This window comes from Hordeum vulgare, chromosome 5H (assembly GCF_904849725.1).
Source record: "Hordeum vulgare subsp. vulgare chromosome 5H, MorexV3_pseudomolecules_assembly, whole genome shotgun sequence".
Classification (NCBI taxonomy): Eukaryota; Viridiplantae; Streptophyta; class Magnoliopsida; order Poales; family Poaceae; genus Hordeum; species Hordeum vulgare.
Window position 1 is genome coordinate 503,834,932 of NC_058522.1, and position 72,089 is coordinate 503,907,020.

The 72,089-nt window shown below is 43.1% G+C and overlaps 1 protein-coding gene, 1 long non-coding RNA gene and 1 pseudogene across 2 annotated transcripts; 1 reads left to right on the top strand and 2 right to left on the bottom strand.

Moving 5' to 3' along the window:
• Positions 1–14,649: 14,649 nt before the first annotated feature.
• On the bottom strand, positions 14,650–15,794 carry LOC123397050 (annotated as a pseudogene).
• Positions 15,795–16,121: 327 nt separating this feature from the next.
• On the bottom strand, positions 16,122–16,672 carry LOC123397585. Its single transcript, XR_006609971.1, has 2 exons — positions 16,580–16,672; positions 16,122–16,441 (listed from the first exon to the last, which is right to left on the bottom strand). It is a non-coding gene; the product is annotated as an uncharacterized LOC123397585 (long non-coding RNA).
• Positions 16,673–32,202: 15,530 nt separating this feature from the next.
• Positions 32,203–35,504, top strand: LOC123400153 (peptidyl-prolyl cis-trans isomerase CYP21-1). The gene is made up of 7 exons (XM_045094569.1): positions 32,203–32,475; positions 32,820–32,895; positions 33,026–33,073; positions 33,746–33,769; positions 33,858–34,040; positions 34,913–34,988; positions 35,068–35,504. Exons 1-7 carry the CDS (start codon positions 32,398–32,400, stop codon positions 35,231–35,233), a joined length of 651 nt encoding a protein of 216 aa, XP_044950504.1. The 5' UTR covers positions 32,203–32,397; the 3' UTR covers positions 35,234–35,504.
• Positions 35,505–72,089: the final 36,585 nt, after the last annotated feature.

Consider the following 72,089-nt stretch of genomic DNA (forward strand, 5'->3'; position numbering starts at 1 on the left):
GCAATCTCTTCAATCGCTTCAAGAGACATGACAATGAATGCTGCCAAGACACCTTTGATCGCCTCACTGATATATCAAATGAACTGCAAGCACTGGGAGCTCGAGACATCACTGATCACGAAGTTGTGAAGAAACTGCTGAGATCCTTGGATCCTTCATTTGACACTCTAGTTCTGATGATTCAAGAAAGACCAGACTACAAGATGCTAGATCCAGCTGATATTCTTGAAAGGCTAAATACTCATGAATTCCAGCAAGAAGAAAAGAGAGATCTATATGGACAAAGCTATTCCAGACCACGTGCACTGAAGGCTAGAGCAATTTCCTCATCTGAAGAAGAAACAGATGACATCAGTTGTGACCCTGAAGAATTTGGACAGGAGCTCGCAATGCTTGTGAGGAAATTCCAGAGACTTACACGCCGAGGTCAGTTCGGTAAATCATCAAGAAGAGACATGAGGAAATCAGAATCTGCATCTGAGGACTACAAGAAACGGACCTGTCACAAGTGCAAGAAATCAGGTCATTACATTGCTGATTGTCCCCGCTGGGGAAAGGAATCGAAGAAGAAGAAATACAAGGATGACAGTTCTGATGACTCAAAGAAGAAGAAGAAATCTTCAAAATCCTCATCTTCAAAGTCCTCTTCACACAAGAAGACTAGCTTCAGAAAGGCTCGGGCACTTATTGGCAAGGAAATGGATTCCAAGGCAAAATCAGAGGAATGTGATGAAGAAGAAGGCTCTGGAGAAGACTCAGAATCCGAACAGGCTAGTCTTGCACTAGCAACCACTTTTGTCAGCAAGTCAATCTTCAATCTTGAAGAAAATGATTGCACCATCCATACTGATGACTATGCTGATGACATCGCTCCAACCTATTGCTTCATGGCAAAAGGTTCAAAGGTATCAAATGATGCCTCCTCCTCTGATTCAAGTGACTGTGAACATAATGATTATAAGAAACCCAGTTACAGTAAACTTGCTATCATTGCCACTAAACAACAAACTGCTATGGAAAAGCTTCAAAAACTGCTAGACAAAAGTGATGATCTGTTGAATGATGAAATGAATCTTAATCAAATCCTCGCTGATGACATGAAAAATCTTCAGTCCAGATTTGATATTCTTCAGGATCGTTATGATACTCTCCTCACTGATCATGAGAAGCTTTCCTACGAATTTCTTCAAATGAAGCTTGATCTTGAGAAACTGAGGATGTCTCATGATGATCTTCGCATGGAAAATGATTCATTACTAGCTCAACAGATCAGTGCTAGTCTAGTTGAATTTATTCCTCCATGTCTTAAATGCATTGAACGAGAAACTGCTAATTCCTCACCAGAATCATCAAATGCTACAAATTCTTCAACTGCACCTGTTGTGTCTATTTCCTCACTTGAGGAAAACACAAATGTTACTGATGAAAATGCAGGGTTGAAGGAATTGTACGTGACAGGCATGTACAAAAGCCTCAAAGGACACCAAACCCTTTGTGATGTGCTCAAAAAGCTGATCTTGAACAGGAACCCGAGGAAAGAAGGAATTGCCTTTGAGAGGAAATTAAATGCAGATGGAACTTATTGGAAACCTGAGCAGTATCCCAAAACCTCATGGGTTGCTGCTACTCGGCCTCCTTTTGATCCATCTAATCTAACTGGCTTCTCATGTGAATTATCCTATTCCTCGGATGAGTCATTTGACTCCAACTAACTGTTCAAAAATCAATCTGGTGAAGTATTTGCTAGATATGTTGGAACTAACTGCAGGAATGGCCCTCCTCTGAGGAAAATCTGGGTTCCTAAAAGTTGTATTGAAAATCTTCAAGTGAATGTCCTCATGACACCACCTCTGAAGAATCTGAACCCCAGATCAAATTCCTCAGGAGGACCAAAATCTTCAAGAGGATCAAAATCCTCAACTGGTAAAAACTATGCTCGTACCCGTGCTTATGCGTCTAACATGCAGGGAAACTACAAGGAATATGAATATGAGCGCTACTCCTCAAATCATTATGTTCATAAATCCTCAAACCAGTTCTCTGCATACTCATATGAGTACTTTAACCCCCCTACTGCTAAAAGAAGTGCATTAGCTTCAATGCCACCTTTCTCATATGGTGCTCGCAGGATGATGAATGCTTTGCCACCCCTTCAGATGTGGGTGGTGAAGAAATCAAACTAATCACTTCTGCAGGTCAGGTCTCCAGATGAAAATCATCATCTGAAGAATTTGCTGGAGACCTGAAGAAATGCTTGATAGGACGCAAGCTAATGATTGATGAAATAGAAATATTTCACACGTCCTTACATTCCTGTTATGATGAAATTACTGAACTGATGAAATTAGTATCATATTCTTCAAATCTGAAGCATATGAGATGGTAAGCTGTACTAATTCATCTGCAGGATGACAAACCCAAAAATACTGAGTGGGTTCTCGATAGTGGCTGCACACATCACATGACTGGTGATAAAAGCCTACTGATGAATATGCCACTAACTCCATCACCTCTGAAGCAAATCACATATGCTGACAAAGGTAAAAGCAAGGTATTGGACTTGGCAAAGTAGTTATTTCCAAGGATAGGCATATGGACAAAGTGATGCTTGTTGAATCCCTTGGTTTTAACCTCATGTTAGTCTTGATGCTTTGTGATCTTGATATGATTGTTATCTTTGGTAGATATAGATGTGTAGTCATCATGGAATCTGACAGATCCAAAGTCTTCGAAGGTGTAAGAAGAGGGGATTTGTACATTGTCGATTTCTCTACAGGTCCTCAACCAGCCACTTGCTTACTAGCAAAAACCTCAGAAGGATGGCTGAGGCACCGAAGACTAGGTCATGCAGGCATGAGGAATTTGCACACGCTTGCAAAGAAGAAGCGTGTCATCGCCATCGAATCAGTCAAATTCCTCAAGGACCATCTCTGCGGTGCTTGTGAATCTGGAAAAATGACCAGATCCAAGCATCCCTCTAAAACCATCATGACTATTACACGTCCATTCGAATTGCTTCATATGGATTTATTTGGACCTACTCACTATGCCACACTAACCAATGCAACATCTTTATATGGCTTCGTCATAGTTGATGATTATTCCAGATACACTTGGGTGCATATCATAGTGTATAAAACTGAAGTGCAGGAAATCTTCAAACGATTTTCTTCAAGGGCCTCGACGAACTTTGGCATCAAGATCAAACACATCAGGAGTGATAATGGAACCGAGTTCAAAAACACTGGTCTTGATGATTATCTTAATGAACTTGGTATTACTTCCGAATTGTCTGCTCCTTATACTCCTCAGCAGAATGGTGTCGTCGAAAGGAAGAACAGGACTCTGGTTGAAATGGCAAGAACTATGCTTGAAGAATATCAGACTCCTCGTCGCTTCTGGCCTGAAGCAATCAACACTGCATGTCATATCATCAACAGGGTATATCTTCACAAATTCCTCAAGAAAACCTCATATGAACTCCTCACTGACAAGAAACCCAATGTAAGTTATTTCAAAGTCTTCGGTGCAAAATGCTGGATTAGAGATCCTCACCATAGCTCAAAATTTGCACCTAAAGCACATGAAGGTTTTATGCTCGGTTATGGAAAGGACTCGCACACCTACAGAGTCTTCAACAACTATCACAACAAAGTTGTTGAGACTGTAGATGTGCGGTTCGATGAAACTAATGGCTCGCAAAGAGAGCAATTGCCTTCTGATCCAGATAAGCTGTCTCCTGAGGAAGCAATCAAGCTTAAGCCTACTGAAGACATTGTCCCTATTGAGGAAATTGGTGAAGAAATAATTCCCATCGCTGATAAAAACCAAGAAGATGCTCCTGAGGAAATTGCAACAGCCCCACTTCCTCAGCCTAGACAAAATCCTCAATCAGCTCATCCGAGGATTGCAAATGAAGTAGAACTTGACAAAATCCTCAACGACATCAATGCGCCAGGTCCTCTCACTCGCTCAAAAGCTCCACTCTTAGTTAACTTTTGTGGGCACTTTTCCTTTGTATCCATCACAGAACCCTCAAAAGTAGCTGAGGCTTTTCTGGAACCGGAGTGGATCCAAGCCATGCAAGACGAACTTCTTCAATTCAAGCTGAATGACGTATGGGAGCTCGTCAAACGACCAGATCCTCGAAAGCTCAACATCATCGGCACCAAGTGGATTTTCCGAAACAAGCAAGATGAGGACGGTCAAGTGGTGAGGAACAAGGCACGACTTGTAGCCCAAGGCTACACCCAGGTTGAAGGAATAGATTTCGATGAAACTTTTGCACCTGTTGCTAGACTTGAAGCTATTCGAATTCTACTTGCTTATGCTAATCATCATAACATCACCTTATATCAAATGGATGTGAAAAGTGCATTCCTCAATGGTAAGCTTGAGGAAGAAGTATATGTTGCTCAGCCCCCAGGTTTTGAGGATCCAAAGAATCCAGACAAAGTCTTCAGACTCAAAAAGGCTCTGTATGGCCTCAAGCAAGCCCCTAGGGCATGGTATGATACATTGAAGGAATTCCTCATGAAGAAAGGCTTCAAACCTGGTTCACTCGATCCAACTCTTTTCACAAAATCTTATGATAATGAGCTGTTTGTATGTCAAATATATGTTGATGATATCATATTTGGCTGTACTGACAAAAGATATAGTGATGAATTTGCCTACATGATGAGTGAAGAATATCAGATGTCCATGATGGGGGAGCTGAAATTCTTCTTAGGTCTTCAAATTCGTCAACAAAGCAATGGAATCTTCATATCACAGGAGAAATACCTCAAGGATGTTCTGAGGAAATTCGACATGCACGAATGCAAAGGTGCCAAGACTCCGATGCCTACCAACGGCCACCTCGGCACTGATGAAAATGGTAAAGACTTCGATCAGCAGGTATACCGTTCTATGATTGGCTCTTTATTGTATCTATGTGCATCTAGGCCAGATATAATGCTTAGTGTTTGCATGTGTGCACGTTTTCAAGCAAAACCGAAGGAATCACACCATAAGGCTGTGAAACATATTCTTCGATACTTAGCTCACACACCAACACTAGGATTATGGTATCCCAAGGGCTCCAATCTTCATCTGGTAGGGTATTCTGATTCAGACTATGCTGGTGACCGTGTGGATCGCAAGTCAACTTCAGGCACATGCCATTTCCTCGGAAGATCACTAGTTTGCTGGTCCTCAAAGAAGCAGAACTGCGTATCACTCTCCACTGCCGAAGCTGAGTACATTGCTGCTGGTTCTTGCTGTGCTCAATTACTATGGATGAAGCAAACCCTCAAGGACTACAGCATCAACATGAAGAATGTGCCTCTCTACTGTGACAATGAGAGTGCTATCAAGATTGCATATAACCCAGTACAGCACTCGAAGACCAAGCACATCCAGATTCGTCATCATTTTCTTCGGGACCATGTCCTCAAGGGCAATATCCTCATCGACCATGTGAAGACTGATGATCAACTGGCTGATATCTTCACTAAGCCCTTGGATGAGAAAAGGTTTTGCAAGTTGCGGTGTGAGCTAAATATCTTAGAATCTACAAATGTTTTGTAAAAACATGCACACATCCTAACACTTATGCAAAGTTGATGACTTAGATGTGCAACACATGATGAAACGATTTTCTTCAACTGATGAAGAAAGTCACTCTGAATGTGAAGAAATTAACGAAGAAATTGATTCTCACGGCCCTACGACAATTGTACGCAGCGTCTGTAATCAACATTCTTATATGGTGGGTAACGCCACCGCCCAATGTGAAATTTCTCAAGTTGATTTTCCTCAAATGATCAATTTCCTCACAATACATTTTTCTTCAAAACAGTTGTTCTTCATTGTGATAATCTATTAGAAAATCTTCAAAAACACTTGATGACTTTCATTTGCCTAGGTAGACTGTGATTTCTAGTCCTCAACATCATTCACTTATTGCTATTTCTTCAAGTTGATGTTTCTGCTAAGTGAATGTGATCGGACCCCACTTTCCCTCTATGCTATACTTATCCAGTCTATTCAATTCTTCATATGCGTTCTACTTGAAACTTTGTTCCAAATCCTCACTGCATCCTTGTCAGCTGATGATTTTGTAACGAAAATCCTCAAATCTTCAAAAATTGTTTTCTTTAAAAGAACAGTAACTGAACCCCCACTTCCCACGATCGGATAACCACGATCTCCACTATCTCCACCGCATCGTACGGGAGCTACACGTGTCCTGCGGAGACGTAGAGGCAGGGGCTATTTGGTCCGAAACTTTCGCGCCAAACAGTAACTTTCGGGCTATAAATATGTCCTTATCCCCCTCGGTATCATCTTCTTCGCCTCATCGCTCTCCTGCCACAGCACACTCCACCGAACCCTAGCGCCACCGCTGGTAGTCTTGTCGCCGGTGAGGAACAGCTTCACTGCCTCGACCTTTTCGTCGCCAGGATCATGCCGGAGTCGGACCATCTACGTCCACCGCCGCCGTAGACGTCCTCTGCTGCCAAGTTAGGGTGCATTGGACACTCCACCGAAGAGCCTCTCCAACACCACTTTCTGTGTTCTTCGCTCGCACCTTCTAGGGTAAATATACCCCATTTTTACAGCAGATTAGTTCTGAAATTTTACCTCTCCCATGTGAAATCTATTTTTCTCAAGATACGATGCACACATGATGATTCCTCAATCACTACCTATTACCGCAATCACTGATGAACTAGCTAAGCATCTAAGATTTTCACGAGATTCCTCAATTGTGCGAATTTTCGGATCTGTACAACTCTGGAACCCAAGAACAGTGTGCTTAGACAAATTCCTCAACCACTGCTTATATTCCTCAAACTGTCAAACTTTTTCATTTTCTTCAAATCTGAGAACGCATATGACCTCTCCAAATACCTCGCAACTATACTCTGTTCACAGGTACACACATGTCAGCTGATGAATCTCTCGGTTCTCATCACATTAACTCATTTGCAGCGTTTTTGGAAGAAACTCTTCAAGGCTCATCAGAATCCTCAAGAGTTCAAAATCATCAGCAAATTCCTCGTCTGAAGAAAATGGAGGAAGAGAGGAAACAGAAGGGAGGAAAGAAACTGGAGCAGAACACAGCTGCTGATATTCCTGAGGACATATACATGGACTATTGCACGCCTGATGAAGAACTGAGACAATGGCCAAGAGAAAGATTAGGCTGCACAAAATTGAGCGCAGATGGGCAAAGGAGTGGAAGGAGTACAGGTTTGTGACTCCAAAATATGCGAAGAAATTCGCTTTGAAGCCTCCTGGCAGAAGGGCCCCACTTGAGGATCATCAAGTAGCACATCCCTCAAGTCTCATGACAATTGATGACTACCCAGAAGAGAAAGAAAAGCATCTGGCCAAGCTCAAGAGGCAAGCAGAAGCTGCAGTGAAGAAATTTAATGAATCCTCAACTGCTGCCTCCGGTGCTGCTCATTCCTCAGCAACAGAAACCTCAGGCTCAGAGATTCCTCAACCGCAGTCTGTGCCAACAAAGCCAAAGGCTCCAAAGCCTCAAGAGAAGTCTGCACAGGCTTCTGTCACAAAATCCTCAGCTCCAAAACCCTCGGTTCCAAAACCTTCAACACCAAAACCATCAGCGCCAAAATCCTCAGCTCGACCTTCAAAGCCAGTACAGAAGAATGTCGTAAAGCCTACGACAGCCAGCTCCAGCTCCTCACTCCCAGCTGCAACTAGCTCGGAGACAAAGTCTTCAACACCCCTTGTGAAGACTTTGACAACTGCTCAACCTGCACCTCTACCCAGCCCCAACAAAATCATCGCAGTCCCGTCTGGATCAGAGAGAAGTGATGACTATGACAATGAAACCCTGCAAGCCATCATAAGAAACAAGCAAGAAAGGGTAGCACAAGCATGAGGCAGTGCTATTCCTCTGGCCATGGACCCCAAGGTCCTCCTCGACTTCATCAATGTATGGTATGAAGACCCAAACACACCTATTGATGATTTGAAACTTCCTCCTGGCGTCAGCCACATGGTGGCCACCTTCATAAATGAAGCCAAGTGGAAGGAACAGAAGGCCAGGCAGGCAAAGGTTGCAAAGGCCAAAAAGGAGAAATTCCTCAGGCAAAATCTCCTCAAGCTGACGCCTGAAGCACTGGTGTCAACCCAGAAAGAGCTACAAGTCTTGACTGACAAGTGTGACAAACTGTCAGACCGCAAAAGCATCAAGCGCAATTTCATCAAGATAGCCACTAGTGTTGTTGATGACTACAACAAACGACACCCACCACCAGCACCAACTCCTCAGCCCCTGGTTGAGCAGCCAGAAGATGCATCTCCTGATGAGGAGGAAATTCCTCAAGCTGAGGAACAACACCAAGAGCGCCGTGCTGATGAGCCGGCCATTGAAGAAATCAACACCGAGACCGCTACTGATGAAACTGCAACCCCTGATGCAACTGCTCCTGATCCAGCTGCTTCATCAAAGCAGGCTGATGACTCTGTTCCAGCTGGTTCCTCACTACCAGCTGAAGAATCTGCAGAAAGAACACCTTCACCAAAAGCTTCAAAGGTGAAGAAGATAATCCCGTCTGCATCAGACGCGAAGAAGACAAGAGCTGCTGAGAAGGAAGCAAAGAAGAGAAAAGCTTCCTCAGCAGAAGAAAAGATTGAGGCAAAGCGCCTCAAGGAAACTGAAGAATCTGCCCCTCTGGACCCGGTGCCTCTAAATGTTGCACCTTCATATGAAATGGTCGTCATTGGTGACCAAACTACAAGGGCAGATGAGGAAATGAAGGATGTTGCCTCTGAGGAACATACTGATGAGGAGATCCAGATTGATGACAGTCCTAAACCTCATGTTCCTCAGACAGAGACTGCTCAAGCTTCAGCTGCAGCAGCTGATGAATCTGCTTCTGCCACAAAGCCAGCTGAAGAAAGACAAGCTGAAGAAAATGTCCATTCTGAGCAGGCTCCTCACTCTGAACAGGCTGACCAAACTCTTCAAGATGAGAAGGAAGCAGAAATTCCTCAGCCTGAAGCTCAGCCAGAGCAAGAAATACCAGCTGATGAAATTCCTCAACCTGAGGAAAATGCTGAAGAAAATGTTCCCGCCCCTGACAATGACTTCACTGTGCTCAACCCAGAGACTGCCATGGTTGTTTCCCCTCCCATTCCTCAGCACAATATCAAGCCAGTTTAGCGCCAGCCATTCTCGAAGCGGCCAAAGTTTCAGAAAGAAGATTTCTTTGAGGAACACATGTATTTCATCGGAGAGAACCCTTATGACAAGCCTCAAATGAGGCATCTGAAGTTTTGGACAAGGACTCAGATGAACTACTATGCTTCTGTGCTCTGTGGACGCAACAAGATATTCCAGCACAGGCACATTCCTCATGATGAGCTTGAAGCAATACCCTGCATGGAACCAGTCCTCAGTGTACTCCACGATGCAGGTTTGCTCCCTATGTGCTCAGATATATCAGACTGGAATAGTGAACTTATTCTTCAGTTCTATGCAACTCTGCACATCTCTGGCAACGCTGATGACATCAACACTTGGGTGTTCGACTGGATGACCCAAAACACTCACTATAGGGCTCCCGCTTCTGAACTCCTCAGAGAACTGCCCGTACCAATTCCTTCAGACGGGGCAGTGAAGCTTTATGGTGAGCGTGAGCTGCCAAATGGAATGATGGAAGTCCTCATGAAGCCTTTGGCTGCAGGCAAACCCTCAAGAACCACATTCCTCGTCCATGAGCTCAAGTACACACCCCGGTCTGTCTACCGCAGTCTCTGCAGTGTGCTCGCGCCAATCAAAGGCCAGGACGATGAAGAAGATGTTGTAGGCCTCATGAAGAATATCCTCTTCAACATCATTCACGGTATTCCTATGAATATCCATGATTTCTTCTTGAGGACTTTGGCTGAGAATGCAATGTGCCCCTATGATCACAAGATTTATGCACCATGGATCATGAGATTCCTCAGGACAAGGACAAGCATCAACTTCCACGCTGATTTCCAAAACCAAGTTGGTTATATGCCTCCTATCCGGGTCAACAAGAAGACTTTCGAGCCGATTGAGGGAAAAGGAAAGTCTGTGATTGACGAAGGCAGCAGGCCCCTTGATGGCCAGTTTAAAGAACCAGACGCTTATTCTTCATGGGACGATACTGAGACTCGTCCACCCAGCCCTGTTCCTCCTCGCGTGCTAAACACCAGAGAGCTTCTCCTCAGTCTTCATCAGAAGGTGGATCACAACCACAAATGGGTCAAACGCCAGTTTGGTGCCATTTTGAAAACCCTTACTGAAACCCAGAACTCTGTGAAGATTAATTATCACTATATGCATGAGGTTTTTGATCGCACCTGGGCTACACTTGCACATCTGAAGACCCAGACTGAGCTTGAAGAAATGAACTTTGAGCAGGACTTTGACTGGTCGTGGCCTCCCAAGAAGAAGTTCAGGCCCATTCTAGTGCCAGGCCTTGAAGACAGCTCCTTCTCTTCATTCCGCACCGCTGAGTCTGATGAGGAACAACTCGACACCGCAACAGGCCCAAGGAAGAAGACTAGACCCAAGAAGCGTCAAGGATCTTCATCAACCGCCAAGAAATGAAGTCTTCACGGGCGTTAGTCCTCAGTTTGTCCCTTTTTTGTCACTTGATGCCAAAGGGGGAGAAACTTGAGAGTTAGTCTTCAAACGGGATTTATTTTTGGGGCTTATGAACTATATTTAAGTTACAAACTCTTTGCTCTTCTGAAGTTTTTATGTAATGAGTTGTAACTTAAGCCCGATGGTACTCTGACGCTTTTGAACGTTTTTCTTCGCATGCTTATTCCACAAGTTTAATGCACGCATGCTGGAATTCGTCAGATACCATTTGCCATCATGCATCTTCATTTTCTTCATATGATATGCTATATGTATGCATGATTTACAAGATTCAGGGGGAGATCTCCATGATATAAATCATCAATGTGCATTAGCTATAAAAGCTAAATCCTCAAGGTATGCACATCTTCAGGGGGAGTCTCTATGAATCTTGTCTTCAAATTCCTCAAATGAGTATTTACACTTCATATTTTTGATCCCTGTTGAAGACTTAACCTAATTGTCATCAACCACCAAAAAGGGGGAGATTGTAAGTGCATCTAGTGCCCCTTAGTGATTTTGGTGGTTTGAAGACTTATAGGTTAAGTATCTAATGTGTTTGTAAGTGTACACAGGATCTATAAGTCATTGAGGAGTTTGAGATATTTGAAGAATATCGACCCCTAAAAATATATGTCTTCAGTTGAAGAAATTGGTCTGAAGCTGAAGAAATGAATCGCGAGGAATCTGCGATGAAATGGATATTCCTCATGAAGATATTGATATTGAGAAGATCGGTGGTTCCTGAAGAAAATCGTTCTGAAGAAATTGAAGCGTGAAGATTTACGTTTTCTGTTTTACTTTCTTTGCATTTGATGAATAGGAACACCGTACTGTTAAAGGGGGTCAAAGTAACACTATGGAATGGATTTCCTCATGATGCTCAACCCAAGCCAAATCCTACCAAAAGCCTCAAGTGAGGAATATGAGTGACATGAGGACTCTCACAGTTGAGGGTCCCGACCGTTTCGATAACCACGCCAAGTCACTGGTCTTATCCACTCCAACGGTCATATTATTTAAGGGCATTAGTGTCAAATCATGTCGGGATGCTCCCAGGCTATAAATAGCCGCCCCCCACAACCACTAGCTGGTTGGCTGCTCCGTTAGAAACTGACACTTGTCATAAGAGCAACCCAAATTCCTCAGAGCCTTCGAGAGTAATTCATCAGTGAGGAAATACACCACCCACCGAAACCACAAACCAAACCTAGTGATTGAGCATCACTGAAGAAGTTGTTCCTGTGTGGGACTGAAGCCTTTTACCTTTGAGGACTGTGCATCCTCCAGACGGTTAGGCGTCATGGTCTAGAGCAATCTAGCAGTCAATTGTGGATCGCCGGGTGACTGAGTTTGTGAGGGTTTGGAAGTCTGCCCTGAAGACTTACCACGAGTGTTGGCGCGAGGACTGTGTGTCCTTAGCTCAAGGAGAATACGGTAGGGACTGTGTGTCCCGGGATTGGGTGTCCTTTGGTTTCAATACCAAGCCGCTCCAAACCAGATGTACAACTGTCACAGCAGTTGGAACTGGGTCATCAACGACTGTCGTCTCTGAGAATCAGGTTCTAATCCCTCAACTCTTTACTTTCTCTGTATTATGTGTTGATGACTTTCACTGTGACTGTTTGAAGAATTTGCTGAAGACTTTCTCTGAATTTCCTCAACCCAAAATTCTTCACAATAGTTAATCATCATCTGTATTCTACGTGCCTGCTTACTGTGCGATCTGTTTTCACATTCTTCACTCTGAAATACTGCTGGTGTGAACGTTTGCACGTCTGATCCTTTACTGCTTCCGCTGTAAGTTAGTCATCAGTGAGGAATTTCCTCAAAAGGAATTTCCCCAGTGATGAAATTCTAAAAATCTCCTATTCACCCCCCTCTAGTCGATATAACGCACTTTCAGTTACACTAACTGATTAGACAACGTAGATGTCAGAGCGATGGTACATACATGACTACAAATGGTACTTGGTCTACAATGATCCATTATAAACAATACCCAACCATCAAAATGCTGCAAATTGCGTCTCCTTGAAGATCACGTCATGATAGCCCCATGGAAGTACTTGATATTAAGTACTCCGAAACTAAAACTAAACTAATTCAGAATTTAGTATGATGGAGTACAATTTAATATCTTCATGCACGTATGCAAGACCTCTAGCAACACCAATGCATATGAAAGACCTTACGCTCCATGTAAAATTACCAGGATCGCTGGTAGAACCTGTGGACGCACAAGGTAAACTGTCAAGTCACAAAGAAAATGATCATGTTAATATAGTCACATAATAATAGGTTCATACCCAGCAGTGCACGGTTGAGGCTGTTGTTTTCTAGGTACTCATACACCAAAATGCGATTATCTGCTTCAACACAACAGCAGATCAATTCGACCAGGTTAGGGTGCTTCACATTGCTGATAACATCAATTTCTGTCAAAAATTCTCTGATGCCCTGTCTGGATTCGGCAGAGAGAACCTTGACTACGACGTCTTGCTTGTTTTGTAGGGTTCCCTGGAACATGGATATACTGATCAGCCAGATTCGAGCAAACAAGTTTGAGAGAGCAGTTCCCACATAATAGGGAGATGAAAATGTCACCTTATATACTGTCCCGAATCCACCTTGGCCGAAATGCCTGAAAGCAGCAACACTCGGTAAGGACGTGTCGTTAATTATTTCTCCAAACTTTTGTTGAAGAATGATAAGTAAAGCGTAAACATGAACATTAAGCTTCGGCATATCTGTAGTTGTGTATGGCTGCATGCATAGTCGAGATGCAGAGGCCGGGGGTATATTTTCCTTATTAAAAAAATTGTAGTTGTGTGGGAACAAAAAACTAACTGATGGAAGAATACTGCATGAAGGGCTGAAGGCATCACAAATTCATAACAATAAATCCGTAAACTCTGTCGGACGATGGTGCAGTAAATTTCGCAACGGAAAGAGAAGTCTTACCGCTTATGCTGGTATTGGAGTGAAGAATCTCCTGTTGTCTGTGGGAGTAGAGATTGTGCTGATGCTTCTTGGCTCTTGGGAGGCAACACCAGCTCATTATCCTCGGTTGCTATGGTGTCAGCAGTCCTCGTCAAGCTTGCAGGAACATTCAGCAAGGCGGCGCCGCACTCTAGTCTGCCTGAACATAAGACAAGAGCTCGAGTCTCACGATTTCATAGAAACTGTAACTGCAGGAGAGGCCAAGCTGGACTAAAATTTTATAAAGGCTGAAAGTTGAGGAGAGGGCCAAGCTGGACTAAATTTTGTAAAAGCTGAAAGTTCAGGAGAGGGCCAAGTTGCAGGGAAGTTCATGACAGCACGCGTGTGGCTCTGTATGAAAGCCCGGCTTGGCTATCTTCTTCATCTTTCGGAGCAGATGAGGGTCAGGGGTCACCATGAATGAAATTAACCTCAAACCTACTACCGTGGAAGATCCTCGCCGATAAAAGAGACAGAGAAGTGCAAGAAACTTGGGTCCAGGCTGCAGTTGAGCCTGGATCTTCTCCAGGCCGTTGGTGACAAGTGACAAGGGTCGGCGGGGTACCTTGCAGGCAGGCAGGAGAGCAGCCGACTGGGGGGGGGGGGGCGCTCGCTCGCTTGGTGTGTGTGTGTTGTTCTCGGGTGAGTCGAGTCAAGTCAGATCGGCGACGAGCGAGCGGCGGCGGCGGCACGGCAGAGGCAGAGGAAATGGATAGATGTTGGAGGAAATGGATGGATAACTTAAATACTAAGCTGCACATTTTTTATGCAACTACGGGGAACTCCAAAACTCTCAATTTACTACTTACAATCCTTTTTTACAGTATATGTGTGCATTCGTGATGATTTCCCTGGTTTCGATCTGATCCGAGGATCCTAATGGCCTAATCTTATTCCCTGACCCTTCTTTTGCATGCCTCACGGAATAACCTCTTCTTTTACAGTATCTCATCACATAATAACCTTAGTATGATAAAAGGTTCAAGAGAATACAGTTTGTAAAATCTCTGATTGAAAACTCACAAAACTCATTGGTATTGATTCCACGCAAGAAAAGGGTACAGAATGAACCAAAACACCATACCTGTAAAGCATCACAGCACCTGCATTTGTCTGAAAACAAGCAGATCAAAATTGGGTGGGCAACAAACACCAAACCTGTAATCATCACCGTTCATCAGCCGGCCACAGTTCATAATGCTTTTAGTTAAGCGAATAGCTACAATAATGTAGAAGAATTACATGTCAAGCAATTACACTTTCAGATTATGTTTTTTTGCATCAATCACAACACACCTACTGTTCAACAATTAAAACTCAGAAAATCATGTGTACTTTGTACTCAAGTGTATATGACGAGTTACCTGAAACATGATCTGAAACAGGTAGCCCCAAAATCCCGCAATTTCCCGACCATCATGTGTTTTATTCAAACAAGAACTTTTGATGGAATTGTTGTATGTACTTTCCTCCGTGGGAGCAATGATATAAGAACCATGGTCTGCATCAGATTTATCCGTCTTGCAAGCGTACTGATAACATCCATAAACCGAAAGCACCGAGCCAAGCTAAAGATGAAAAAGGTGCACGTTAGAGGTAGCACCTAGTAAGTGCCAACAAAATAGGCAATGAGCAAGCATGCACAATACAAAAAATTGCATGTTATACAAAACAAAACAAAAATCATATTGGCAATGTTTCAATTTTTGGCAGAATATGTTGTTGTCATTCTCATGTGTAAGCACGAATAAGTGGTCATAAATAAGTTTATTGTAGCAAAAAACATACCCCAAAGTACAGGGTGACAAGCAAGAAGGTCCACCTATCAAATGTAGAGAACAAACAGAATCAAATAATTTTATGAATATTACTTGAAATGGACAATTTGCTTTAGAGGCAGTAACACGAGGAAAGATGAAGTAGCTTACTGAGTGTAGTAAAGGAAGACGGTCCACCCATCGACAATAACATCATAGATAATCACCGAAGCCATAAGCAAGAACGACACAAGGCGAAAAGCCAGCAGCCAAGCAGGATGGATGTCATCAAGGCACGGCTTCCAGCAATCCTCAAGATACACAACTCCGGGTCCGATCCTGGGCCGCGCCTCCTCTCTGTCGACCCCTATTGAATTACAAAATGTAAATAACTTTAAATAAATACGACAATGCATTACAGGATAACCAAATCCTTGTATACATGAAAAATAATTTAGCATATCCGATCATTTGCGGGAACAAAGTCAGAACCAACTTATGTTATTCAAAGGATAGTTCACATATAATTATATGGATATTAACAAGGCCTGAGCTAAATTTGTTAACCTGTCTATTATTATTATTTTCATTTATTAATCAGGTAAGCAAGTCAAAACACCTTAGGCAACATGTATATTAGGCTGGAAGGAAAAAAATGCATAGCAAATAAATGCTTGGTGGTGCATATCCTTTGTTTGTTAAGATGTTATTTTGCAGGAGCAACTGAGACTTAGTAGCATACCTGAAGAACCATGGATCTCTCATATTCTACATAAGATCCCTTCTCTTTGTTGCTACGAAATGTATAAAAATCAGAAAATATCATAAAAAAGATCAGAGGGTAGGTAGAAATGCTTTCACATTAAAAAAAGTTGGTAGAAATGCTTTCACATTAAAAAAAGTTCTCACAAAAATTGTGCCGACTTCATCACTACTGTATGTGAAGGTAAGTTGATGCCGTGCCAAAGTATTTGTCGTGCATAGAATTTGAAGATCACCCTTCAGGAAAAGCCCCTCAACAAGACTCCGATCCTTTAAGCAAAGACCACCATTATGAAACCAACTGAAATTTGGAAATACGACTATGTTAGTGTAAATTTAGGCAACACCTAACATGAGTGTCCAGATAAGAAGACAAAAACACTGTAATTGGTAGCAAAATTAGGAAGGTCATGTTCCAGAGAACAAGATTCAACATGACCTCCATGTACGATACAAGACTGTAGCTGCTTGTCACTACAGGTTAAGGAAGCCTCTCGTAGATGTTCATACTGCTGCATAGATTTCATGAATGGATTTGAATAGCCAAGAGACCCTGCAGTTTGTGAGAGGCATTGTGTTGCTTCTTGTGCACCTTTTCTTGTAGAACAGAAAACAAGTGCAGACTTCCCTCTTGAGTGTTGCATCAGTATATCTGTATTCAATATTCACTTTCTATTTTGAGCACTTCAATTTTGACATTTTAACTTATGGGCAGTAGGCAGTGTAATTGACAGATGAGGAGATATGACTTACCGAAAATGAAACTTTGTAGCCTCTGAAAGTGAAAGAAATAAAGGAAATTAAGTTTTAAAAGATTATCCAAACAGTGTCCAATATTTTTAGAAGAAAACATTGTGCAGAAAGTATGATAGAATATATCCGAACACCCCTCCTTAATCCGTCCCTAGAATTTCGAAAAAACAAACATTATAGGACAGGAATTATGCGTACTCTCTTGAAGAGGAAGTCATTTTTCGCTGGAGCATAACCTAAATAGCACCATGAAACAATTATTAATTAGGGAAAACACACCAATGGCTGACAGTACTAAATATCATCAGAGATGTTAACTTGTATCAATTTGTTATGGAAAATCCACATGCTCCTGAATTTTTAGCAGCACAAAGTAAAGATCTATTTTAACATCATTTTATGACTGGTAAAATTTGCACCCCTTCAATGCAGAGGATGGACTCAGCCATGAGCAATGTTTTTCTTGCTTTAACACGATTAAACCAAAAATTGAAGCACATGGTATACAAAGCATTCAAAATAATTGATAAGATCTAGAAGGGTATCAGTTCTTTAAGGCAAGACAAAAAAAATAATAGATTGAGTATTACCTTCACTATGTCGGACCAGCACAATAGTTGGCCTAGAGCATAAGAAAAGTTCAAGTAGCTTCATGATAAACAACCTTATGGGTTGCCAAAGTACGGCGTCAATCTTTCGTATGCACTCATATGCTCATCCAAATAGTAAAATAACAGAAGCCTGAATCATACCAAGAACTTTGGTAGTCAACTTCACTGGCCTCCATGTGGATCTCTACCGCGCCGGCGGGGAGCGGATCGCACGGGATCAGGCGCGGCCGATGGATCGAGGGGAGCGGTGGCCCAGTCTCTTGTTGTAGAAGAGTTGTAGTAGTCTATAAGATCCTACATGGCCAAAATTAATGTCATTGTGCTGTATCAGAAAAACATTATAGAACTTAACATGCATGGGTACTTTAAACAAATTTTCTCATTTGCAATGTCATCCTACAATAGCAGTAGTGCATACATGGTACGGTCCACATTACTGCTCTGGAAGTACCTGCAAGTTAGTTTTGATATTTGAGAACAATTCTGTTGTATGTTAACTTTTTTTATTCTAGCTTCTAAGTCGCTTATTGAGAAAACAAATAAACAGGCTGATCTACTTCACGCTTGTAGTACAAGTCGCATCTACTTTTACAAATGGTGTTTGTCCGTACATATCTGCACAATAGGCTCCATTGGAGATAAAATACCTTTGTTTTGGTGACATCTGTGATGAGAATCCCAGGAATATTGACAGGCACATGATCAAACTTTGTCCCTGGGTAACTATCTTCTACAGCAACAACAAAGCCAGCTGCACCTAGACTCCTGGCTGTTTGAGACACTTTCTTGATTGAAGCTGTCCCAGAAATATAATTAAAAGAATAGCCACACAACAGTTCTATTAGCCCCTCTCAAATTCGGAGTGCAATGTTGTGTACGTAGCTGGAACCCAATTGAAAAGGACGTGGATGTCGCCTAGAGGGGGGGTGAATAGGCGCTTTAAAATAGTTAAGGTTTAGGCTTGAACAAATGCGGAATAAAACTAACGTTTAATATGTCAAGCACAAAACCTACAAACAACTAGGCTCACCTATGTGCACCAACAACTTATGCTAAGCAAGATAAACAACTAAGTGATAGCAAGATATATTACAATAAACAATATGTCTATCACAAAGTAAAGTGCATAAGTAAAGGGTTCGGGTAAGAGATAACCGAGGCACGGGGAGATGATGATGTATCCCGAAGTTCACACCCTTGCGGATGCTAATCTCCGTTAGAGCGGTGTGGAGGCACAATGCTCCCCAAGATGCCACTAAGGCCACCGTAATCTCCTCACGCCCTCGCACAATGCAAGATGCCGTGATTCCACTAAGGGACCCTTGAGGGCGGTCACCGAACCCGTACAAATGGCAACCCTTGGGGGCGGTCACCGAACCCGTACACGTGGCAACCCTTGGGGGCGGTTACCGGTACCCGTACAAATTTCTCGGGGCAATCTCCACAACCTAATTGGAGACCCCGACGCTTCCCGGAGCTTCACACCACAATGATTGAGCTCCGAGACACCACCAAGCTTCTAGGACGCCAAAGCATCCACGAAGAACAATATCAAGGGTACTAAGTACCAAAGGTAGCAAGCTTCTCAACTTCTCACTTCCACGTATCACCGTGGAGAACTCAAACCGATGCAACTAATGCAATGGCAAGAACACACGAAGTGGTCAAGTCCTTCACAATCAAATCCCTCCACAACAACAAAAGCTATGGAGAAATATGAGAGGAAGAACAAGGAGCTGAAAAATAACTCCAAGATCAAGATCCAAGGGGTTCCCCTCACATAGAGGAGAAAGTGATTGGTGGAGATGTGGATCTAGATCTCCTCTCTCTTTTCCCTCAAGAACAAGCAAGAATCATTGCAGGGATTGAGAGTAATCAAGCTCTAAGAATGTCAACAATGGAGATAGAATAAGAGCTCAACGGATGGATAAGACCAAGGGGGAAGAAGACCCCCTTTATATAGTGGGGGAAGGAATCAGACCGTTACCCCCACTTTCTGCCCGAGCTCCAGCGGTACTACCGCTGGCTGCAGCGGTACTACCGCTGGCACTCGAGCGGTACTACCGCCAGCTAGCGGTACCACCGCTGGCTGTAGCGGTACTACCGCTGGCACTCCAGCGGTACTACCGCTGGCCCGAGCGGTACTACCGCTGGGCCCCTGGTAGTGCAACAACAATACCACCGCCAAGAAAGTCTTCGCAAAAAGGTCCGTCCACGAACAACCGCTAGGCAGGCGGTACTAAGCTCCTGGAGCGGTACTACCGCTGACCAGGGGCGGTACTACCGCCAGCCAGCGGTACTACCGCTTGTGCCAGCGATACTACCGCCAACTCTAGCGGTACTACCGCTCGCCACTGAAACAGCTATAACTTTCGCATACGAGCTCCGAATCGATCACAACTTGATGTCATACTCCATGGGTTGTATGAGATCTTCCCTTTGACGCAAGCCCATGGAAACACACCTAACCCCCACATAGAACTCTCACGAAGACCATGGGTTAGTACACAAACACGTAATGGACAATGCTTACCATACCATGGGATCACTTGATCCCTCTCGGTACATCTTGTACGCTTTGTGTGTTGATCATCTTGATTTACTCTTTGTCTGAGATCTTGATCAACCATTGATGATGATCACAACTTGACGTCATACTCCATGGGTTGTATGAGATCTTCCCTTTGACGCAAGCCCATGTAAACACACCTAACCCCCACATAGAACTCTCACGAAGACCATGGGTTAGTACACAAACACGTAATGGACAATGCTTACCATACCATGGGATCACTTGATCCCTTTCGGTACATCTTGTACGCTTTGTGTGTTGATCATCTTGATTTACTATTTGTCTGAGGTCTTGATCAACCATGTGTCTCTATGACCATTCTTTGGATAATACCTTGAATACCATCTTGGTCATCATATAAACTCCTTGAACCCAACAGATGGACTTCAAGAAGTGCCTATGGACAAATCCATACCATGGGATCACTTGATCCCTCTCGGTACATCTTGTACGCTTTGTGTGTTGATCATCTTGATTTACTCTTTATCTGAGATCTTGATCAACCATGTGTCTCTATGACCATTCTTTGGATAATGCCTTGAATACCATCTTGGTCATCATATAAACTCCTTGAACCCAACAGATGGACTTCAAGAAGTGCCTATGGACAAATCCTATAAATGTAACTTAAGGCAACCATTAGTCCATAGGAATTGTCATCAAGTACCAAAACCACATATGGAGATATATGCTCCAACAATCTCCCCCATTTTGGTAATTGATGACAACTACTTCAAGAGAGTTTATATAAGGAAATAAGCATAACCAACCGCACACATACAAAACAATAATGCATGCGTGCAAGATGTAAATGCTTACGCAATAAAAGCAAACCCCTCTAAACATATCCAAAGTAAACTAAACTCTCTAAACTTCTCCCCCATTGGCATCGATTGCCAAAATGGACGAAAAGTTTAGAAAGCCAATATACTTGGTGGTCCTCCAAAAAGTGTGTACTTCTGAGCAAATGAGTGCAAAGAAATACACAAATACAATGATAAGTAGTTGGAGGAAAACAAACTATATTGAGGACCCAAAGATTGCAAATAAAGGAATCGTATGCCACAAGGACATACCAAAATAGAGGCAAGCAATCAAAAGATACCAGATGGAACAAACAATCATATGGTCCTTCGAACCACATGAATAAAAGATATTATGATAAAAGCAACGGAGTGTTTTATCAAAACTAGAGAAGCTCCCCATGATTTGTGCACTAATAAGAGATTTTTGTATATGATACAAGTGCACAAAATAGGATCGTTGCTCCCCCAAAATTAATAAAAACACACAAGGGTGCAAGAAGAAAGATGAGACAATAAGAAAATCTCTTGCACAAAACAAGTGGTTGAGCAATATGTAAAAGAAGCAACTTAAGATTAGGCTCAACCAAAATAATGTGTGTGAGTCATGGCAAGGCACTTGAGAAGACTAAGATAAGGATGAACATTACTCATCAACATAGTCTTGATGAAATGGGACACAAAGTGCAAGATATATCATTCCCACACACACCTACTAGAAAATGGGTTCACAAGCTTACTATTAAACAAAATAAGAACCAACGCTTGTGACAACCCATGGTGAAGATAGGAAATAATAACCTTGTCAAGAGAGGAGGGATACCAATTGAAATGGCAAAACTCTCATCAAGACAGGCATGAGGAAAAATAATCTTCACGGCCAAAGAGTGCATCAAGATGTAGGAAAATAAGATACGCACTCAAGACAAATCCTTTCACGAAGCCACCAAAACTGAAAAAGGAAATGCAACGGTGGACATAAAAGAAAAGTGGATATCAATTAGAGATGTAACTTCTCTCATGTGTAAAAGATTCTAAGTAGAAGACAATCATGATGATATATATCCACAAAGAAAAATGTACATACGAAATGGTTACAAGAAGGAACAAACTAGATATCCAAAAGGAAGTCATAAATATATCAATAAGATCTTTTGCTTGGAAGCATAGCACATGGCCTAATATTTTCTTATTGTACAATATGAACTTCCAACATACAAACATCAAAGACATCCCAACTAGTAATAAGACATCATCGTTAGGATGCTTTGAGAGAGGAAACAAGTACTACAAGAACGAATCAATAGATTCATGCCATGATGCACCCTGCAAAGAAAAGACAGGGGCGCCTTTGCAAGAAAAGAATGCATGAAGTAGATACTTGTTACCGAGACAACATTGGATTGATGTAGTAGATAGTCGTTCTTTGATCATCCTAACTTGGCTCCAACAATCACATGGTCTCAACACCTTACTTATAGGTGAGCCGAGCATCCAATGCATCTCCAATTGTTCCTGGAACAACAAAACAAACAAAATGGTGCCCAAACTCATTGGGACCAAAGAGTTAGAAAAACCGACAATACATAGGACAAACTCCACATACAAATGTGCAAATAAATATGAATTTGAATTTCATGCACACGTTAGCCATTTTATGACAAGGTGAAGTTTCCCCTATATATTGGGTCAAAGAAAGAAAGCATGCCAAAGGAAATACATATAGTAAATATGCATGCTCAAGGCTTTCAAGAATCCAATCAACATATAGTTGATAAGATACCAAAAGACAAGGTATCAAGTGATAATAAGATAGCAAATGAAAAACTATCACTTGAGGGATATCAATTAAAATATTCAACAAGGCATGAGATATCCATTGACACATGCCAAATAAAAAGGAAACAAGATACCAATTGAAGGAAAACAAACACGAGGTATCTAGTTTCCAAAAGAGAGCTAGGTTCCAACAAACCAAACCCTCGACTAATTTTCATGATGGCACAAAGCATCATAAAGAGCAAGACTTGCCTCCCATCAACATACACTTGATGGGGATCAAAAGATTTTATGATGGGCGTATAAAGAGAGTGTTCTAAAGAAAATAGGATAGCTCCCCCAAGGGTTGTGCATTATATAGAATTTGCATTTAAATACAAAATGCACAAGATGGGATCATCACTTTGTCTATATTTATAAAAACACTAGACAAGTTAAAATAGATTCACAAGAGGCAAGGAAGACAAACGAAACACAAGATCCAATGTAAAGACGATTAGCAATTCCTACCACGTGATGGGAATACCAATTGTCAAGGACAAGGAGTATTTTGGAAATGATACTCATTGGTAGATCGCAAATATATCCAAGATCATCTTTACCCATAAAATGCAAGCAAATGACACTTGTAGAGCAAACATGCCACCTAGGAACAAGATAATTTCCAATATCAACACTAAGTGGCAATACCTCAAATGTACACATTCTCTAGGTTTGTAATATGCACATAGCATATTACTCCCCCATAATGTGATAACCCAACAATATTAACAAGTGGCAAACGAAAAACCAACAAGAGATAATTAATGGACCATTTAGAAATTGAATTTCTCATGAGTAAGACATACCACATAGAAACTAGATAATCTTGAAATATCAATACTAAGTGGTATTCCCCATGTATACACATTTATAGGATCGTGAGGTGTGCAAAGCACATCACTCCCCCATAGTGAAATAATCCATTAATCTCTCACAAGAGCCAATCAACGATACAAACAAGATGCAATAAGGCTCAATAGAAGACTCACATGAACATGATATGCAAACCAACATACACATATTCGCTTACTCAAGATAAGCAAGTTGGAAGCACAAAATATACAAACACATGCAAGGTACAAAACCACAACATGCAAAAGGGGCAAGCAGCTAACAATGTAAATAGTTTAAGTACAAGTTACCGTAAGGAGGCACATTGGATATAAGATAGAAACTCGATAATCCAAATGACTTGGCTTGAGATAATATGAATGATGAAGACCCCTTAATTCTTCATTATGTATCCGAGTCTCTAATGTCCTCCATATTCACCTATTGATCAAGTTTGAGCTTGTTGGTCCCCAACCACGTTGGGTCCTAAGAGGTTAGTCACAATAGGCTTGGCAACCCAAATGGTACTTTTCTTGACACCACTTTGAGTACCAACAAACTTGGCAAACACATTGCCAACCTTATCCTTCCCAAGAGAATAGATATCATCAATAATGATTGGGTTGGATAAATTACCTCTCGTGCAAGAAGAAGCGAAGTGACCCTTCTGACGACATAAGTAGCAACATCTACCCTTTAATTTCTTCCCTATTGATTTCTCAACATGAGGAGTGTTGGATTGGGTCTTCTTGGGAAGGGGCCTTTCTTCAACTTGTAGTTGAGTATGTGAGTGCACTTGTGGCCTCTTCCCTTGTTGCTTGTGACTTTGGGGCTTCTTCTTTAGTGGGCAAGATCTAACATGGTGCCCTTCAATTTTGCACTTGAAGCAAATAATCTTGGCCAAATTCTTGACTTGTTCTTGGCCCTTCTTATTGAAGCTTTTGGACTTCTTCTTCTTGTTGGAGTTGAATCCAAGTCCATTTTTATCATTCGGGGATTTTTGTCCACACAAGACATTGTTGAGTGTGGACATCCCTTCATGACTCTTTTCCAAGTCTTTCTTCAAGGAAGTGACTTGGGCCTTGAGCTCTTTGATTTCCTCTACATGGTTAGTATCAACACAAGTACTAGAGGAAGTATAAGCTTCATTGTTAGAGCAACAAGGCATGGAAAGTAATTCATCATAAGATGTAGCAACATTATGAGTAGATGAATTACAAGGACTAGCACATGGCAATATAGCTTTTTGACTAGACGTAGTGCTAATGTCCACATGAGGCTCACTCGATGTTACCTTGGTAGTAATAGCCTCATGAGCTAATTTTAGCACATTATGGGATGCTAGAAGATCATCATGAGAGCTTGTGAGCATTACATGGCTTTCTTCCAATTTCCCATAATTGCTAGATAGCAACTCAAGTTGAGCCCTTAGCTCAACATTCTCCTTTAAAATGGATGCTTCACAATAAGTAGAGTTAGTAGCACAAGCATCATTAATAGCAATAAGAGGAGAAGGCACCTTGGCAAGCTCTTTAGAATATGAAGCTTCAAGTTGAGCATGAGACTCGGTGAGTTCGATGAGCGAGCTCTTAATAGCCCTTGAGCCATTTCCGAGGTGCTCATAGTCCTCAAGGAGTTTAGCATGAGCAACTTGAAGCTTATCATTTTTAGTTCGAAAATCATTAGCCACCACGAGAGCTCTATCATAGGATCCCTTTAATCTAGATAATTCTGGAGCAAAGGTTTCCTCAAGAGATTCCTTGGTGGTTTGTTCATTATCAAGAGCTTGAGATAGCTCTGCGATCTCATTAGCGTAATCACGCTCATGACCTTGCATTGTCTCAATGGTGGCCTCATGCTCCTCAAGATGAGCTTCCAACTCCTCAATGTATTTCTTGCCCTCAGTGGCAATAGACATGATTTCCAAGAAGTTGGAACAAGCAAGTTTATTCTTATAAAGAGATTTAAAAATCATTTCACCCTTAATTTTTAAGGATGCAATATTATCACTCTCTTTATCATTATCCTCATCCCCATTATCATCAACATCATCATCATGAGATATATTGGAATTCAAAGTAGGAGATACCTTTGAAGCCTTAGCCATAAGGCAAAAGTGAGTCACAATAGATGATGATGTAGGATCCCTTGAAGAATCATTCAAGGACACATCTTGTTCCATGGAGTGATGAATTTCCTCTACATTATTAGCACAACAACTCGAGGAAATATATACATTTTTATCATGGCAACAAGATATAGGAGGCATATCATCATGAGACTTAGACAGGCAGTTTTTACATGATATGCACGGACTATCAACACAAGCATGTGAAACATTTAGAGTGCTCGAAGTGTTAACGCCCAAAGATGAAGCATTGCAATAATATAGTGATGAGGGATCATCAACAATAAACCCACTTTCATTATTGCAATGGTCACCACTACTCACCATATCATTACCTTGTGGCAATCCACATGTAGGTGAAGTAGATGAAGTTGAGAAGACCACACGACCGGAGGTGGAGGGAGAACAATCATCCCTGCAAATCTTGGACACACCATATTTGTCTTGAAGCTTTGTCCACAACTCATGAGCATCCCGGAATGGCATGAGTTGAAATATAACTACATTGCTCAAAGCATCAAAAAGCACATTAGAAGCTTGAGCATTGAGATAAGAGTTTTTCTCATCCTCTAAAGATATACTTTGAGAATCCTTTGGAGGAGAAAAACCCATATCTACAATTCGCTCTAAATTTGGGTCCATGACCCTAAAGTGATTAAGCATGCGAATTACCCAAACATCAAAATTTGTGCCATCGAAGCTAAGAGTGTCAGTGAATCCTAAACCCCTAGTCGACATCCTTACTCTCTAGGTGGTTAAACCTGATAAAGAGAAACCTCGCTCTGATACCAATTGAAAAGGACGTGGATGTCGCCTAGAGGGGGGGGGGTGAATAGGCGCTTTAAAATAGTTAAGGTTTAGGCTTGAACAAATGCGGAATAAAACTAACGTTTAATATGTCAAGCACAAAACCTACAAACAACTAGGCTCACCTATGTGCACCAACAACTTATGCTAAGCAAGATAAACAACTAAGTGATAGCAAGATATATTACAATAAACAATATGTCTATCACAAAGTAAAGTGCATAAGTAAAGGGTTCGGGTAAGAGATAACCGAGGCACGGGGAGACGATGATGTATCCCGAAGTTCACACCCTTGCGGATGCTAATCTCCGTTAGAGCGGTGTGGAGGCACAATGCTCTCCAAGATGCCACTAAGGCCACCGTAATCTCCTCACGCCCTCGCACAATGCAAGATACCGTGATTCCACTAAGGGACCCTTGAGGGCGGTCACCGAACCCGTACAAATGGCAACCCTTGGGGGCGGTCACCGAACCCGTACACGTGGCAACCCTTGGGGGCGGTTACCGGTACCCGTACAAATTGCTCGGGGCAATCTCCACAACCTAATTGGAGACCCCGACGCTTCCCGGAGCTTCACACCACAATGATTGAGCTCCGAGACACCACCAAGCTTCTAGGACGCCAAAGCATCCACGAAGAACAATATCAAGGGTACTAAGTACCAAAGGTAGCAAGCTTCTCAACTTCTCACTTCCACATATCACCGTGGAGAACTCAAACCGATGCAACTAATGCAATGGCAAGAACACACGAAGTGGTCAAGTCCCTCACACTCAAATCCCTTCACAACAACAAAAGCTATGGAGAAATATGAGAGGAAGAACAAGGAGCTCATAAAGAACTCCAAGATCAAGATCCAAGGGGTTCCCCTCACATAGAGGAGAAAGTGATTGGTGGAGATGTGGATCTAGATCTCCTCTCTCTTTTCCCTCAAGAACAAGCAAGAATCATTGCAGGGATTGAGAGTAATCAAGCTCTAAGAATGTCAACAATGGAGATAGAATAAGAGCTCAACGGATGGATAAGACCAAGGGGGAAGAAGACCCCCTTTATATAGTGGGGGAAGGAATCACACCGTTACCCCCACTTTCTGCCCGAGCTGCAGCGGTACTACCGCTGGCACTCCAGCGGTACTACCGCCAGCTAGCGGTACCACCGCTGGCTGCAGTGGTACTACCGCTGGCACTCCAGCGGTACTACCGCTGGGCCCCTGGTAGTGCAACGGCACTACCACCGCCAAGAAAGTCTTCGCAAAAAGGTCCGTCCACGAACAACCGCTGGGCAGGCGGTACTAAGCTCCTGGAGCGGTACTACCGCTGACCAGGGGCGGTACTACCGCCAGCCAGCGGTACTACCACTTGTGCCAGCGGTACTACCGCCAACTCTAGCGGTACTACCGCTAGGTCCAGTGGTACTACCGCTCGCCACTGAAACAGCCATAACTTTCGCATACGAGCTCCGAATCGAGCAAACCCAAGCTTGTTGGATTCAGGACGACAAGGGCTATGCAAATCTTAAGACCATGCGGTTATGAAAATGCCAATGATATAAAGATGTGAGTCCTCTAAGAATGAAGAACCGGCAATAACTCCAACATCGAAAACATCATAGTAGTTGCATATGGACTCCGTTTTCGATGAACTCGAGCTTGTCATGAAGATGACCATAAGCTCTAAAACTCACAAAGAGAAACACCCAATAAGAACCAAGAAGTATGATGCAAGGATGCAAATGGTTTGAGCTCTCAACGAACGATACGATCAAGCTACTCACTTGAGAGCCCCCCTTGATAGAATCAGCAATCTATCCTAACCAGAAAACCTATCAAGGGCAAACATATACCTTGCACCTCATCCTCTTGAGCTAGATGATGATGATCTTGGTTTCCTCAAGATGGACCACCTTTCTTGATTGTGTTGGCTTGATGAAGACTAGTTGATTGCTCCCCCATACTCACTATGGGTGAGCCACTCTTCAGCATATCTTCACAAGTCCGTTGCCACCATAATGGACGGCAAGCTTCAAGCATGCTATCTTCGTGCTGATCCACTTGAACTTGCACACCACAATCTTGATGACGATCACAACTTGACGTCATACTCCATGGGTTGTATGAGATCTTCCCTTTGACACAAGCCCATGGAAACACACCTAACCCCCACATAGAACTCTCACGAAGACCATGGGTTAGTACACAAACACGTAATGGACAATGCTTACCATACCATGGGATCACTTGATCCCTCTCGGTACATCTTGTACGCTTTGTGTGTTGATCATCTTGATTTACTCTTTGTCTGAGATCTTGATCAACCATGTGTCTCTATGACCATTCTTTGGATAATACCTTGAATACCATCTTGGTCATCATATAAACTCCTTGAACCCAACAGATGGACTTCAAGAAGTGCCTATGGACAAATCCATACCATGGGATCACTTGATCCCTCTCGGTACATCTTGTACGCTTTGTGTGTTGATCATCTTGATTTACTCTTTGTCTGAGATCTTGATCAACCATGTGTCTCTATGACCATTCTTTGGATAATGCCTTGAATACCATCTTGGTCATCATATAAACTCCTTGAACCCAACAGATGGACTTCAAGAAGTGCCCATGGACAAATCCTATAAATGTAACTTAAGGCAACCATTAGTCCATAGGAATTGTCATCAAGTACCAAAACCACATATGGAGATATATGCTCCAACACCAACTATCAAAGACAATCTGAATAATAAGCAATTGTTAAAAAAACAACCGTTGAAGTTAAACGTAATTAGATAGGAAGTCACATTTGATTCATGACCATCAAGCTGAAAGTGACACTGGTAAAGCTGAGTCACCATGAAGAGAAACAACCAATGTGAACCTCACGTTGTAAGATAAATAGGATGAGTCGTGTGCTGATTGCAAAAGTTTATACTTCTAACCAAATGACCATCCTTCATGAATAGATGCAAATATAGTAACAGAAAAGTGAAGTAAGGTCAAAATTTGTAAGCTACTAAGGGCATAGGCAAATCTCACAATCCATCTTCCACTGCTTGAAGAAATCAACCTAAAGCACCCACAAAGATAAAGGCCATTATGGCGTCGGATGAATAGGGGTAACTGTACCATCACACTAATTATATCATGCAAAACAATGTCTTCCCATGGTCATGCATAATACATCAGACTAATCAATGTTACTGACCTGAAGTCAGTCAAGTCATAGTTAATACATAGCAAAATCACAGATGATAATTATATTCCAGGAAGTGCAAATAAACCGTGTTCTCCACTGAACCAAAGCCACTCAAGCCATGAGTAAAACCATTCCCAATTGCATAAGCACCAAAAGAGGCGATCGATTTTACTCACCTTGATTGGGATGATTAACCCTTCTCGACATCAGTGATCATGATGTATCGGGTTAGGAAAATTCATGGGGTTTTCCCAAAATAAAATAAAACAAGCCTAGTAGTAAAAAAGAAATCATAAGAATTCAAGCCTATTAGACAAACAGGATGGCATGTGAACAAAGAGACAGAACAAACCCTACATGCCTCATTTTTTTTCCTACTAAAAAAATGTTAAGCGTATCCAGTATCCACATCCAGAAAATTCATAGAAGCAATAAAGCGAAGATGAACAATAAATTGAATCTGCAAAATTCATGTCGAAACACATATACTTCCCCCGAGAGCAAAAATGTGTAATGTTAGAAAAGGGAGTTAAATAAAATGTATGTAAATCCGCATCCACAAAATTCATAAAAGAAATGAAGCAAAGATGAGCGACAAATTTAATCTGCAGAATTTATGTCGAAACACATACTTTCCCCGAGACCAGGAAAGCTAGAGCGCAACACACACACACAGACATTGAAGCAAGCAAATTACTTTGGTTGAATCCATTCCTTCGCATATATGGCATAAAGGCATCTAGAGAAGGAAAAAACTTGATGTTAGTTTACCTTGCCAAGCTCATCAAATCCATCTAAATGAATAAGAAGCTCCATCAGTGTCCGCTGCATCTCCGCTGCATCTCATGGTCGTTACTGGTTCCCTCACTAAAACTTCTCTCACCAATTGCAACAAGAGAGCTTGTATGTGGAGGCCTTGTTGCTGCCGGTCATGTACTAATGTGTGCTCTGCTCTGTACGATCCGGTGGTTTTCATGCTGCTGCTTGCTGTATATATAGGACAGTAGTGGAACACGTGCAGGAAACGGTCTTTACCACTTCAACTTGTAGGAATAAAGTGGATCCTAATTAAAGACATTTGTTGTCCAATTGAACTTGGGGTGTCTCAGGCAATAAATATCACAATTGCAGACCCCTCATGCATGCAATTAAGAGACGAGCATGCGAAGCATCGGTTTATCTGCTTAAATTAGTTGAATCAAAAGCACAAAAAACTCAACATCATAACCATGACCTTTTAGAACAAGGATGAGCTTACAACAATTATGTCCAGGAAAAGACAATTCGGATGCATGAGGTCAATGATAGATATGCACAAATAATAAGAATTACCCAAAGAATGGAGAAGCATGTAAAGCATCTCAAATTCAAGGCAGACCTTACCGTAAAGTAAGAAGAAGAAGAAAAACAAGGCATGTCATCGGTGAATCTAGCAAACAGCGAACTGAACGTGAGAGGTCGCAGTGCCGACGAGCGAGGGTATCATGCCGCCGTAGAGTCCCTCCCACCCCTCGTTCTTCACCACCTACTACAACAGAAGAGAAGGTTGAAAAACGTCAGGATGCCCCACTCTTCAAAGTAGCCGATGGCAAGACAAAATAAAATGATTCAGGTTGCCTCTGGTGGATCTCCTCATACCTGTCAGCTACCCCTCCATGACTCATGTACAAGGTGGGCCGTTGGCTATCCTGTGGGGAGAAGAGGGGAGGGGCAGAGGACCGCTTGCGGAGGAGGACGAACGTGCGGCGGTGACGATGTGCTCCGTCTGGCGGTCCTCCCATCGATGGAGGGCGTGTGAGATCTGAGCCTGCATGGCTGCATCGGATTTGTACCAGCTGCTCGATCTCGGCCGCGCTCCTCTCCATGCTCCGCCGCCTCCGCCTCCGCGGCCACTCCTCCTTCTTCGTCCTCGCCGACCCGGCCCCCTCTGACCCCTCATCCCCCACCAACCTCTCGCGCCTCTCCCAGGGCCTCCTCGCGCGCACGACCTGCTCTTCGCCCCGCGCGCTCCTCTTCACCGCCACCCCCGCCTCCCCCACCCCCGATGCGCTCACGCTCGCCGAGCCCCTCCTGGCCGACCTCGACGCCTTCGTCGCCGCCATGGACGAGATCTCCGGCGGGGCCTTCCTCCGCGCAGTGTCGAGCGGCGCGGGGCGTGTCCCACTCGCGGAGGGCCGGCGGGGAGGGAGAGGGCGCGGCGACGAAGAGGGCCGGCGGCGGCACCGAGCGGCGCGGGGGCGTGTGCGGCGGCGGGGGGCTGCGCGAGAGGAGCGGTTCGCCCTCGAGGAAGGGGTCGGGGTGAGTGGGGATGGGGGGATGCCATCGTGGGTTCACACGAATACGAGTACGAGGAGGGTGGGGGGAGCAGCAGCGAACGAGGGGGTGGAAGAAATCGATGGAAGGTTTAGCGCTAAAGGGGGATCGCTGGTCGAACCATCACGACGACGACAGATCCCCTTTAATAGTAGAGATTTGCATATCATTTCTGGATGGACCGTTCCTTTACTTTGCGGGCTAGGGCCTTCACCCGGCTCATCGGCCCACGCAAGTGTACTACAGTGTACTCGGGAACCTGCAGAAGTCTAGGCCTGTTCTACCGAAGCGGAGGAGGGGTGTGTCTCTGCTCCGTCGCCGATCTCGCCTCCGCCGCGAATCCCCCACCGGAAACGGCGAGCAGATTCGCGCCGGGCTCGCGGCGATCTTTGATGAGATAAGCCCCCGGCCACCTCGGGGTTCGCGATGCTGCGGAAGGCGGCCGTCGGGTTCCTCGCCTGCGTCGTGCTCTACCTCGCCTTCTCCTCCTACCTCCGTAGCCAGGTACGGCTCCCGCACCTCCCCATTCCGGGAGCTTCCAATGGTTGGTATGGTTCGGTTGTGCCGTACAAACAGGCCTGAATCTGGTGCGGCCGTCCCGTGCTCCGTCGTAGTTCAGAAGTGTCGATAAGGCGGAATCGGACTAGATCTCCCTGCTCCATTCTCAATGTGTATGTCTATACGTAGTGCAATTCTTGCCTTGTTCGGTAGCGGCTTCGTGATGCGGAACTTTTTTCCGTTTCATGATTACCATGGTTGCCTTGTTGGTAGCGGTGACTAGCGAGGTGATGAGCCGATGACTCAGGATTGCAAAACATTTACCATTTTTAACTTTTCATGTTGGACAGAGGGCTGCATATGTTCTGTTACCAGCAGTTACTCACAGGGTATACCTGGACGTGGAAATTGATGGCCAAAATATAGGTATATCTTTCTCTCATAACATCCTTCTTCTTCTGATGTCGCGCTGGAACTTGCATTGTAACACCACATATTAATGATCTTAACAACCATCTTCTGGCTGCCCTAATTCTTGTGTGGCCTGTTGTTACAGGTAGAATTGTCATCGGTCTTTATGGGGAAGTTGTGCCAAAAACAGTTGGTATTTTCACGCCCTCTTTCTCTCTTCCTCCTAATGCTTTTATTTTCCTATTGAAGCGTATAACTCTATGGGGATAACGACCTAGTCAAACTGTCAAAGATTGCACGATTATCCTGTTGTGAAATTATATCTTCGCAGAAAAAGCTATCTGTGATGTGGTCTTGTGCTCCTTTTTAGATCCTATAAGATAGGGAAAACTGGAAATTCATTGGATGTTTATAGTTCTCAGTAGTTTAGTGGAGGAAGACTGATGTGAAATGATGCATGCCCAAGGTTTACGAGTTGATGAGTCGTTCTGAGGTTGAGACTCATAGACGAAGCGTGACTAATTGACACTAGTCGACACTGAAGTTGCGACTCATGGACTAGTCAACACTGAACTGTAGTCAGTCCTGGAGTTGAGACTCGTAGACTAGTCTTGACTGGTCCTTGGACTCTTAATCCATGTGCATGCCTATACCTTGTCTGCCTGTTTGCAATTTTTCATTCCATTTTGTTAAGATGTCTGTGGTTGTTAGTAAGGAAAAAGGGGCATCGACTGATGAACTATCCTAACTGTCTTCTAGCCTTCAAATATCTTGCCAATGGAACTATTTAGTAATATACAGGAATATTATCTTTCCTTTATGAAGTTTATTTTGTACTAATAATTTTTATTCCTTGATTTTGCAGAAAATTTCAGAGCCCTTTGTACAGGTATTGTTCTTCCTTGAATTGTTTGCATGTTGTCTTCTTTGAATTGCCTGAGATGATTTTTCATATTGTACTTTGTTCATTATTGCAGGTGAAAAGGGTGATGGGCCCAAGGGTAAACCTCTTCACTATAAAGGAACACCGTTTCATCGAATCATCCCAGGTTTCATGATTCAGGGTGGTGACATAGTTAGAGGTGATGGGAAATCAAGCGAGTCTATATATGGAGGCACCTTCCCAGATGAGAATTTCAGTGTGAAACACACACATCCAGGTCAGATGTGCAACCAGGAATTCCTATTTTCTGTTCAGTTTTAACTTTGCCTTTAGTTACATACCAACTTAGTAACGCGCTTACCTTCTAGGAATACAACTCTCATCTATTTTGTGTAGCCCACTGGCTAAGTTCCTACATAGGCTATTTTTTGTTTCGTTCAGGCCTCCATAGGTACTGGTGTATTGTATGAGGTTTGCATGGATGATGTCAAAGCGAACTATTTGTTTGAGATTATCTCAGATAAATATTACCTTCAGAACTCCCTCATACTTTTAGTATTAAAAGCAAATGTGTTTGAGATTGTTTTAGATAAATATTAAATGTATCAAAGAAAAAAAATGCCGTCTCCTTAGCTGTGGCGACTGTTTTCCCAGCCTTAAGCCGATAGCAGATTGAACTGATCAGGCCTTGGTGCATCATTGTAGCCGGTAAACACTACATCTGGCGACGAAACAAGTTCCAGTGAGACAGTAGCGTAAAGCCTTGATCGTTGAGAGCCGCATGTATTGTCCACTAAGCACCTTTGGGTGTGCTAACGCACTAGTACGCCTGCAAAATCCTTTTTTCTCCTATAATGTCTCATCTCTCATACGGCAAGATTGACCAGTACATTACAAAATTGAAAGTATGCAAAATACACCTAGTGGGGTTTGTCAGTGTTAACATGTTCTTAAAAGCTACATTCTGACCTAGTTGAGTACTGAAAATAGAGCTGGAAGTGGATGTATATATGCTTGTGTGCATCACTACACTCTGTTACGTGGTGTTTGTTCTTAAATATTCTTTCGGCATGTTCTGCCTTGTTTTAAATACCTCATAATTTGAATACCCTGTTTCTGAAGTTGGAGCTCTACCTTGTAATCTTACAGGTGTTGTTGCTATGGCAAATTCTGGAACTGATTCCAACGGATCCCAGTTCTACATAACCACAATCAAGACAGGCTGGTAAGTTCGATTACACCATATGTCTGCACTCAACTTGGCATTGACCAACCTGCGACTTCTGAAATGGCAAGCGCTACAGGTTGGATGGGGAGCATGTAGTCTTTGGCAGGGTGATTCAGGGAATGGATTATGTCTACGCCATCGAAGGGGGCGCAGGGACGTACAGCGGCAAGCCCAGGAAGAAGGTGCTGATCACTGACTCTGGTGAGATACCCAAGGAGAAATGGGATGAGGAAATTCAGTAGGCTGCTTGGTCTGCTCTGTTGTCTATGGATTTGACACCACTCTTTCGTGACCTGTTTTCTTCGCACACCAGCCGTGCTTCGGGCAGGCTTCTGAATGTTGTACAGTGTAGTCAGCTTATCGCATGCCAAGACCTACTTGCATATGATCTAGTAGTGTTTTCCATGTTACGCTAGGGATTTTTGTTGCTGGATCTACCTACCCCCTAGCATAGTATGCAGTAAGTTGCCAAACTGATGGCTAGAGTCCATTGAAGAACCAGTGATTCGACCACATCACCCTTGTTTGGCTCTGAAATGTTTTTTTTTTTCAGACACTACTTCTACCAAATTTGAGTTCAGAACCACATACTCCCATCATTTTAGTTCGACATTTGACTTTAGATCTGCTTGACGTAAGTTTACCTAAACAAGATATTCACAAAGATGGACTTTTGGCGGCACAATGTTCATATGTACCATATGCCACAGATGGTAGTACGTCGGAGGCAATGACAATGAGGGATGGTTTGCTGCTCGCTAATTCTCTTGGATGCAATGTGGTAGAAGCAGAATATTTTTTCACGGGTACACTTCAATGATGGTACTGGACGACGGCTATCGATGCAGAATGTTTAGATACCGCAACTTTAATAGGGAAGATCAAATTCAAACACTGCAGTAGAGAAATTAACGGTGTTGCTCATGAGTCATGAGGTACCTAACCATAGTTATTGCTCATGAGTCATGAGGTACCTAACCATAGTTATTTGAATAAAACTTCTTGTTCGGTGGTCTGATGATCCCCCGGACTGGATTATTTCATGTTTGACAAACGATGTAACTATAATTTGATTAAATAAAGCTACCCATGATGGTATTTATGTGAAGTCATTGAATGGGATGTCCATGGATGTTAAAACTGCTGAACAATGAAGCACAAGAGTACGAATAGATCATCATCACTATGTCAATATTCCAGCTAAAAAACAATTGAAGAAGTTACATCACCACTATGTCAATATTCCAGCTAAAAACCAATTGAAGAAGTTACATCCGAACTAAACACAGAACATTCTGGAACTCTATGAACCTAAAATCTCATACACTAGATCCCCTTATTGGAAGGGAACTTTTGGAACCTTGGTGTATATACATCCTATATGCCAAAGAAATTTAGCAAATCAACAAAAAGTTTAAAAATTATGAAAACAATTTTGAAATAAACTTGACCTTCCATTATATTTGTAAAAAAATCCACAAAACTAAAATTACAATTTGATTTCATTTTAGAAAAGACAAATTTTCGGTCAAAATAATGTGAATAGTGACCTATAATAGCAAATAAATTTTGTCTTTTTTATCCAGAAGTTAATGTTGACTTCTTTTCGTGAAAATTTATATACTAATGCAAAACAAAGTCAAGTTTAATCTAAAAATACTTCAGAGCTATTTTGACCACAAAAATCCTCATATAGGATGCATATACAACCAGGAACAAAAGTGTATGCCCCCTCTTATTGGGTTATTTAAAGGGTGCCAGCAACGGATAATAAAAACGAGCAAATGACTAAGAGCACGCTTGCATATTATATTTTCAACCCTAGAACATGTTATTTTGAAAAAAATATTTATGGAATGAATACATATCGCTAAAAGGCTTATTTTCGCATGCATTGCAAATTTCCATCATTGTGTGAGTTTTGACCAGGCTAGTTTGGCAAAATGAAATATACATACCTACCTAAACATGCAAATGAAATATACATACCTACCTAAACATGCATTTCTAGAACAGATAGATGTTATTGTAAAATTTAAATAAAACAAATCTAAATTAATCATTGTACTTTGAATTATTTTCTATACCAAACAAATGAGTAGTTGTGATACTCCAGTTCTAAAATTATAATTGTAAATGTACAAACAAATATTAAAGTTTGTCTTAAATACAAATATATTAGTCAATTTCATATTTTGGATTATTGTTTTACAAAATAAACATGAATACATATCGTAGTCTGAACTCAGAAGATTTTTTGACGAGGGGGTGATTTGAATTGAATTCAGAAGGCGGTGTCCCAGTTTTACTCCGCATATAAGATTTGTGTCGAGTCAAACTTTGCAAAGTTTGACCAAAATTATGCTAAAAACTATCAACATCTACAATACCAAATATATATAATATGAAACTACATTCTGTAACTAATTTAATGATATTGATCTGATATTGTGAATGTTAATATTTTTTCTATAAGTTTGGTCAAATTAGAGGTATTTTGACTTCAAATAGAATTTGTATGCATACTAAAAAATACTAGAGGGAGTACAAAATGAACTCAAAAGATTTTTTGACGAGGGGTTGATTTGAACTGAATTGAGAAGGCGGTGTCCCAATTTTGATGATTATATCAGATTTCCCTTACTTGGTAGTGGTATAGCACAATAAAATATATTGGACATAAAATAAAACTGAAAGAGTGCACAGGGAGTCAGAGTCAGGTATTTCAGAGTCCGAGACAACCATCTTTACTCGGTGGACAAATGACATGAGCTCTGTAGTCAACAGCAAGATGGTTGAGAAGAGGAACTCGTACTCTATGTAGAAATGTCTGACTGGAGCAGGAACTTTAATAGGGAAGATCAAATTCAAACACTGAGTAGAGAAATTAACGGTGCTGCTCATGAGTCATGAGGTACATAACCATAGTTATTTGAATAAAACTTCTTGTTCGATGGTCTGATGATCCCTCGGACTGGATTATTCCATGTTTGACAAACGATGTAACTATAATTTGATTAAGTAAAGCTACCCATGATTATATTTATGTGAAGTCATTCAATGGGATGTCTATGGGTGTTAAAACTACTGAACAATGAAGCACAAGAGTACTAATAGATCATCACCACTTTTTCAACATTCCAGCTAAAAACCAATTGAAAAAGTTACACCCGAACTAAACAGAGAACATTCTAGAATTCTATATATGAACCTAAAATCTCATACACTAGATCCCCTTATTGGGTTATCTGAAGGGTGCTAGCAATGGACAATATAAATGAGCAAATGACTAAGAGCACACTTGCATATTATATTTTCAACCCTAGAACATGTTACTTTGAAAACTATATTTATGGAATGATGAACTAAAGGACTTATTGTCACGTGCATTGCAAATTTCCATCATTGTGTGAGTTTTGACCAGGCTAGTTTGGCAAAATGAAATATACATACCTACCTAAACATGCGTTTTTAGAACAAATAGATGTTATTGTAAAATATAAATAAAACAACCTAAATTAATCATTGTACTTTGGATTATTGTCTATACCAAACAAATGAGTAGTTGTGATACTCCAGTTCTAAAATTATAATTGTAAATGTACAAACAAACATTAAAGTTTGTATTAAATACAAATATATTAGTCAATTTCTTATTTTGGATTATTGTTTTACTCCCTCTGGTCCTTTTTACTCCGCACATAAGATTTGTGTCGAGTCAAACTTTGCAAAGTTTGATCAAAATTATGTTCAAAATATCAACATCTACAATACCAAATATATATAATATGAAACTCCATTCTATAATGAATATAATGATATTGATTTGATATTGTGAGTGTTAATACTTGTTTCTATAAGTTTGGTCAAATTAGAAGTATTTTGACTTCAGATAGAACTTATGTGCATACTAAAATAGACCGGAGGGAGTATAAAATAAACATGAATACATATTGTAGTATGAACTCAGAAGATTTTTTAACGAGGGGGTGATTTGAGCTGAATTCAGAAGGCGGTGTCCCAGTTTTGATGATTATATCGGATTTCCCTAACCTGGTGGTGCTATATAGTACAATAAGATATATTGGACATAAAATAAAATTGAAAGAGTGCACAGGGAGTCAGAGTCAGGTCCTTCACAGTCTGAGACAACCATCTTTACTCGGTGGACAAATGACACGAGCTCTGAAGTCAATAACTAGATGGTCGAGGAGAGGAACTCTTACTATGTGTTTTTTAAATGGCAGTTATCCTGTTCATTAAGAAGAAAAAAGTTGCTAGTTAATTAGAAAAAACCTAGCGAAAATCAGGTTATCCAGTTAATTATGGAAAATTAGGCAAAAATCGTTACAATCGTTGAGCAGCACACATAAAAAAGTCCACGCACACCATTTCAAAGAGGGTTTCGACGAGACAACACACATGTGTCATCGTCATCATTCCTCTCCTAGAGGTGTCCTCGCCATCCCTACACTCTGAGCAAACGACTCCGACTCCACCGTAGGCGATCGTCGACTTAACCCACACTGAAGACGACACGTGAAGCTGCATGAAGATCTATGTCAAAATCTCAACCACCCATGTCAATACGACGCAACTCCGACTCCGACGAAGAATTCTATAGGACAAAACTAGGCACGGCTGGTGCCACAGGAGATCACTGAACGGGCTACCTGCAGCAAGTCATCGTATACCACAGGGCCCTGTCGCTGCAGCTTCAACTTCATAGCAACAAACAAACCGAGACAAAACCGTGGACACGCTGAAGAAGAGCCGACTACCGCAATCATTGCCGCGTTGCCCACATCACTCCCACCATCATCGTTGCCCCAAAAGCCTGGATGCCACACCCGCCGCCGACCGCCAACCACCGGTCCCGCTCGCCGACGCCAAGCTCCCAAGACGAAGCCCTCAACATGGAATATGATGCCAAGGTGCCGCCATCGTCAGATCATAGATCAAGGTTTCCCTCAGAGTGGCCGAACTAGCCAGATCCGCGCAGGAGGGGTGGGAGAACGAAGCAACGATGCCTCCAAGAAGGTCAACAACGACCACAGCCGCCGCCATCGCTGGTCACGACACAAGGCCAAGACATGGTTTTCACCCAGCTCCACACCACCTCAACCGCACATCATCCCGCATTGGCATCGACAAGCCCACCAAACATCCCCACCATCGAAGCTACCCATGAACGAAGAAGCACCAGGATCCGTCACAGCCAGCCGCACCATGCAGAGACCGTCGACGGCCGGACACCGGATCTGCATGACACGCCACCGGAACACACTTCCTCGTAACCATGGGCCTCCGATACGCGCACCCCAGGGGTGTCCACGCGATGCCAGACCGCACAGACACACACCGGTCGCGCCCTTCGCGGTCGAAGCCGCTGCTCGAGCGCTAAACAGGTCACTCAAGCCCCTCCACCTGTAGTCCTCCACCACGCCGGGATGCCGAGATGACGGAGCAGCAACAACCTTCCCTCGCCTCGCCATGCGACCTCACTGCAGCACAATCTTGCCGCCAGACTCCCAAAGCCGCTGCCCGAGTGCCGTACAAGCCGCTGGAGCCCCTCCACCATGCGCTCCACGCTGGACCCTCCCGTCGTAGCTCCACACTAGATGAACCTCCCGCGCATGCCATCGCAGGACACGGATCTCGCTAGCGGATGCGCCATCTCAGCCGCGCCTCACCGCACCTAGCCGATGCGAGCCACCGTCGTGCCGTCCCCACTTCTTGGCCATCGGATATGAGCCAGCCGGCGTTCAAGCCGAGCCCGCACACCCGCCGGAGTCTTGCGGGCCTCACCCTTGCCAAACCCGCACCAGACCAGATCGGCCCAAGCACGGGCCACCACCCCACATCGTCAGGGCGCTGCAGCAGGCCGTCCCCGCTGGCACGCCACGAGATCCGGGCGCAAGGCCCCCAGATCCACCGCCCCACCGGAGAAGATGAGCTCGAGTCCACCGGCGCCGAGATTGCGGCGACCACACGCCGTTGCTACACAAGCCAGCCACCGCCGCCGCAGCGAGGAGGAAGCCCCGCCGCCACCGCTGTCACACGGGCTTTGCCCAGTGGCCCATTCCAGCGGCGGCAAAGGGGGGGGGAGACAACGGAGAAGCGGCTGTCGCTGGTGGCTTGGGTCGCCGCTCGTGTCGCTCGTGAGGAGCAACGAGGGGGCCTTCTTTCTTGTTGTTGCACTGGTTCTCCTACTATGTGTAGGAATGTGAGACTGGAGGAGGAACCGTGTACTCCTCATGCATCGACGGATATCTCAGCTTCATGGTTCAGAACACGAACCATTGTTTCTCACTTGAGCATAGATCAACTTAATATTACCCATCAAATTGATACTACCCATTGTATTCTATAAAACTTAATACTACCCTGTTGGGGGAACGTCGCATGGTAAACAAAAAATTTCCTACGCGCACGAAGACCTATCATGGTGATGTCCATCTACGAGGGGGATTTCAGATCTATGTACCCTTGTAGATCGCACAACAGGAAGCGTTAATAAACGCGGTTGATGTAGTGGAACGTGCTCACGTCCCTCGATCCGCCCCGTGAACCGTCCAACGAACCGTCCCGCGATTCGTCCCACGATCTGCTCCGATCTAGTGCCGAACGGACGGCACCTCCGCGTTCAGCACACGTACAGCTCAACGATGATCTCGGCCTTCTTGATCCAGCAAGAGAGACAGAGAGGTAGATGAGTTCTCCGGTAGCGTGAGGGTGCTCCGGAGGTTGGTGGTGATCTATCTCAGCAGGGCTCCGCCTGAGCTCCGCAGAAATACGATCTAGAGGAAAAACCGTGGAGGTATGTGGTCGGGCTGCCGTGGCAAAGTTGTCTCAAATCGGCCCTAATACCTCAGTATATATAGGAGGGAGGGGAGGGACCTTGCCTTGAGGCTCAAGGAGCCCCAAGGGGTCGGCCGAAGTGGGGGGAGGAGGATTCCTCCTCCAATCCTAGTCCAACTAGGATTGGAAGGTGGAGTCCTTCTCTATTTTCCCACTTCCCCTTTTTTTTCTCTTTGATTTTCTTTCTCTCCTGCGCAGGGGCCTTCTTGGGCCTGCCCACCAGCCCACTAAGGGCTGGTGCAGCACCCCTAAGGCCTATGGGCTTCCCCGGTGTGGGCTGCCCCCCGGTGAACATCCGGAACCCATTCGTCACTCCCCGTGCATTCCCGGTAATGCCGAAAACTTTCCGGTAATCAAATGAGGTCATCCTATATATCAATCTTCGTCTCCGGACCATTCCGGAAACCCTCGTGACGTCCGTGATCTCATCCGGGACAACGAACAACATTCGGTAACCAACCATATAACTCAAATACGCATAAAACATCGTCGAACCTTAAGTGTGCAGACCCTGCGGGTTCGAGAACTATGTAGACATGACTGCTAGCAGTCCCCGGCAATGACACTAGAGAAATGCTGTTGACGAGTTCCTGACTTGATGCCTCCTTGGCAATGGAGCCAGAACTTCTCCCAGTTGCTCAACAATTAGCAATTGTCTTGCAATGGCCCACCATCACGTGGGTTCGCGGCAGTTTTCGAGGGTAGAGTATTCAACCCAAATTTGTTGGTTCGCGTGACAGGAAGTGGAAGAATATTCTCAAGTATTAGCAGCAGAATGTGTCAGATTCAACCACACCTGAAAGATTAGTATCTGCAAGCAAAGTATCAGTAGCAAAGTAGTATGATATCAACGGTGCCAGAAACGATCTGTTGACGGCAGACTCTTCCTAACGATTGTATCAATGGCGCCAGAAGTTGATCGTGGACGGAAAATATTCTTTCCCATCAACGGCGCGAGAAAAAGTATTGTAGCAGGTAGCAGCAGTGTAACGAGTAACAACAGTGGCAAGGAACAACAGTAGTGACAGCAGTAGCAAGTAGCAACAGTAGTAACAGTAGCAGAGCAAAGCAAGTAACATCAGCAGCAACAGTAGTAACAACAGCAGAGCAAAACAAGTAACAACAGCAGTGGCACAAACTCGTAGGCAATGGGTCAGTAATTTGTTTGGATGACATTCATCATGCAACAATTATAACACGGACAGATATGTGGCTAGCTCCCGTTCGTCAATGTGATATAAGCATGCATTCCGTGTGTCATCATACGTGCTTAGGGAAAAGAACTTGCAGCGGCGTCCAAAAGGAAACTACGGGATATTAAGGTTCTCCTTTTAATAAAGAACCGAACAACGCATTAGCACTTGGTGAACACATGAACTCCTCAAACTATGGTCATCACCGGGAGTGGTTCCGGTTATTGTCACTCCGGGGTTGCCGGATATTACACATAGTAGGTAACTACAACTTGCAAGATCGGATTTAAAACACACATATATTGGTGACAACATAATAATTTCAGATCTGAAATCATGGCACTCGGGCCCTAGTAACAAGCATTAAGCAAGGCAAAGTAGTAGCAACATCAATATCAGAACTTAGTGGATACTAGGGATCAATCCGCGTCAAAACTAACTCGATTACATGATAGATCTCATCCTACTAATCACCGCCCAGCGAGCCTACGAATAGATTACTCACGAACGATGAAGAGCTTCATGGAATTGGAGAGGGAAGAAGGTTGATGATGACGATGGCGACGATTTCCCCTCTCCGGAGCCCAAAACGGACTCCAGATCTGCCCTCCAGATGAAGAACAGGATGTGGCGGCGCCTCCGTATCGCAAACGCGACGAAATATTCTCTCTTGATTTTTTCTGGGATGAAAGTGAATTTATAGAGCTGAGTTTGGGGGCGGCAGAGCCATGTGGGCCCCACAAGCTTGGTAGCCACCACCAGGGGGGCGGCGGCTACATGGCTTGTGGCCCACTGGCCCATGCCCTCCGGTGGATCTTTGCGCATGTATTTTTCATATTTTCCAGAAATATTCTCCGTAAATTTTCAGGACGTTCCGAGAACTTTCATTTCTGCACAAAAACAACACGAAGGCAATTCTGCTGAAAACAACGTCAGTCCAGGTTAGTTCCATTCAAATCATGCAAATTAGAGTCCAAAACAAGGGCAAAAGAGTTTGGAAAAGTAGATACGATGGAGACGTATCAACTCCCCAAGCTTAAAACCTTGCTTGTCCTCAAGCAACTCAGTTGACAAGCTGAAAGAGAAAGAAAAACTTTGACAAACTCTGTTTGATCTTGTTGTTGCAACTATGTCTAACTCATAACCAAAATTTCACCAAGATCACAAGTTAACCACATAAGAAAGTGACACAAAGGTCTCACGATAAACTAATATCAATGGCATAATCAGCTAGCGAGCAAATAATAATGAGTTTGAGATACCAACAATTCTATCAAACAAGCATGAAGCAATATGAATAAGTGGTATCTCGCTAGCTCTTTCTGAGACTGCAAAACATAAATGCAGAGCATTTTGAAAGATCAAGGGCTGACTAAACATTGTAATCCATAGCAACGAAGATCCAGTCATAGTCATACTCAATATCAATCAAAAGCAAAACATAAAAATGACAGAGGTGCTCTCTAATTGGTGCTTATACAAGAAGAGGATGACTCAACAGGAAAATAAATAGAAAGGCCCTTCACAGAGGGAAGCATTAATTTGCAGAGGTGCCAGAGCTCAAGCTTTGAAAACAGAGATAATAATTTTGGGTGGCATGCTTTCATTGTCAACGCAATGACCAAGAGTTCTCAATATCTTCCACGCTACTCATGCTATAGGCGGTTCCCAAACAGAAAAGTAAAGTTTTAACTCCCCCATCACCAATCAATCACACTCCACGACGAGCCGAATCCTCGGGTACCGTCCATACTAACATCAATCCGGGGGGGGGGGGGTCTTGTTTTACAGTTATGTTTTCGATTTAAGCGTGGAACTGGGCATTCCAATTACCGGCCCCTTTCTCGTGAATGATAGTGAATAAACACATGTCGAGGATAACACGCCTAACATGGAAGATATCAATAGCCCACTGTCACCACATGAGCGGTTCGGGCATGCAAAACAGATTATTTCTTGAAGGTTTAGAGAATAGCACATGCAAATTTACTTGGAACGGCAGGTAGATACCGCAAATAGGTAGGTATGGTGGACTCTCATGGAAAAACTTTCGGGTTTATGGAAGTGGATGCACAAGCAGTATTCCGCTTAGTACAAGTGAAGGCTAGCAAAAGACCGGAAAGCGACCAACTAGAGAGCGACAACAGTCATCAAGATGCAATGAGTTTGACTAACATGGAGTGCAAACATGAACAGGATATAAATCACCATGAACACGAACATCATAGAGGCTATGTTGATTTTGTTTCAACTACATGCATGAACATGCGCCAAGTCAAGCCACTTGAATCATTCAAAGGAGAATACTATCCTATCATACTACATCATAGTCATCTCAAAATCTATGTTGGCATTCAAGACAAACCATTATAAGCTCTCAGCTAATTAAGCATGGCATCAGAAACTATGATCTCTAAGTTGTCATTGCAAACATGGTTCTCTCACAACAAAGCTGAATCTGGAACGACAAGCTAGTCATATTTACAAAAACAAAATAGATAGAGTTCATACCAGCTTTTCCAGTCTCAGTCACTTCATCATATATCATCATTATTGCCTTTCACTTGCACGATCGAACGATGTGAACAATAATAAGAGTGCTTGTGCATTTGACTAAGCTGAATCTGTAGGCAAACACAAAGGAGAAGACAAAGTAATATGGCTCTTTGAAAGCTAAACAGGTATGCATGCAAGAGCCACTAACATTGTAACCAATATCTTCTACCTTGACCCAAAGAAAAAGAAAACTATTTACACGAGAAAACTCCCAACAAGCAAAAGAAGAAAGGAAAATCTTTTTGGGTTTTCTCAAAAGGACACAAAACAAGAAAACAAGAAAACGAAAATAAACTAGCATGCATAATACAGTGGCAAAGTGTAAACACCGGCTAACAAAGTGAAAGCATAAGCATGAATGTAAGGTCGGTGAGAACACGTACTCCCCTAAGCTTAGGCTTTTGGCATAGCTTGGTCTACTGCCAAGGCGGGAAATAACTAGCTCCGGGATACTCCGGAACGGACTGTGGATGCCACTGCTGTGTGAGCTCCTCTGGCTCCCACTGATAAACTGGCGTCTGGTACTCAACTGGCGGCTTGGGCACGGGCACCTGTGGTTGGGCCAAGCCCCAATATGCGTAGATGTCCGAGGGCATAATAGTGTACCTCCCTGCATGAAGATCGAACAAAGAAGGAGCAGGCAAAGTAATAGTCTCTCGAGTACCCTGACTAAATACCAGGTTATAAATCATCCGTCTACTAGCATCTCTATCCAGAAAATCATGGCGAACCATGTTGTCATAATCCAGATATTTCTCAGGAAGAAGCATCTCTCTTTCCTCCCCCAGTCTAACGGGTATCTCAAAGTGTCTGGCAAGACGGGTAGCATAGATACCTCCATAGACGACACCCTTGGAACGGTTTGTGTTCAACCGCTGAGCTACTATAGCACCTAGGCTATAAGTCTTATCGTTATAAAGGCCTTCGCGCAAAACCGCAAGGTCTAGAGAACTAAGTGATCCAGCCTCCCCACGACCAATCAAACATTTTCCCACAAATAATGAGAAGTACCGAAGCACAGGAAAATATATGCTAGCAATTCTAGCGCGAGACACTCCTCTCTCCTCTCCAACAACAATAGTACCTATGAAATCCTCCAAGTCCCGTGGACGAGGGTCATGAATATCCCCAACATAAGGTAATTTGCATACATTGCAAAAATCCTGTAGTGTCATGCACTGGGGGATGTCGTATAACATGAACTCAACTAGGGAGGATTCTTCCTCGGATAAAAGTTGAAGCTTTGAACGAAAATATTGGTGAGGAGGAGGTATTGTGAGCACTTATCTTCAACGAACGCGGTAAGACCTGCGTTCTCCACCAAGTAATAAAAGTCTTCATAAAGCCCAGCGGCGCACAAAAATTCATCACTTGGCCACTCGCACGCTCGAACTTCTATGACTCGAGGAACCATGTACTTGGGGTGGTTCTTCTCATCCTCCTTGGGGTTACGACTTGAAGAGCCTCTCAAGAACCTCCTCATATTTTCCTTTTTCTAGCTCTGAAAAATTCTGAAATTTTTAGAGACTTCGAAAGAAAAGTGAGTAAGGATTAACCCAACTCATAGCAACTACTCCTACTAGTGCCTAGAGACCGTATCACGCGCTAAAACTACTTGGGACCAGCTAAAATCAACATTTCAAGCTCAAGAACAGGGTCACCAAGGTAGCAAGAATACGCGAAGGATAAAGCACTGGAGCAAAAACTAATTGGACCAATGGAGGAGTCACTTACCAAGGAGTAATTTCCCCAGAATGGTTCGGAGAATGGTGCTTTGAGCAAGGAGATCGAAAATCACAGCCAAATGAGTAAGAACACGGGTTTGAGCTGCGAACCAATTTTTTCTGGAGGTAGAAGAAGAGGATGAGAGCTGGAATGAGTGGAGGGGGTCCCTGTGGGCCCCACAAGCTTGGTAGCCGCCACCAGGGGGTGGCGGCTACAGGGCTTGTGGCCCACTGGTGTGGCCCCCAGGCCAGCTCTCAGTCCCAGTGTTTTTCAAATATTCCACAAAAAATCATACTAGATTTTTAGGACCATCGGAGAACTTTTATTTTCCGGGTATTTTTCTCCGGGACGCTAAAACAGAAAACAGGAAAAAACTGAACTAAATCTATCATTTTTCTTCTAAGCAACAGAAAGTGAAAGCTTAAAACAGAGTATGTGACTCTTTGATTCATCCATTTCATGGTCATCGAAAGAAATCTGTCAATGGGGTTGATCAAATCCTCATGACAAAGCCTTTTCGAATCGCAAGAGGAAATGGAGAATTGTCGAATAGCTACTAAGTCACCTCAATAGGGATATGTGTCTCCCCAACAAGCAAATCATACTTCATCTTGACACAAGGAATAGGGCATTCAAAGCTCCCAATAAGAATCGATGAAGTTTTTTCGATAGCATTGATGCAATGTACTTGATATCGTTTCTTCGGAAAGTGCAATGTATGCTCATTACCGTTGATGCGGAAAGTGACATTGCCTTTGTTGCAATCTATAACAGCCCCTGCAGTGTTTAAAAAGGGTCTTCCGAGGATGACAGCCATGGCATCATCCTCGGGAATATCCAAGATAACAAAGTCTGTTAAGATGGTGGTGTTAGCAACCACAACAGGCACATTCTCGCAAATGCCGATAGAGAAAGCAGTTGATTTGTCGGCCATTTGGAGATTTCAGTGGGTGTTAACTTATCCAGTTCAAGTCTACGATAAAGAGAGAGCAGCATAACATTAACACCGGCTCCAAGGTCACATAAGGCAGTTCTTACGTAGTTTCTTTTAATGGAGCAAGGTATAGTGGGCACTCCAGGATCACCAAGTTTTTTAGGAGTTCCACCTTTGAAAGTGTAATTGGCAAGCATGGTGGGGATCTCAAGATCTGGTATCTTCCGTTTATTGGTCACAATATCTTTCATGTACTTGGCATACAGAGACATTTTGAGCATATCAATTAACCGCATCTGCAGAAAGACGGGTCTTATCATCTCAACGAAGCCCTCAAAATCCTCATCATCCTTTTCCTTGGATGGCTTAGGAGGAAAGGGCATGGGTCTCTGAACCCATGGCTCCCTTTCTTTACCATGCTTCCTAGCAGCGAAGTCATTCTTATTGTATCTCTTAGGTTGTGGGTTATCAGGATTAACCGTAGGTTCAATCTCCACATCCTTATCATTGCTAGGTTGAGCCTCATTATGAACATCGCTGTCCATATTGTCACCAGGTTCATGTTCATCACCAGATTGTGTTTCTGCATCAGACGCAGAAATATCATTTGGTTCTTCAAGTGTGACAATATTTGGTGAACTAACATGTAGGTTTCTATCATCCTTCTTCTTCTTAGGATGACTCAGTGTATCAGCATTAATTCCTTGAGAATCTTGATCAATTCTCTTAGGATGGCCTTCAGGATACAAAGGTTCCTGAGTCATTTTGCCTCCTCTAGTAATGACTCTGACAGAGTTGTCACTTAATTCATTGAGCAAGTCATTTTGAGCTTTAAGTACTTGTTCTACCTGAGTAGTAATCATAGAGGCATGTTTACTCAGAAGCTTCAGATCATTGACATTTCTGTCTACACAAACACTTAAATGACTAAGCATACGGGTACTTTGTTCCAAATGTCTGCTAACATAATCATTGAAACTCTGTTGTTTGGCAACAAAGTTGTCAAATTCATCAAAGCATCGGCTAGCAGGTTTGTCAAAAGGAATATCACTCTCATCAAACACACGGAGAGAATTCACTTCTACTACTTGTATCGGGTTATCGAGACCATGGATCTCTTCGATAGGTGGTAGATTTTTGACATCTTCAAAGCTAATGCCTTTCTCTTGCATAGATTTCTTGGCTTCTTGCATATCTTCGGGACTGAGGAATAGAATACCTCTTTTCTTAGGAGTTGGCTTAGGAGGTGGTTCTGGAATAGTCCAAGCATTATTGTTGATCAAGATGTTATTCAGAAGGATCTCAGCTTGTTCTATAGTTTGTTCCCTAAAAACACAACCGGCACAACTATCTAGGTGGTCTCTAGAAGCATCGGTAAGTCCGTTATAGAAGATATCAAGTATCTCGTTCTTCTTAAGAGGGTGATCGGGCAAAGCATTCTGTAGCTGGATGAGCCTCCCCCAAGCTTGTGGGAGACTCTCTTCTTTGAGTTGAGCAAAGTTGTATATTTCCTGCAAGGTAGTTTGCTTCTTATGGGCAGGGAAATATTTCTCACAGAAGTAATAGACCATATCCTGGGGACTACTCACACATCCAGGAGCAAGAGAAGTGAACCAGGCTTTAGCGTCATCCTTTAGAGAGAAAGGAAACAACTTAAGGATATAGTAGTGGCGGATCTTCTCCTCACTAGTAAAAAGGGTGGCTATATCGCGTAGTTTGGTAAGATGGGCTACGACCGTCTCAGACTCATAACCATGGAAAGGATCAGATTCGACTAGAGAGATTATCTCAGGGTCGACAGAGAATTCATAATCCTTATCGGTGATAAAGATAGGTGAAGTGGCAAACTTCGGGTCGTAATTCATCCTAGCTTTCAGAGATTTTTCCTTCCACTTGAGAAGTAATTTCTCAGCGTCATAGGCATCCTTACACGCAAGAAAATCCTCAGCTATCTCTCCCTCCATAACATAACCCTCAGGTATATCAGGCAATTCATATCTAGGAGAGCTGGATCTAGGAGGAGCAAAAGCAGGTTCTATCTCAATAGTATCGGCAGTTTCAGAAGCATCACGAGCATTGGCAGTAACTCTAGCAATATGAGCATCAAGGAATACTCCTAGTGGCATATTAGGCAAAGCAGTATCTCTAGCAGTATCAAGCATAGCATCATCAGGCAAAATAGCATCTCTAGCATCATCAGGCAAAGGAGTATCAAGCATGGCATCATAAGCATAATCAAGCACAAGCGACATATCAAGATTTCTAGCAGGAGGTGGTGTCGCAAACTTACTCATAATTGAAGGTGAATCAAGTGCAGAGCTAGATGGTAATTCCTTACCTCCCCTCGTAGTTGAGGGCAAGACTTTGGTTTTTGGATCTTTCAGATTCTTCATAGTAATCAGCAGATATAAATCCCAAGTGACTCAGAGAATATAGCAATCCCTTCCCCGGCAACGGCGCTAGAAAAAATGCTGCTAGCAGTCCCCGGCAACGACACTAGAGAAATGTTGTTGACGAGTTCCTGACTTGATGCCTCCACGACAACGGAGCCAGAACTGCTCCCCGTTGCTCAACAATTAGCAATTGTCTTGCAATGGCCCACCAGTGCGTGGGTTCGCGGCAGTTTTCGAGGGTAGAGTATTCAACCCAAATTTGTTGGTTCGCCCGACAGGAAATGGAAGAATATTCTCAAGTATTAGCAGCTGAATGTGTCAGATTCAACCACACCTGAAAGATTAGTATCTGCAAGCAAAGTATCAGTAGCAAAGTAGTATGATAACAACGGTGCCAGAAACGATCTGTTGACGGCAGACTATTCCTAACGATTGTATCAATGGCGCCAGAAGTTGACCGTGGACGGAAAATATTCTTTCCCGTCAACGGCGCGAGAAAAAGTATTATAGCAGGTAGCAGCAGTGTAACAAGTAACAGCAGTGACAAGAAACAACAGTAGTGACAGCAGTAGCAAGTAGCAACAGTAGTAACAGCAACAGAGCAAAGCAAGTAACAGCAGCAGCAACAATAGTAACAGCATCAGAGCAAAACAAGTAACAACAGCAGTGGGACAAACTCGTAGGCAATGGGTCGGTGATTTGTTTGGATGACATTCATCATGCAACAGTTATAACACGAAGAGATATGTGGCTAGCTCCCGTTCGTCAATGTGATGTAGGCATGCATTCCATGTGTCGTCATACGTGCTTAGGGAAAAGAACTTGCATGACATATATTGTCCATCCCTCCCGTGGCAGCGGGGTCCAAAAGGAAACTACGGGATATTAAGGTTCTCCTTTTAGTAAAGAACCGGAACAACGCATTAGCACTTCGTGAACACATGAACTCCTCAAACTATGGTCATAACCGGGAGTGGTTCCGGTTATTGTCACTCCGGGGTTGCCGGATATTACACATAGTAGGTAACTACAACTTGCAAGATCGGATTTAAAACACACATATATTGGTGACAACATAATAATTTCAGATCTGAAATCATGGCACTCGGGCCCTAGTAACAAGCATTAAGCAAGGCAAAGTAGTAGCAACATCAATATCAGAACTTAGTGGATACTAGGGATCAATCCGCGTCAAAACTAACTCGATTACATGATAGATCTCATCCTACTAATCACCGCCCAGCGAGCCTACGAATAGATTACTCACGAACGATGAAGAGCTTCATGGAATTGGAGAGGGAAGAAGGTTGATGATGACGATAGCGACGATTTCCCCTCTCCGGAGCCCAAAACGGACTCCAGATCTGCCCTCCAGATGAAGAACAGGATGTGGCGGCGCCTCCGTATCGCAAACGCGACGAAATCTTCTCTCTTGATTTTTTTTGGGACGAAAGTGAATTTATAGAGCTGAGTTTGGGGGCGGCAGAGCCACGTGGGCCCCACAAGTTTGGTAGCCGCCACCAGGGGGCGGCGGCTACAGGGCTTGTGGCCCACTGGCCCAGCCCCTCCGGTGGATCTTTGTGCAGGCATTTTTCATATTTTCGAGAAATATTCTCCGTAAATTTTCAGGATGTTCCGAGAACTTTCATTTCTGCACAAAAACAACGCCAAGGCAATTCTGTTGAAAACAACGTCAGTCCAGGTTAGTTCCATTCAAATCATGCAAATTAGAGTCCAAAACAAGGGCAAAAGAGTTTGGAAAAGTAGATATGATGGAGACGTATCAATGACACGAGAGACTCCTCGGTCAATATCCAATAGCGGGACCTGGATGCCCATATTGGATCCTACATATTCTCCGAAGATCTTAGCGGTTGAACCTCAGTGCCAAGGATTCATATAATCCCGTATGTCATTCCCTTTGTCCTTCGGTATGTTACTTGCCCGAGATTCGATCGTCAGTATCCGCATACCTATTTCAATCTCGTTTACGGGCAAGTCTCTTTAGTCGTCCCGTAATACAATATCCCATGACTTACACTAAGTCACATTGCTTGCAAGGCTTGTGTGTGATGTTGTATTACTGAGTGGGCCCCGAGATACCTCTCCGTCACACGGAGTGACAAATCCCAGTCTTGATCCATACTAACTCAACAGACACCTTTGGAGATACCTGTAGAGCATCTTTATAGTCACCCAGTTACGTTGTGACGTTTGATACAAACAAGGCATTCCTTCGGTGTCAGTGAGTTATATGATCTCATGGTCATAGGAATAAATACTTGACACACAGAAAAACAGTAGCAACAAAATGACACGATCAACATGCTACGTTCATTAGTTTTGGGTCTAGTCCATCACATGATTCTCCTAATGATGTGATCCTGTTATCAAGTAACAACACTTGCCTATGGTCAGGAAACCTTGACCATCTTTGATCAACGAGCTAGTCAACTAGAGGCTTACTAGGGACAGTGTTTTGTCTATGTATCCACACAAGTATTGTGTTTCCAATCAATACAATTATAGCATGGATAATAAACGATTATCATGAACAAAGAAATATAATAATAACTAATTTATTATTGCCTCTAGGGCATATTTCCAACAGTCTCCCACTTGCACTAGAGTCAATAATCTAGTTCACATCACCATGTGATTCTAACGAATCCAACACCCATATAGTTCTAGGGTCTGATCACGTATTGCTCGTGAGAGAGGTTTTAGTCAACAGTTCTAAAACTTTCAGATCCGTGTGTTCTTTATAAATCTTTATGTCATCTTATAGATGCTGCTACTACGTGCTATCCGGAAATACTCCAAATATCTACTCTAATATACGAACCCGTTTCACTACTCATAGTTATTCGGATTAGTGTCAAAGCTTGCATCGACGTAACCCTTTACGATGAACTCTTTAACCACCTCCATAATCGAGAAAAATGCCTTAGTCCATTAGTTACTAAGGATAACTTTGACCGCTGATCAATGATTCAATCCTGGATCACTCTTTGTACCTCTTAACAGACTTGCTGCAAGGCACACATCAGGTGCGGTACTCAGCATGGCATACTTTAGAGTCTACGACTAAGGCATAGAAGACGACCTTTGTCTATTCTCTTTATTCTGCCGTGGTCGGGTTTTGAGTCTTACTCAAATTCACACATTACAACACAGTCAAGAACTCCTTCTTTGCTGATCTATTTTGAACTCCTTCAAAAACTTGTCAAGGCATGCATCTTGTTGAAATTTCTATTAAGCGTTTCGATCTATCTCCATAGATCTTTATGCTCAACCTTCAAGTAGCTCAATCCAGGTATTCCTTTGAAAAACTCCTTTCAAACAACCCTTTTATGCTTCACAGAAATTCTACATTACTTCTGATCAACAATATGTCAACCACATGTACTTATCAGAAATTCTATAGTGCTCCCACTCACTTCTTTGGAAATACAAGTTTCTCATAAACTTTGTACAAACCCAAAAGCTTTGATCAACTCATCAAAGCATATATTCCAACTCTGAGATGCTTGCACCAGTCCATAGAAGGATCGCTGGAGCTTGCATACTTGTTAGTATCTTTAGGATCGACAAAACCTTCTGATTGTATCACATACAATCTTTCCTCAAGGAAACCATCGAGGAAACAATGTTTTTTCTTCCTATGTGCAATATTTCACAAATAATGCAGCAACTACTAACATAATTCCAACAGACTTTTAGCATCGCTACGAGTGAGAAAGTCACATCACATTCAACTCTTTGATCTTGTCGAAAACATCTTTGCGACAAGTCGAGCTTTTTTTACTAGTGACTTATCACCATCATCGTCTGTCTTCCTTTTAAAGATCCATCTTTACTTAATAGTCTTACTACCATCAAGTAGTTCTTCCGAAGTCTACACTTTGTTTTATACATGGATCCTGTCTCGAATTTCATGGCCTCCAGCCATTTGTCGGAATCCGGGCCCACCATTGCTTCTCCATAACTCGTAGGTTCATTGTTGCTCAACAACATGACCTCCAAGACAGGGTTACCATACCACTCTGTAGTAGTACGCAACCGTTGTCGACCTACGAGTTTTGTAGTAACTTGATCCAAAGCTCAATGATCACCATCATCAGTTTCCACTTCAATTGGTGTAGGCGCCACAGGAACATTTTCCTGCGCCCTGCTACACACTGGTTGAAGTGACGATTCACTAACCTCATCAAGTTCCACCATCCTCCTACTCAATTATTTCGAGAGAAACCTTTCCTCGAGAAAGGATTCGTTTCTAGAAACAAACACGTTGCTCCCGGATCTGAGATAGGAGATGTATCCAACTGTTTTGGATATCCTATGAACATGCATTTATCCGCTTTGGGTTTGAGCTTATCAGACTGAAACCTTTTCACATAAGCATCGCAGCCCCAAACTTTCAAGAAACGACAGCTTAAGTTTCTCTAAACCATAGTCTATACTATGTCATCTCAACGGAAATATGCGGTGCCCTATTTAAAGTGAATGCGGTTGTCTCTAATACATAACCCATAAACGATAGTGGTAATTCGATAAGAGACATCATAGTATGCACCATATCATAATAGGGCATGGCTATGACGTTCATACACATCATCACACTATGGTGTTCCAGGTGGCATGAACTGCGAAACAATTTCCACATTGTCTTAACTGCGTACCAAAACTCGTAACTCAGATATTCATCTCTATGATCACATCGTAGACAGTTTATCCTCTTGTCACGACGATCTTCACTCTGAAACAGCTTTGAACTTTTCAATATTTCAGACTTGTGATTCATCAAGTAAATACTCCCGTATCTACTCAAATCGTCAGTGAAGTAAGAACATAACGATATCCACTGCGTGCCTGAGCACTCATTGGACCGCACACATCCAAAAAATGTATTACTCCCAACAAGTTACTCTCTTGTTTCATGTGGCATGATTTGCATGTCTCAAGTGATTCAAAATCAAATGAATCCAAACGATCCATCGGCATGGAGTTTCTTCATGCGTTTATACCAACATGTATGGTTTGCATGTCTCAAACGTTTCAAAAATGAGTGAGCACAAAGATCCATCAGCATGGAACTTCTTCATGCATTTTACACCAACATGACTCAAGTGGCAGTGCCACAACTAAGTGGTACTATCATTATTACTTTGTATCTTCTGGCACCAATATTATGAACATGTGCAACACTACTATCAAGATTCAATAAACCATTGAAGGTGTTTATTCAAGCAAATAGAGTAACCATTATTCTCTTTAAATGAATAATTGTATTGCAATAAACATGATCCAATCATGTTCATGCTTAACGCAAGCACCAAATAACAATTATTTAGGTTTAACACCAATCCCGATGGTAGAGGGAACATGCGACGTTTGATCATATCAACCTTGAAAACACTTCCAACACGTATCGTCACCTCGCCTTTAGCTAGTCTCCGTTTATTCCGTAGCTTTCATTTCGTGTTACTAATCACTTAGCAACCGAACCGGTATACAATACCCTCGTGCTACTAGGAGTACTAGTAAAGTACACATCAACATCATGTATATCAAATATACTACTTTCGACTTTGCCAGCCTTCTTATCTACCAGGCATCTAGGGTAGCTCCGCCTCAGTGACAGTTCCCCTCATAATAGAAGCAATACTTAGTCTCGGGTTTGGGTTTAATCTTGGGCCTCTTCATTAGTGCAGCAACTGTTTTGCCGTTTCACGAAGTATCCCTTCCAGCCCTTGCCTTTCTTGAAACTTAGTGGTTTTACTAACCATCAACTATTGATGCTCCTTCTTGATTTCTACTTTCGCAGTGTCAAACATCGCGAATCGCTCAAGGATCATTGTATCTATACTTGATATGTTATAGTTCATCACGAAGCTCTCACAGCTTGATGGCAGTGACTTTGGAGAACCATCACTATCTCATCTGGAAGATTAACTCCCACTTGATTCAAGCGATTGTCGTACTCAAACAATCTGAGCACACGCTCAACGATTGAGCTTTCCTCCTTTACTTCATGGACAAAGAGTCTTGTCAGAGGTCTCATACCTCTTAACAAGGGCACAAGCATGAAATCACAATTTCATCTCTTTAGAACATCTCTTATGTTCTGTGACGTTTTCAAAATGTCTTCGGCGCCTTGCTTCTAAGCCATTAAGTATTTTGCACTGAACTATGGCGTAGTCATCGGAAACGTGTATGTCGGATGTTCACAACATCCACAGACGACGCTCGAGGTGCAGCACACCGACTAGTGCATTAAGGACATAAGCCTTCTGCACAACAACGAGGACAATCCTCAGTTTTACAGACTCAGTCCGCAAAGTTTGCTACTATCAACTTTCAACTAAATTTTCTCTAGGAACATATAAAAAAAGTAGAGCTATAGCGCAAGCTACATCGTAATTCGCAAAGACCATTAGACTATGTTCATGACAATTAGTTCAATAATCATATTACTTAAGAACTCCCACTCAAAAAGTACATCTCTCTAGTCATTTGAGTGGTACATGATCCAAATCCACTATCTCAAGTCCGATCATCACGTGAGTCGAGAATAGTTTCAGTGGTAAGCATCTCTATGCTAATCATATCAACTATATGATTCATGCTCGACCTTTCGGTCTCTTGTGTTCCGAGGCCATGTCTGCACATGCTAGGCTCGTCAAGTTTAACCCGAGTGTTCTGCGTGTGCAACTGTTTTGCACCCGTTGTATGTGAACGTTGAGTCTATCACACCCGATCATCACGTGGTGGCTCGATACAACGAACTGTCGCAACGGTGCACAGTCGGGGAGAACACAAATTCGTCTTGAAATTTTAGTGGGAGATCACCTCATAATGCTACCGTCGTTCTAAGCAGGATAAGGTGCATAAAGGATTAACATCACATGCAATTCATAAGTGACATGATATGGCCATCATCATGTGCTTCTTGATCTCCATCACCAAAGCACCGGCACGATCTTTTTGTCACCGGCGTCACACCATGATTCCATCATCATGATCTCCATCAACGTGTCGCCATCGGGGTTGTCGTGCTACTCATGCTATTACTACTAAAGCTACATCCTAGCAATATAGTAAACGCATCTGCAAGCACAAACGTTAGTTTAAAGACAACCCTATGGCTCCTGCGGTTGTCGTACCATCGACGTGCAAGTTGATATTAACTATTACAACATGATCATCTATTACATCCAATATATGCATCACGTCGTTGGCCGTATCACATCACAAGCATACCCTACAAAAACAAGTTAGACGTCCTCTAATTGTTGTTGCATGTTTTACGTGGTTGCCATGGGTATCTAGTAGGATCGCATCTTACTTACACAAACACCACAACGGAGATGTATGAATTGCTATTTAACCTCTCTCCAAGGACCTCCTCGGTCAAATCCGATTCAACTAAAGTTGGAGAAACCGACACTCGCCAGTCATCTTTGAGCAACGGGGTTGCTCGTAGGGATGAAACCAGTCTCTCGTAAGCATACGAGTAATGTCGGTCCGAGCCGCTTCGATCCAACAATACCGCGGAATCAAGAAAAGACTAAGGAGGGCAGAAAATCACACATCACCGCCCACAAAAACTTTTGTGTTCTACACGAGATAACATCTACGCATGAACCTCGCTCTGATACCACTGTTGGGGGAACGTCGCATGGGAAACAAAAAATTTCCTACGCGCACGAAGACCTATCATGGTGATGTCCATCTACGAGGGGGATTTCAGATCTAGGTACCCTTGTAGATCACACAGCAGGAAGTGTTAATAAACGCGGTTGATGTAGTGGAACGTCCTCACGCCCCTCGATCCGCCCCCCGAACCGTCCCGCGATTCGTCCCACGATCCGCTCCGATCTAGTGCCGAACGGACGACACCTCCGCGTTCAGCACATGTACAGCTCGACGATGATCTCGGCCTTCTTGATCCAGAAAGAAAGACGGAGAGGTAGATGAGTTCTCCGGCAGCGTGACGACGCTCCAGAGATTGGTGGTGATCTATCTCAGCAGGGCTCCGCCCGAGCTCCGCAGAAATACGATCTAAAGGAAAAACCGTGGAGGTATGTGGTCGGACTGCCGTGGCAAAGTTATCTCAAATCAGCCCTAATACCTCAGTATATATAGGAGGGAGGGGAGGGACCTTGCCTTGAGGCTCAAGGAGCCCCAAGGGGTCGGCCGAAGTGGGAGGAGGAGGATTCCTCCTCCAATCCTAGTCCAACTAGGATTGGAAGGTGGAGTCCTTCTCTATTTTCCCACTTCCCCTTTTTTCTCTTTGATTTTCTTTCTCTCCTGTGCAGGGGCCTTCTTGGGCCTGCCCACCAGCCCACTAAGGGCTGGTGCGGCACCCCTAAGGACTATGGGCTTCCCCGGGGTGGGCTGCCCCCCCGGTGAACATCCGGAACCCATTCGTCACTCCCGGTACATTCCCGGTAATGCCGAAAACTTTCCGGTAATAGAATGAGGTCATCTTATATGTCAATCTTCGTCTCCGGACCATTCCGGAAACCCTCGTGATGTCCGTGATCTCATCCGGGACTCCGAACAACATTCGGTAACCAACCATATAACTCAAATACGCAAAAAACATCGCCGAACCTTAAGTGTGCAGACCCTGCGGGTTCGAGAACTATGTAGACATGACCCGAGAGACTCCTCGGTCAATATCCAATAGCGGGACCTGGATGCCCATATTGGATCCTACATATTCTCCGAAGATCTTATCGGTTGAACCTCAGTGACAAGGATTCATATAATCCTGTATGTCATTCCCTTTGTCCTTCGGTATGTTACTTGCCCGAGATTCGATCGTCAGTATCCGCATACCTATTTCAATCTCGTTTACCGGCAAGTCTCTTTACTCATTCCGTAATACAAGATCCTGTGAATTACACTAAGTCACATTGCTTGAAAGGCTTGTGTGTGATGTTGTATTACCGAGTGGGCCCCGAGATACCTCTCCGTCACACGGAGTGACAAATCCCAGTCTTGATCCATACTAGCTTAACGGACACCTTCGGAGATACCTGTAGAGCATCTTTATAGTCACCCAGTTACGTTGTGACGTTTGATACACACAAGGCATTCCTCCGGTGCCAGTGAGTTATATGATCTCATGGTCATAGGAATAAATACTTGACACGCAGAAAAACAATAGCAACAAAATGACACGATCAACATGCTACGTTCATTAGTTTTGGGTCTAGTCCATCACATGATTCTCCTAATGACGTGATCCCGTTATCAAGTAACAACACTTGCCTATGGTCAGGAAACCTTGACCATCTTTGATCAACGAGCTAGTCAACTAGAGGCTTACTAGGGACAGTGTTTTGTCTATGTATCCACACAAGTATTGTGTTTCCAATCAATACAATTATAGCATGGATAATAAACGATTATCATGAACAAAGAAATATAATAATAACTAATTTATTATTGCCTCTAGGGCATATTTCCAACATACCCAACATATTTGAAACACCTGGCTCTTCAGTGCTGACCATCAGATAAACTTAATAATACCTATCACATTCTGTAGTACGATATACCATAAAAAATCTCTTGCAAAATTTGTTCAGCAATACAAAGGTTAATTGTTTTTTACTAGTTATGTAGGAGAACACTACCCATTAACTAGAAAACACACTGACAACGTTGAGATTACAACATTCCTATCTGGTTAATTAAATTCCAAATAATTGACAATTTTATCATGATTTATCTTGCATGATTTAGAAAAGATAAAACACAAACTGAACAGAAATTACAACACCCGCTCGTTGACATGGTAGCCTATCACTCGGAAATACCTATTAATCAAAGACTGTAACATTCTACAAGGTACTTATTCCGGTCATTTTTAGTTTGCATATAAATTCTTTCCGAAATCAAAGTATATCTACTTTGACCTAGCATCTAAAAAAATATCATCATTCACAATGTCAAACCAATATTGTTAGATTGTTTATGAAATGTAGTTTCATAGTATATATATTTGGTATTGTAGATGTTGATATATTAAAGTTTGCTTAACACAAATCTAACACGCGGAATAAAAAGAAGCGAAGGGAGTATGTGAACTAGGGTTGTCATGGGAAAACATTGACCCAACAAAGATTACAACATCCTTGTGAAGTTTGCACACTAAATATATCTTAGATTAAATAAAGGTTACAACATCAGCATATCTTAGATTAAACAAAGATTATTGTTAGAGTATCATGGTTGTTATGAAAATATAAGATAGCGTAGGATATATTTAGCTTGTCTTTTATTCTAAGAAGGTTTTATGTAATCTATATATATGTCCACGAGGCTCAGCAATACAAAAACGATTCCACCAAACCCTCTGTTCATCTTGCATGGTATTGCAATAACGATCCCGCCAATCCTTCCTTTTTTGTTCCTCTTGCATCGTATTACACCAATGATTCTGTTGATCCTTCCTTCTTTGTTCATGTTGCATGGTATTACAACAACGATTCCACTAATCCCTTCATATTTCTCTTACAATTACAACATCCAACCAGGTATGCAAGCTATGGATATCTGTAGCATCCCGTGAAATAAGCATATTTAGACTTTTCATTGTTGTGAAACTAGCCGGATGTCTGAGATTCATATATAAAGAGACAAGATCAAATAGTAAACAACCGAACGATACAAAATGGTGAGATAACTCTTACAAAGCGATCGAAAGATACATGAAGAAACCTAGAGCTAGCCTAATACATCGCCTAGGACCGACCGACTACAACACAACTCCAGGACAACGTCCCTAGGAAGGTGACAACGTAATGCGTCGCCATTGCCGAGCCTGAAAACAAACAAGAGTATTCACCCGGAGCCCTGATACCTGAACGAAACCCATGACTGCACCTTTAAGAAGGAAATGACACCCAGGGTCGTCGCCCTCACTAGCGCCAAGCGCGAAGCTTTTGCTCGGGAATTCACCACTATCACCAGGATGCACCCCAATCACCACCATAGTGAGCGTCAGGCCAAAGCCTCCCGCTCCTACACCCTTGTTGCCTACACATCCAAGAGGTGAAGGCACCACTGCCACCATGGAGCTTGTCGGAAAGCTCCGACGTCCTCCACAACTCAACACCGATGCCAAAACTCGTGGTCGCCACCTGATATGTCTCAAACGTATCAATAATTTTTGATGTTTTCACGCTGTTATCTTGCCTTCTTTGTATGTTTTATGTACCTTTTTATATCTTTTTGGGACTAACTTATTAATTCAGTGCCAAGTGCCAGTTCCTGTTTTTTCCGTGTTTTTGACTCTTTTCAGATCTAATTTTGGAACGGAGTCCAAACAGAAGAAAAACCCCAAAATGATTTTTTCCCGAATGGAACAAGTCCACGGGACTTTTGGGCCAAGCCAGGTGGGCTCCAGGGAGCCCACAAGCCCCCACTCCCCAACCAGGGGGAGGCGGCGGTGGGCAGGCTTGTGGCCTCCCTGGCCGCCCCGTGACCTAGGTCTTTGGCCTATAAATTCCCAAATATTCCGTAAAAAATCAGGGGAGCCTCGAAAATACTTTTCCGCCGCTGCAAGCTTCCGTTTCCGCGAGATCTCATCTGGAGATCCTTCCCGGCACCCTGCTGGAGGGGACTTTGGAGTTGGAGGGCTTCTTCATCATCATCATCGCCCCTCCAATGACTCTTGAGTAGTTCACTTCAGACCTACGGGTCCGTAGTTAGTAGCTAGATGGCTTCTTCTCTCTCTTGGATCTTCAATACAAAGTTCTCCATGATCTTCATGGAGATCTATCCGATGTAATCTTCTTTGGCGGTGTGTTTGTCGAGATCCGATGAATTGTGGACTTGTGATCAGATTATCTATGATATATATTTGAGTCTTTGCTGATTTCTTATATGCATGATTTGATATCCTTGTAAGTCTCTCCGGGTCTTGGGTTTTGTTTGGCCAACTAGATCTATGATTCTTGCAATAGGAGAAGTGCTTGGTTTTGGGGTCTGCCATGTGGTGACCTTTCCCAGTGACAGTAGGGGCAGCAAGGCACACATCAAGCAGTTGCCATCAAGGGTAAAAAGATGGGGTTTTTATCATTGGTTTGAGATTATCCCTCTATATCATGTCATCTTGCTTAAGGCGTTACTCTGTTCTTATGGACTTAATACACTAGATGCATGATGGATAGCGGTCGACATGATGCCTATACAAATAATCATTGCATAGATATCATCACGACTCTGCACAGTTCTATCAATTGCTCGACAGTAATTTGTTCACCCACCGTCTACTTGCTTTCATGAGAGAAGCCACTAGTAAACACTACGGCCCCTGGGTGTATTCACATCCATCGTTTACATCTCCACTTTTACTTTGCTTTGTTACTTTGTTGCTTTCAGTTCTCACTTGGCAAACAATCTATAAGGGATTGACAACCCCTTCATAGTGTTGGGTGCAAGCTTTTGTGTTTGTGTAGGATCTTGAGATACTCTTCCGCCGGATTGATACCTTGGTTCTCAAACTGAGGGAAATACTTACCGTCGCTGTGCTACATCACCCTTTCCGCTTCGAGGGAACACCAATGCAAGGCTCCAAGGCCACGGGTGAAATCCTTTGCATACTTGCCTAGGAAGTCCCTTAAGGCGTAGCCGTAGCTGAAGGATTCCTGGTGTCGTCGACACAACTATTTCTGGCGCCGTTGCAAGGGATACACATGAAACATCAGAAGTGTTTCTGGCGCCGTTGGCAGGGAGGAGAAATCAAGATCTATCCAAGTAGGTCTCACAAACTCTTCTCTTGCATGTACTTTTGTTGCCAGTTGCCTCTCGTTTTCCTCTCCCCCACTTCACATTTACCGTTTTCATTTGCCTTTCTCCTTCGCCGTTTTCTTTTTCTTTTTTTGTTCGCCCTTTTCTCTCGCTTGCTTTCTGTTCGCTTGTGTGCCATGTGCCCTCAATATGCTTGCATCTTCGCTTGTTGAAAATCTAGTGATATGGATCCTCATCCACTTGCTAGTCTCTTTAAGAGACCCACTCGTGTGGAACAAATTGCTAGTGAGTTGAGGGCAATTGACTATTTCTTTGGAGTTTTGCGTAAGATGCATGAATCTGAAAATTGTGAGGAAGAAATTCATGAAGTGATTCACGAGGTCTCCTTGGATGAAAAGCATGATTGCAATGGTTTCACTATAAATTCTATTAGTGATAATCATGCTAAAATTATGCAAAAACCCTAAGCTTGGGGATGCTACTTTTGCTTTGTCCACTACTTGTTGCAATAATCATGATTGGGGTGATGATCTTTCTTATGATCTTGAAAATTTGTTAAAGCCTCAAGATGAATATGATATTTGCAACAATATTGAAAGTGGGATTGGAGAAGTCATGACTTTGGTTGATGACAATCCAACTATTTTTGAAGAGCGTCAACTTTGCATGCATGTGGGTCATGAAAAGAATATACTTTGTGATAGTTACATTGTTGAATTCGAATATGATCCCACATGTAATTGCTATGAGAGAGGAAAATATTTTGGTAGAAACTTTCATGTTACCAAATCACCTCTCGTGATGTTGAGATTTGTCTTGTCTCTTTCTTCTTCCTTGCATATGGCAGCTATTGGTTGTCTTGACAATTTGTTTTCCTATAAAATGCCTATGCATAGGAAGTATGTTAGACTTAGATGTGATTTTCACATGCTTTAGGATTCTCTCGTTGTGCTTCAATTCTTGTCTTTTGTGAGAGCATCATTGATTGCCTAGCTAAGGGCGTTAAACAAAAGCGCTTGTTGGGAGGCAACCCAACGAATCTATCGTTTTTCTTTCTGTTTGTGTTTCCCACACTTTCATAATTCTGTTATGATTGTGTTTTTGTGTTTCTTTTTGCATTTGTGCCAAGCAAAACCGTTATGATTAGTCTTGAGGATGATCGTTTGGTCACGCTGAAAAAGACAGAAACTTTCTGCTCACGAAAAGAATTTTCATTTTTTTATGTAAGAGCTTTTGAGTTGATTCTTTTTACTGTTGATTTCTACGCAAATTCTTCAGACTATCGTAATTATTCAGAATTGTTGAAGTACTAGAGGTATACGAAACATACAGATTGCTACAGACTGGTCTGCTATTAACAGATTCTGTTTTTGTTGTGTTGGTTGCTTATTTTGATGAAACTATGGATAGTATCGGGGGGGGGGGGGGGGGTATTAGCCATGGAAGATTGAAAGTACAGTAATCCAACATCAGCACAAGTAGAATTTATGTTTGCTACAGTACCTAAGGAAGTGGTGGTTTGCTTTCTTGTACTAATGTTATCACGAGTTTCTGTTTAAGTTTCGTGTTCTGAAGTTTTCAAGTTTTGGGTGAAGTTCTTATGGACAAAAAGATAAAGAGTGGCAAGAGCTCAAACTTGGGGATACCCAAGGCACCCCAAGAGATTAAAGGATGCCATAAAAGCCTAAGCTTGGGGATGCCCCGGGAAGGCATCCCCTCTCTCGTCTTTAATCCATCGGTAACGTTACTTGGGGCTATATTTTTATTCACCACATGTTATGTGTTTTTGCTTGGAGCGTCTTGTATCGTAGGAGTCTTTTTTTGTGTCACAATCATCCTTGCTGCACACCTAGAGAGAGAGACATGCACTCACCGTGATTTTGTCGAGCTTCACTTATATCTTTTGGTAGACAATTCAGCTCACATGTGCTTCACTTATATCTTTTGAGCTAGATACTTTTGCTCTATGTGCTTCACTTATATCTTTTAGAGCACAGCGGTGCGTGGATTGGTAGTTGATCTATGCTTTGCAAGTAGTCTCAAAAGGGGTAGTTATCCAAAGGGATACGAAAACTTCCACCTTCATGTGCATTGAATAGTTAGAGAAGTTTGATTCATCTCAATTAGTTTTGAGTTGTGGTTATGGTAATATTGAAGTTATGCTAGTAAGGTGTTGTGGATCTAGAAATACTTGTGTTGAAGTTAGTGATTCCCGTAGCATGCACGTATGGTGAACCACTATGTGAGGAAGTTTGAGCATGATTAGTATATTGATTGTCATCCTTTGCGTGGCGGTCGGGATCGCGCGATGGTTTGTACCTACCAACCCTTCCCCTAGGAGTATGCGTTGAATGCTTTGTTTCGATTACTAATAAAACTTTTGCAACAAGTATATGAGTTCTTCATGACTAATGTTGAGTCCATGGTTTAGATGCACTTTCACCTTCCACCATCACTATCTTCTTAGTGCCGTGCAACTTTCGCCGGTGCACAAAACCCACCATTAGCCTTCCTCAAAACAGCCACCATACCTACCTACTATGGCTTTTTCAAAGTCATTCCGAGATATATTGCCATGCAACTACTACCATGATATGTGCCACCACGTCTACATTGCCTTTGCACGATCGTAAGATAGCTAGCATGATGTTTCCATTGATGTCTATGCCATGCTAGATCATTGCCACGGTACACTACCGAAGGCATCCCATATAGAGTCATAGTTGTTCTAAGTCTTGAGTTGAAAGTGTGATGATCATCATTATTGGAGCATTGTCCCATGTGAGGAAATAAAAGAGGCCAAAGAAGCCCATAAAAAAAGAGGCCAAAGAGCCCACAAAAAAATGAGAGAAAAAGAGAGAAGGGACAATGCTACCACTTTTTCCACACTTGTGCATTTTGAGCACCATGATCTTCATGATTGAGAGTCTCTCGTTTTGTCACCACCATATAGCTAGTGGGAAATTCTCATTATATAACTTGGCTTGTATATTCCAATGATAGGCTTCCTCAAAATTGCCTTAGGTCTTCGTGAGCAAGCAAGTTGGATGCACGCCCACTAGTTTTCTTTAAGAGCTTTCACATACTTGTAGCTCTAGTGCATCATTTGTATGGCAATCCCTACTCATTCACATTGATATCTATTGATGAGCATCTCCACGGCTCATTGATATGACTAGTTAATGTGACCATCTTCTCCTTTTTGTCTTGCAACCCCCACCACATTCCACACCATCTATAGTGCTATAACCATGGCTCACACTCATGTATTGCGTGAGAGTTGAAAATGTTTGAGAAAGTAAAGGTGTGAAACAATTACTTGGCCAATACCGGGGTTGTGCATGATTTAAACTCGTTGTGCAATGATGATAGAGCATAGCCAGACTATATGCTTTTGTAGGGATAACTTTCTTTTGGCCTTGTTATTTTGAAAGTTCATGATTACTTTGCTAGTTTGCTTGAATTATTACTGTTTCCACATTAGTAGCAAACTATTGTTTTGAATCTAATGGATCTGAACATTCACGTCACATAAGAGGAATTACAAAGGACACCTATGCTAGGTAGCATGAAAGCATCAAAAATTCATTCTTATCACTTCCCTACCCGAGGACGAGCAGGAGTTAAGCTTGGGGATGCTTGATACGTCTCAAACGTATCTATAATTTTTGATGTTTTCACGCTGTTATCTTGCCTTCTTTGTATGTTTTATGTACCTTTTTATATCTTTTTGGGACTAACTTATTAATTTAGTGCCAAGTGCCAATTCCTGTTTTTTCCGTGTTTTTGACTCTTTTCAGATCTGATTTTGGAACGGAGTCCAAACGGAAGAAAAACCCCGAAATGATTTTTTCCTGAACGAAAGAAGTCCACGGGGCTTTTGGGCCAAGCCAGGTGGGCTCCAGGGAGCCCACAAGCCCCCACTCCGCCACCAGGGGGAGGCGGCGGTGGGCAGGCTTGTGGCCTCCCTGGCCGCCCCCTAACCTAGGTCTTTGGCCTATAAATTCCCAAATATTCCGCAAAAAATCAGGGGAGCCTCGAAAATACTTTTCCGCCGCCGCAAGCTTCCGTTTCCGCGCGATCTCATCTGGAGACCCGTCCCGGCACCCTGCCGGAGGGGACTTTGGAGTTGGAGGGCTTCTTCATCGTCATCATCGCCCCTCCAATGACTCGTGAGTAGTTCACTTCAGACCTATGGGTCCGTAGTTAGTAGCTAGATGGCTTCTTCTCTCTCTTGGATCTTCAATACAAAGTTCTCCATGATCTTCATGGAGATCTATTCCATGTAATCTTCTTTGGTGGTGTGTTTGTCGAGATCCGATGAATTGTGGACATGTGATCAGATTATCTATGATATATATTTGAGTCTTTGCTGATTTCTTATATGCATGATTTGATATCCTTGTAAGTCTCTCCGAGTCTTGTTTTGTTTGGCCAACTAGATCTATGATTCTTGCAATGGGAGAAGTGCTTGGTTTTGTGTTCTGCCATGTGGTGACCTTTCCCAGTGACAGTAGGGGCAGCAAGGCACACATCAAGTAGTTTCCATCAAGGGTAAAAAGATGGGGTTTTTATCATTGGTTTGAGATTATCCCTCTACATCATGTCATCTTGCTTAAGGCGTTGCTCTGTTCTTATGGACTTAATACACTAGATGCATGTTGGATAGCGGTCGATGTGTGGAGTAATAGTAGTAGATGCAGAAAGTATCGGTCTACTTGTTTCAGACGTGATGCCTATAGAAATAATCATTGCATAGATATCGTCACGACTCTGCACAGTTCTATCAATTGCTCGACAGTAATTTGTTCACCCACCGTCTACTTGCTTTCATGAGAGAAATCACTAGTAAACACTACGGCCCCCGGGTCTATTCACATCCATCGTTTACATCTCCGCTTTTACTTTGCTTTGTTACTTTGTTGCTTTCAGTTCTCGCTTGGCAAACAATCTATAAGGGATTGACAGCCCCTTCATAGCGTTGGGTGCAAGCTTTTGTGTTTGTGCAGGATCTTGAGATACTCTTCCGCCGGATTGATACCTTGGTTCTCAAACTGAGGGAAATACTTACCGTCGCTGTGCTACATCACCCTTTCCGCTTCGAGGGAACACCAACGCAAGGTTCCAAGGCCACGGGGGAAATCCTTTGCATACTTCCCTAGGAAGTCCCTTAAGGCGTAGCCGTAGCTGAAGGATTCCTGGTGCCGTCGACACAACTATTTCTGGCGCCGTTGCAAGGGATACACAACAAACATCACAACCCCAACCAACCTATGAGTCTCCACCTCAACATGGACATAGAAAGACCCAGTCCCCGACAGGGGACCAAGTCAAACCCTACCCTAGCATCCATCATGCGCGACCGGCCAACTGCCAACAAGTGTTACCGGGAGAGGAAGCGGTCGCGTCATCAGACCCGGCAAGACCTGATCTAGACAGGGTGCCCCCATGACAACCGACACCTCCAACCACCTGGGGGTAGTCGATCGCCGGCCGCCAAGCACCCAACTACTACTTTGTTGGATCGTGACAAATCGTCCACCCCGCTGCACCACCATCGAGGGCTACACCTCCAATCTACAATAGTGAGTCAACGCGCACCTGTGCTTGAAGATCGTCGTCGCCACCCGAAAACGTCGGGCAAGCGTCACCACCACACCGCAACCACCCCCGCTAGGAGGATGAAGGAGGCCATCGGCCGTGGCCCAAGCCGTCCCACAACCCAAGCCACTCAAGGTCACCCCTGCTACCACAACAAGCCTTCCAAAGTTTCCCACGATCCGCACTCCATCACCGCCACCACATTGTTGCAAAATCCGATGAAAGAAATAGTTGATCGCAACTCAAGCCAGACCAGACCGCCATCGTGGACCACCGTCCTACAGCGAACCAGATGGGCCATGACCCACACCCCACGTCGAACGCCACACAGTAATAGAGCTGACCGGAACGGGCCCAAATCTTAACAGAGCCAGCAAAATCTGTGCAGGGGGTGATGACGAGTTGATGGATATACTTCTCGCCCCCTGGTTACCCCAAGTCGAAGGTGGAGATGTAGTTAGCAGCAGACTTCCCTTATACGGGGACGGTAAGGTTCGTCGAACCAGGAGGACTCCGAGGATCAACAACTAGCTGTCCGCTGCTCTGGCGCTAGCAGAAGACGTGGACATGCACACACAACAAATAACTTTGCTCCCAACGAGTACAGAGAGGTTGTCAATCTCTCTAGCCTTGTAGTTTGCAAAGGATCAAAACACAAGCGGGAATAGTGATAGTGATTGCAACGGAAAAGTAAATAAAGCAGTAAATGATGGAGGTGTAAGCAATGGTGGTGATATGGACCTGAGTCACATGATGTTCACTAGTGATGTCTCTCTCTCAATAGACGATAAACAACTATGCTTGGATGAACAAATTATAGCTGGGGAATTGACAGAACTATGAACGCACCACAATGCTAATTATACTATTTGAAAGTTTGAGGCTCAATAGTAATGGGCAGTATGCCAAGACAAGTAGACCATTCATTCTTCAGCATCTACTTACTAATCATCCACCTTGAGATATCTATCGAGAACATATCGCTGGTATTAAGTCGTGAGCCCCATCCAAAGTGTATACTCAAAGCAACGGACAACTGGATTAACAAACTTTGTGTAAGGTAAACAATCCTTGCAACCGTGGTCACAAGCACCGTTGTTTTATCCCTGGTGGCAACAACACATCCCCTAGTCTCATGTTTCTGTCACTCAAGCTAGACATGAGGGGGCATGAACCCACAATCATGCATAACGCTCCCTCTTGGAGTTACAATCTACTACTCGGCCAAAGTAATAAAGAGCAATGGAGAACATGCATGAATCACTAAAGAACATAATATAAAATGATAATCAAATATATAACTCATCACAATCTGAACATAATCTCATAATCCATCGGATCCCAACAAACCAAGCATAGCAATAGCAGGAAAATTACATAGGTGCCTTGATCATGTAGGGCAGCTCACAAGGGCTAATCATTGAAGCACACGATTGGAGAGAAGACATCACATAGCTACTGGTCATGGACTCATGGTACAAGGAGGATTACTCATGGCATGTCCGGGAAGCGTCCATGGCGGTGGAGAAGCTCCCGGAGGTCAATCCTCCCTCCGGCAGGGTCCCGGGAAGAGGTCTCCTGACGCTCCCGATCTCAAAAGCGCTGCAGCGGCGGAACGATGGAGACATATAGGCCAAAGGAGGGCGTAAGAGGAGGTGGGGCCCACCCAGGCGACCTGTGGGCGCGGCCAGGGGCCAGGCCGCCTGGGCAGCCCTTGGCTCCCCTCTGGCCCATCTTTGGTGCGCTGTAAGCTTTCGTCTTGGTGATTTATATATATATTTTTCGGGATTTTTGGGACTCTGGAAATTTAGGTAAAAGTCCCTGCAAAAAAAATACATCAGCAGACAAAAACTGACACTGGGTGCACTGAGTTAGTAGGTTAGTCCAAATATGTGTAAAAATATATAAAAGTGTAGCAAAACATATAACAATGTCACCCAAAAGATCATGGAACAAGCAGAAATTATAGATACGTTTGGGATGTATCACGTGGCTATACCCCGGAGCCCAGCGACGGGCGTCTACGCATGCCACGTCACTTTCACACATAGAAGAGGAAGCACCGCAAGATCTGGTGGCATAGCTACCCCTAGAAGCCCCCCGGCCACACTCGTAGACATGTGAAGAACAATCCATGAACAGTAGTCTATTAATATACTTAGCCATCTTTTTAAATTATGAAAAAATACCACACAACTTGCATCACATGTCTCTACAGGTTTAAAAATTCATGAATTTTCCATGCTCACACTCTTTAGAAACATTCACGCAACAACAAAACCGACGAACGTTACCATAGTGTTACCGTCGTCCGTGTGGGGGGTCGCACCCCATAGCCGAACAACGGGGTTTTGAACCTACCACCACCCTTTAGGACATGCAAAGGACCCGGGACGATGTTTCGGTGTCATTGCTATCCTCGAAAGCCCCCCTGACCGAACTAACCATAGCCCCGTTGACCAGGTGTTCTAGGCCTTTGACTTTCACCGGATGGGCATTGACCGATGGACCTTTTGAACTAGTTGTGATAGGTGAGCCCATAGGGACACCCTCCGATGGATATAGATTTAAAATTTGTCTAGTTTCACAAAGAATGAAAAAAAAATACAAAAACTCAAAACAAGAGGATGTTTTGTGTAAATCTGAAGCAAACATTTCTTAAGTTTGTTCAAATTAGAGAACATATTATAGCAACAGAATTATTTTAGTATTTTTATTAAAAACATGTAAAAATAGATGCAATTATTAATTATTGCATTTTCTATAGTATATGGACCTATATGCAAAAATACACAAGGTCACATTACTACATACTCGAAAACAAATACAAACTACATATTCATAATCTATGGAAAATTCTACCCTAAATTGATATATAAAGTACATATGTTTATGTTAAGATAAGTCATATTTAAATTAACCAAATTTTAATTTCAAAAAAATAGAAATGACCAAAAATGATAATCATATAATATATATGCCGCCGACGGCCGACGACATAGATGTCCGCCCGAGGGGACTACCAGGTGGAGACACATGGCGTTGCTATGCCGACGACCGCCGT

What these genes read in the sequence shown, in the direction of transcription:
- LOC123400153 (XM_045094569.1), top strand. Translation starts at nt 32,398, where the DNA reads ATGCTGCGGAAGGCGGCCGTCGGGTTCCTCGCCTGCGTCGTGCTCTAC. An exon ending in CCTCCTACCTCCGTAGCCAG is followed by an intron (nt 32,476 to 32,819) that starts GTACGGCTCCCG and finishes CATGTTGGACAG; the next exon opens with AGGGCTGCATATGTTCTGTT. An exon ending in TGTGAAACACACACATCCAG is followed by an intron (nt 34,041 to 34,912) that starts GTCAGATGTGCA and finishes GTAATCTTACAG; the next exon opens with GTGTTGTTGCTATGGCAAAT.